Below are 70,269 nucleotides of genomic sequence, written 5' to 3'. Positions count from 1 at the left end.
GGCTCGGAGTTAAGTCTTGACCTGTTTCCGTGGGAACGAGTGCTCTTGTCTTTGCTGAGGATGCTGGTGTCGACCCGAGAGAGGGTGCACATGCTGCTCTGGTGACCAGGGCGAAGTCGCGTGTTTCGGAGCTCCAGCTCATCGTAGCTTGAGATCCGGACAAAGGGACACCAGCGGAAAACACGTTTGAAGCCAGCTCGAAACCTGCACCCAGATTATATCGAGAATTTCCCCACTACAGAACTAATAAAGGTTTATCTTATCTTATACAGAAACTACACGTGTGTTTTGGGTTGTGTGGGAAGCGTATTGGTTCTCACCTGCTGTTGAGGCAGCAGTAGATGATGGGGTTGTACATGGTGGAGCTCATCGCCAGCCACAGCACTGACAGGTAGACCTGCTGGATGTACTTCCACTTGATGAGTTGCTTGTTGAGACCCGTCACAATGAAGTAGACATGATAGGGCAGCCAGCAGAGGGCAAATGTCACCACTACGATAATCATCATCTTGACCACCTAAGAGAGAGAGAGAGAGAAATAAAATAAAATTAGGCACAGGTGACAACAATCCTGCCAAGAGTTTTAATATTTCTAGTCTGATGGCAATCTGGAAAATGTTTTGGGGCGAGAAAAATACTATTATAGTAAGGACTGCTGGCATCAGTGTCTCCACTTCCACTGTATGAAAGGTGAAGCCAAAATACGAGCACCATCTTGTGATGTCATGCAGAACCAGAGCCTCTGCAGCAGCGATTAGACGGTGGAGCCCACACCCATGCCTGACCCAGTCATAATGCTACATCCCCTTTTATACCAAATAAATAAACTTATGAGAAAAATGAATGCTTGAACAGACATTACAGTGATAAGAACTACCCAAAATGACAGAAATAATTTTATTTTAGATGTACATTGAGTTTTTATTTTGGCTCATGTCTCATCGGCTGACATGCAGGGGGCGGAGTTTAGATATGTTTATATACAGTCAATGGCCAGGATGGAAGGGCTGAAAAGGAGAGAAAAAGATGTCTTTACAAATATACCAGGCTCTTCAGCTGGAGATGTCATTTCACTGTGACTTTGAACGTCTGTAGCTATGACAGTTATGGACGCTGTCTGTGAAGTCTCAAGTGCATTGTCAGTTTTCTTTCATTCCGATCACATTGGTGTTTCATTTTAATGAGTTCAGAATCATATCAACAGAGGGAAAGGTCAGTGATGACGCACCTGACCCAGTCGGTTTCAGGTAGGACGAATGAGAGAGCGACACAGACCTCATCAGAGTGTTGCAATACAATAACGGAGTTATATATTGTGTGTGTGTGTGTGTGTGTGTGTGTGTGTGTGTGTGTGGGGGGGGGGGGTGTTGTTGTTAAAAGGAGCAGGCAGCTATTATACCATCAGCAGAAGCTCAGCTGCTAGATGGAGATGAGAGCAACTTCCTCTTATCTGCAGCCCAGATGGCATCTTGTCAGCGTGGGCCTTTGAATCAGGCCTGACATTGTCTTGTAGCTTTGTTTCCTGACATTTACAAATCCCTTTTATCTCACACAGCTCAATTTGGCCAGCTTGCCTTTGATGATCTTTTTTTCTATAAAGCCCTCAAAAAGATAGTGTAAATGGCAAACCCGCACCTGACTCTGCCTCTGTTTCTGCGCACTGAATGTGTTTGTGGTACCAAAACAGTATTCCAAATGTGAGACCAGAGGGGAAAACTATTTTCAAGTTTGCAGCTTATGTTGTTGCAGATGATAATTTGAACTTTGTCAGAAGTTACTGATAAGCAGTTTAGATCATTATTTCCATAATTTATATTTTAGACAGCCTAACTCCTTGTGCTGTCTCTTTGAATAATCCGAAATGTTGCAGTATTTGTGCTGTTTATCAATAGTCTCTGGCGCTAATCTCAGGGCTATCGTGATACACGCTCGTCATGACAGCTGTGATGACCTTAATCCCTTTTTAACCCGACCCACGCAGTAGGCTGATGACGTCTGACTGCAGTGGAACAAGTGCCTCCTGAGGCTTTTCTCTTCTTCTGGGGTGCACTTAAAAATGAAGAAGTTATGTCTGCAGAAATCTCTTGACAACAAGAAGTGCACTTGTATCAACTGAGGTACATTTCCTGTTTGTGGTTTTCAGAGTGAATTCTCTTCAGTGCACTGAACTAAATGTGCTGTGCAGCTCTGCATGACACATTCCTGACCTGAGCTATAAGTGTGTTTTCACACAGCAGAGACCAGCTTGTATTTGTTTTAGTTGCCTGTGACGTGTGTTTCGCTCCCTCCCCAACCAGCAGAGGTCTTTCTAAACATGTGGATCTGTAGTGCAGTTGTGGTCCAACGTCCCTGTTCCTGGCAGATTATAATGTAGAATACATTAAAGTTTTTCCTTTGTTTTATTTAATGTAAGATGGTATAGTGTGGGTTAAGATACAACAGAGTTATGATTTTCCTCTCTGTCTTTTAAGGAGTTTTTGTCTTATTTTTAGAAGAGAGAAAATCAGCCTGGAAGCTTTTTCTTGGATAGCCTTTGTAATATTTAGCCAACTCAAGTTGGTTTGTTGTTTATTTTCTGTAAAGCTTTTGCGTTTCCTCGTCAGATAAACGCTCTCAATGCGGAGATGCTTTCCAGCAAAGAGTCTCGAACTTCAGTCCTTCATCTCCCTACATGTTTTGTGTTCACTTTATTCTTTATTTGGATCCCAGTTAACTTCCACAAAGTTGTTGCTAATCTTCCTGAGGTCCACACAAAAACAGTCACAATAAAAACAACCAATAATCTAAAATCACATGAAAAAGGCAAGACAAGCCAGATATTAAGATAAGAATGTAAGTGACTCATACTTTACATATGAAACAATAAGCAGTAGCCTATAATAAGAACTGACACAAAAATCTAAAGTTTTTGTTTTATTACACTTACTCATTCACTGTCCTGTAGAATTTGTAGACCAACATACGTTCATATTTTCCAGTTACATATGATTTTTGTTGGTCTATCATTAAAAACTAAAATTATTAATTTTTAAAATTAATTAATTATTGTATATATATATATATATATATATATATATATATATATATATATATATATATATTATAAATATAATATATTTTTTTATTATTGAATTTCCCTCGAGATCAATAAAGTATCTATCTATCTATCTAAAATTTTCATTCAGTTTGGTGATTTACATTTAAGGCTAAATTTTATGTACGTGTGTATGTGATCTGGTCACAAACGCACCTGTACGCCTCCCGTCCAAAGACTGTCTTAACTGAAAAGGTAAGTACAGAGTGCAAGTGCGCTGAATAAACGTGGTTCTCACCTTCCGTTTGGCTCGGAGCTGTCCGTGATAGTTATCAGACGAGTCTCCTGGGATCTCCCCTCCCCATAGAGTCACTCCCACGATGGTGTAAGTGATGCCCATCACTGCTAAGGGCAGCGCGTAGACCAGAACTGTCACTATCATATGATACCTGCAAACATGGAAAATTTTAATTGGTGCTCAGTGAGAAGTAGGATCGAACAGAGACCTATCTGGAGCTCATGAGAGAGACCACCGGATGATGCACAGAGAAACCACGTAAGATTAAAAAAAGAAAAAGAAAGCGTCAGCGTCTCACTGCTCTCACATGAAGGGGTCGTCGGCCATGCGGGGCCAGGCCACGTAGCAGAGAGTCCTGCGGGGCAGAGCTCGGGTGGTGGAGAAGTAGCAGAGCGGGAAGGCCATAACCACAGCCAGACTCCAGATACAGACGATGACTCCCGTGGTGGCTTTCGCTGACAGGCGAGGCTTCAGGGGGTGGATGATGGCCATGTACCTGCAGGTCGGAGGTCACGACATACATCTTAGCTATGACTTTATGCTAGTAAAATCAATCATTATGTTACAAAACATAACAGTTTCTGTATGTTGCACTTAATACAAACATGATAAAGCTGTACATGAACTTGTAGGTTTATAGTCACGGCTGTTTGCAGGATGTCTTTCACTATTGATGAATGTGTGTGTGTGAAGAAAGACAAGTTCAGAGCCGTTTAATGACTTTCTGCAAAGGTCTCCCATCTGATATGAATTTTTCCTTTTAGAGCTATGACCCAGGAGGTAGAGCAGGTCACCAAACAGGCAGAGAGTAAGTGGTTCAGTCCCTGGCCCCTGAGGTCTACATGTCATGTCAAAGTGTCCTTGGTCAAAACACTGAACCGCAGATTGCTCCCGATGGCTCTTCGACTGGTGTGTGTGAGTGTTTGTGCAAATGCTTAGCGCTCCTGATGTCACAGGTGTCACCTTGTGTGGTATCTTCTGAGCGGTCAGTGATGCTACATGAGCCCTGTAAGTACAGTCCATTCACCATGTATTACAGAAAGTGTATGAAACCCCGCAATAAGTCATACATTCTGTTATTGTGTTACTTATGGATGAAATTAAAGAAAAAGAAATGGTTTCATTGCTTGACATCTGTAGGAATACCTCCGAGGACCCCTGAGGGTCCGTGGACCCCACTTTGAGAACCACTGGTCTCTATATGTATGTGCAGATGTCATAAATCCTTTAATTTCCACTTCACCTTCATTTGAAAGATGGCTTCTATTTAATGTAGCTTTCTCTCAAGGAAATAAAAGTAAACTAAAACCAAATTTCTGAGTTCATTAAGTGAAATGATTGTGAAACGTCAAGTGTAAAACACCTCAAACCGTAAATTAATCTGGAGGCAAACGGAAGTATTCAATTTATATTCGTTAAAGACTCTGACTGATGACACTTCATCCCACCTGTCGATGGCTATCGCGGTCATGGAGTAGATGCTGGCGAACACCGCGGTCACAGGGAAGAAGTTGTGAAACCTGCAGTACACCTCTCCAAAGTACCACTCTCCGTGGGCCGCGTACACGAAGTTGATGAGCGTGTTGAACGCAGCCATCGAGACATCGGAGAAAGCCAAGTTCAGCAGGAAGTAGTTGGTGACAGTTCTCATCCGCTTGTGCGCCAGAATAATCCAAATCACGATCAGGTTTCCGAAAACCGCCACGGCCAACACTGTGCTGTAAGCCACCGACCACAGCGCGATGCGCCAGGCGGGCTGCACGAACTGGTTGGTCAGATTTCTGGTTGTGTTGGATTCGTCCCGTTCTGAGGCCATTCCTCAAGTGTCAGGATCAGTCGGGATCTGCTTCAGGGCGCAGCTGGCAGGCAGACATAAATCACTTTGGCACCTCCGATGCGCAACATACGCGCAAGAGTGTGAACATGTGACCAGTGAGAGAGGAGGAAAGAGAGAGAGAGAGAGAGAGAGAGAGAGAGAGAGAGAGATAGGGAGAGGGGCACGGGGGAGAGAGGGAGACAGGCAGAGAGAGAGAGAGAGAAGGAGAGAGAGAGGGAGACAGGCAGAGAGAGAGAGAGAGAGAGAGAGGGAGAGGGGCACGGGGATGGAGAGAGAGAGAGAGAGAGAGAGGCAGAGAGTAGGAGAGAGAGAGAGAGAGAGACGGGCAGAGAGACAGAGAGAGAGAAGGAGAGAGAGAGGGAGAGACAGAGAGACAGACAGGGAGAAGGAGAGAGAGAGAGAGAGAGAGGCAGAGAGGAGGAGAGAGAGAGAGACAGGCAGAGAGACAGAAAGAGAAAAGAGAGAGAGACAGGCAGAGAGACAGAAAGAGAGAAGGAGAGAGAAACAGAGAGACAGGCAGAGAGACAGAAAGAGAGAAGAGAGAGAGAGACAGGCAGAGAGACAGAAAGAGAGAAGGAGAGAGAAACAGAGAGACAGGCAGAGAGACAGAAAGAGAGAAGAGAGAGAGAGACAGGCAGAGAGACAGAAAGAGAGAAGGAGAGAGAAACAGAGAGACAGGCAGAGAGACAGAAAGAGAGAAGAGAGAGAGAGACAGGCAGAGAGACAGAAAGAGAGAAGGAGAGAGAAACAGAGAGACAGGCAGAGAGACAGAAAGAGAGAAGAGAGAGAGACAGGCAGAGAGACAGGCAGAGAGATAGAGAGAGAGAGAGGCAGAGAGAAGGGGAGAGAGAGAGAAGGGGGCATGGGGGAGAGGGAGGGAGAGAGACAGAGAGATAGACAGGCTCAGAGGAGGAGAGAGAGAGAGAGACAGGCAGAGAGAGAGAGAGAGAGAGAGAGTGAGAGACAGAGAGAGACAGACAGACAGACAGAGAGAGGGAGAGAGACAGACAGAGAGAAGGAGAAAGAGAGAGAGAGAGAGAGAGACGGGCAGAGAGAAGGAGAGAGAGAGACAGGCAGAGAGACAGACAGAGAGAAGGAGAGAGAAAGAGACAGGCAGAGAGTAGGCGAGAGAGAGAGAGAGGAGAGAGAGAGACAGACAGGCAGAGAGAGAGAGAGAGAGAAGGAGAGCGAGAGAGAGAGGCAGAGAGACAGACAGAGAGAAGGAGAGAGAGAGACTGACAGAGAGAGGGAGAGAGACAGAAAGAGAAGAGAGAGAGAAACAGAGAGACAGGCAGAGAGACAGAAAGAGAGAGAGAGAGAGAGACAGGCAGAGAGACAGAAAGAGAGAGAGAGAGAGACAGGCAGAGAGAAATGCTGTCGCGTTTGCATTAAAAATAAACTAAGCAAATGAATTAGGCAAATCTTTGCGTTTTTGAAGCCGAAAAATCACTGTAGTGGTGATAAAAATCTGAATTTTCAGTCAGTTGACCAATCAATGAATTAACTAATCATGTCAGCTTTACTTGTATGTAGAGTTGGGGAGTTTAATTTATAATAAAATATGCTTTCACTAAAGCTGTCAAATAATTGTAGTGAAATAAAAAAGACACAATACTTCCCTCTGAAATGTACTGCAGAAGAAGTAAACCGGCATGAAGTGAGAATAAGTACGAGGACCTCAGATCTGAACTGGCGCTGATCCGATGCGGATCAACAGGTGTGTATTGTGTTCCAGCCCACGAGACTACGGTCACGTCCTGGACCACAGCTGCAGTCTGAGGCCTTGGACGCGTGTGATGCAGTTAATCCTTAGTGCCATCTGAATAAAGCTTAAAAGGTTTCAGGATTTTATGTAGGCTGGACTGCATTATACAAGCATGAGCTCAAAACAGATTTAAGTGTAAAGGCTACTAAGTGACTTTCTGGATGTGACACTCGGGTAAAGAAACACTTTACTGAAAGACCATGTCTTCATGTTCCACCTCCAAAATCATTTGCAGATTTCTACAGAATATGCAGAATCTGTTTTCTCTCTGCAGACCGAACAGTCATAACAGACAAGAGGAAAAAACATGTGCAAAAGGGTCGTGCAGGAGAAATACATACTACATATATATACTGTATACAAACACCCAGATCTGACTCAATATTAGCAGGTACCCGAAGCTGAAGGATCAGGAGCAAATTTTAAAAAAAGGAACAGCCCTCCTTTCTACTCTTTCCAAAAAGAAAAACAATAACATCAGTCAGAGCCTTCGGCTTCGGGGCCCCCCTTACAACGTGGCCCTTGGGTACATTCACAGGAGGCCAATTCAGTAATCATCATTATCATGTAATTCTAAATCTTACTTATAAAATATTCATTTCAATCAAAAAATAGAAAAATGACCTGTCACGTTGCCATTGGTTCTATAAAACACTTTCACACACCCTGAACAGACACCCACCCAAAGTTGCGGAGTTGGGCTTGTGTCATGTTCATATGAGTGGGAAATGACGGGGACTAAAGCTCGGACATGTCCGAGAAGGGCCTGAAAGCCAAGCAAATGTGGACGCCTCGCAGGCGCCAAGTCAGCGTAATTAAACCAAAATTTAATTGATAATGGGTTATATTGCCAGTGCACAGTATTTTATTTCTCATGCGGACGACAACCTTTGGTGACATAACAGCTTCCACAATCAATCTCAATTAATGACGCAAACAGGTCACTAAACACACCACCGATTTGTTGATTTCAAAAGAGTCCGCTTGTTGAATAAAACAGAGGAAAACAGACTTCATAAAAATGAGCATATTGTAAAGATCATCCTACATGTTTGCTCTGTGGTGAACATACCCAAGTAAAATCAACTACACCACAGAGATCCCAAATCAGACTTCAAACTGAGGCCAGTGAAGGCATCTGCCACGCAGAGAAAACACCCAGCCAGTGTCTTTTCTCCTCCTGCTGGGTAGTTACTGCCAATTAGCATAAACTGTGCCAGCTGCTCTTGTTTTTATGAGCCGTTTGTGTTGTTCCGAGCCGTACTGTTGGGTCTAAAGCCAAAGTTTGGCACCGCACATTATAAAACACTTCCACTGAGGTGGATCTGGAGTCTCTTCAGAAAGCGCAAACTCACAAAAGCTGTGGAAAAAAAAAGACCACAAGAAGGTCAAAAAGTCTGTTTCCTCTCAGCAAGACCTCATTACCCAGAGGCCTCCTCTTTCGGGCCACTCCCTGTCTCAAATGTCACTGTTCAAATCACTTCTAAACACGCCCCGTCCCCCAGCTCCATCCTGAAAAGGTCACAAGCTATTAAGTAACAGCTCATAATATCATCGCCGCCATTAAAAATTATATTTCCTCCATTTAATATGAATAATTTAGGCATCATCTAATCACGAGGGAGTCACCAGTGGGGTGGATGAGTGCGTCTCTTTGTCTGCTACGTGATCTGCGTGCAGCACGGTGGCTTTTTATCTGACCAAAGCAAACAACAGCGAAATTGACTGATAAGAGGAGTTTGTGGAGATGTTTTCCATCATTTTGCTGTCTTTCATGACATCACCAGCTGTGTACAAACGTGGACGACATTCAGTCCGTGCTGTTGATGATTCTGTTGTGGTTTGTCTTAAACTGGACGGCTGAACAAATGCACGTATTTATTCATGTGGATTTTGAGGTGTTTGTACCTTCCCTGAGGGCTTCTGTCTTGTGCTACTTTATATTTGCACTGTAAATACTGCACATTTTACTCTTCTACATTTGTCTGACAGCTTTGGAGCCTTACAAAAAGTGAAAGTAAGGGATGAAAAGAACATTAAACACGTTAAATGTGTTAAATAAGATCCAAAAACATCTCACTTTTGTGAGATTGTCTTGCTGGTTGCCAACATACAAAACATAATTCAACACTAATAAATCTTTCAATACACGATAAAGTTTTTACATTATTTGAGGTTTTATACCAACATGCACTATTTAGACAAAAGTATTGGGACATTTGACCTTTACACTAACAGGGACTTAAATTACATCCCATTCTAAATACACAGACAACTTTGCAGCTATTACAGCTTCCACTCCTCAGGAAAGGCTTTCCACAAGATTTTGGAGCGTTTCTGTGGGAATTTTTGCCCGTTCATGCAGTAGAGCATTTGTGAGGTCAGACACTGATGTTGGACCAAAAAGCCTGACTCACAATCTGTTCCGGTTCATCCCAAAGGTGTTGGATGGGGTTGAGGTCAGGACTCTGTGTGGGCCAATCAAGTTCTTCCACACCAAACTCATCCAACCATGTCTTTATGGCTTTGTGCACTGGGGCACAGTCGTGCTGGAATACTATAATTAAATTGAATAACATATGTGTTGCATGTGCAAACATACCAATTACAGGTCAAAAAATTGCTAAATTTGTCTGTATTATAAAAAATAATCTCTTATTTCTCAGCTCAGCTAAATGATCTGGCTCACTAAAAAGACCTAAAAAGGCAATCCTATCACTAAGACAAGGAGGAGTCACACGCCTAAAGGGCAGAGTTATATAATCCAGGGGGAGGGGTCTAGACATCAGTGAAAGTCTCTGTGATGGTGCAGGGAGAGTGAGATTTGGGATTAGCTCGAGTGAGACTGGTTTAGATCAGTTTACAAGTGTGATTTTTCCAACAAGTTTCAAAAACTTATATTTTGTTAAGATGTCCTCAGTGATGGCAACAAAATGACATGATTCCGATCTGGGGGCAGTGAGAATATGCTATGAGAATAATTCAAAATCTGCTATAAACATAAACATTTCTACATACAGTAGCTAAGTGATCTATCAGGCCTCTGGTCTATTGACCTGATCCATCATGTTCATTCCATTTCTTTAAAAGCATCTGGGCTATAAATACATTGTAATGCATGCAATAAATTGATTTGCAATATACAGTCAGCCAGTACACCAGCAACTCAGCTCAAATAACAAAACACATGATAGATCACTTACAGGCACAAGGAATATGATGCACAATATAATAATTAAGTCAGGTTAGCTCAGTAAAGAAAATTTTGTCTTGAAAAATAATTTCTTCTGATTTTTTTTAATAAATTGGGTCCTACAGTATGTCAGTTTTTCTATGTGTTTTTTTGATAACTAAATAATAAATATTTCTGACAAATTGTATGGTATTCAATTAAAAAGTCAGGTGTCAACAGGTTAAAGAGCTGAGCAAAAACAAAACGTGAGCTCTGGCAAATTAGTCAAATTGGTGGGTTGGTTAATATAGTTTTTGAGGCTGTAATGCAGGTAAAGGTTTTGTGGATTCAACTGGACTGAACCGAACTGAAATCCAGTGGATTCAGCTGGGCTGTCAGAACGAACGGGAGGATGAGAGACTGACAAGCAGAGTGAACAAGTCGAGTGACAGGAAGCAGCTTATGATCAAGCGACTGATCCAACAGGATTAAGCATCTAAATGGAGCTTAGGACTTCTTTTGAAAGAGAGTGAGAGTGAGAAATGGAAGAGACCGGAGGGTTAGTATGGAAGGGAAAGCTATGAAAGACGTGAGGTAACCAACATTTTCACTTTTACTAGATTAGTGATTCCCAGTCTAGAGTTTAGTACCCCCTCAGTGGGTCCCAAGATGGGATGTGAAGAAGGTTAATGGGACAGAAAAGAGGAAGAACCTAAGTTCTTTTGCTTAAGAAAAAAGGTATTCTTTGTACTGACGTGAACTACTGGATAGACTAATTACTTTATTAAAATGTCATTGACTGAATTATTCAGAGGTGAAAACCTGTCGGTCACACACTCATGACAGCAGACACGTGTCTCATTAAGTCAGATCACCAGTTTAGCGCAGTTCATTTCAGTGAAGGATCCGGTTTACGCGAGTTTGATTGTTTGACACATGCCGTGTGGGATCTCAGCTAAAATCTCAGCATATCTTCTTAATTTTTAAACCATCGAATAGTTTAATTTGTGCTTTTCCATGCAATTTAAATAAACACACTGAGCCCAAGTTGCTCAGTATGGCTGAAGCCTCGTGATGGGAGGCATTTTCACAATTGCTTCTCTCTCTGAATGTCACATAAATAAAACTGAAGAACAACATACAAAGAACTGAAAGTATTTAGACAGTATTATGTCACAATTTACAGTGTTACCTGGCTGCGGTCCTGTTACTATGAATTGGAGCACAGCTTGAGTCCATTACATACACTGATCCCTATCAGCACTTCCTTTTTTTCTCCATAATCAGCGAAGCAAATTACCACAGCATTTATGGCTGCTGTTGCTGTTGTGGTAAGTGGCCACAGGGCACTTAGAGCAGCTCCTGCTGGTTTAGCAGAACACAGCACAGACAAAGTTCCTGTGACATCACAAGATGTCTAACTGCTTGAAATTTGAGCTGAAGAACATAAAGAGGAGGGCTGCAGGAAGGAGAGGCGAATACAAGGAAGGAGGAGGGCCGACTGTAAATCGAAACAGGCGGTATTTGCATGTGGGCTGGTTTGTAGTTCACTTGGCAGTGTGAGCGACTATTGGGTCAGACTGTAAAGTAGCTTGTGGTTGTGCCTGTATTGCTTGCCTTGCAGGTTATGAAATACTGCATTACTGCTGCGACTCTTCAAAGAGGTTCAAAGGTTACAGAAGATCAGTGAGTGCCGAGCCGGCTTGAGTTTTCGACCGAAAAGGTAAGAGTTGTAGCTGAGAACACTGTGCCTTGCATATTTATTTTAATGGACGTTGTTGGTGTTAATGTTCTTCTTTCTGAGCTGATCACAAACTGAACATCACCGAAGCTCGGTGATGTTCAGTTTCTGCTGTTTTACGTCTCCATCCAGTGAACTGTCACTTCATTTCAGTTACAACCAAGAGAACAAACAAGGCTCTCAAACGATCTCATACAGCAAAACTCTCAGTAAGTTAAGAACAAAATAGAACATAGAAAATACCGCAAAAGTTTGTATCTTGTCTGCAAGCTAAAATTTTATTATTTTAGCTTTAATTTTAAATTTTATTTCCCCCAAAAGCATAATTCAGGTATATTTGAATGCAGTTCAATGTGACCACACCATTTGGAAACAACTAAACTCAAATCTCACAAAGCTGATTGAAACTTCCAGAGAGACAAATCATTCATAAAATAAACTGAACGTTTTTCTACTTAAATGTGGTGTGATAACTGTAGGGAGGAGATGAAGCAGCCACTTTAGAGACAATACCAACCAAACACAAACATTTAACCCTGGAGGTGGTTCATTGAAATTATCACTGATGCTTTGCTGTAAAGTTGCAGAGGAACAGCTGAGGATTTTGTTACAAGAAAAACATTCATTAAGCTTTAAAGAAGTGGTGTTAGGTTGTTTCTTTTTGTTCGCATTCATGTTCACTCACAAATTAGGCTGCTAGTATAGCAAAAAGTTTTTATCCCAGTCTGTGATTACCTTGTGAATTACACAACTTAATATAAACACTTAAGGAAGATGACAACCACAACATACATCGGGAAGATAGCTGTTGGTGTCCGCTTGAGCTGCACCAACCAAAGGTAAACATTATTACAAGTCAGCCTGTGTCTCATTTACGAAGTTTGGTAAATAGTTGACCATGGTTTGTTCAGGAATTTGTCTGTTCATCCATAAAACAGCACACTTTAACTTTGTTTTCACAGAACAGCCCAGGCTTTGCTAGACACCATTAATGTTTACTCTAACCTTTAAACTTGTTGACTTACTAAAAGGTCTGACAGAGGAAAAACTTCATGTCCAACAACCTTTTTTTTAATATTTTTTCTTGTCAACAGATGGAGCACGTCTCTTTGCCCCCACTGTCCCGTGTCGCAATATGTGGCGGCACACACGGAAATGAGATTTCGGGGGTGTACATAGTGAGAGAAATGCAGAAGCAGAAGGTGGATCGAGCTGGATCTCTTTCCATAACCACTGTCCTATCAAACCCTCGGGCTGTGGATGCTTGCAGAAGATACGTAGACACAGATCTCAATCGCTGTTTCACAGATGCCTTGCTGAGGTCAGTTGAAAAAGAGAGAGGATTTGAAAGACTAACTGAACTGGGTACAGCTAGAGATGTGTATGTATGAGAAGAAAAAACAAACTTTATTATATCTCCTGACTTCTAGTGCTCCCATAACAGACTCTTCACCCTATGAGTTGAGGCGAGCCCAAGAGCTGAACACTCAGCTTGGGCCCAAAGGAGGCCAAGGGGCTGTGGATTTCCTCTGTGACCTCCACAACACCACCTCCAACATGGGCCTGTGCCTCATCTTTTACTCCTTAGACTGGCTTAGCCTGCACATTTTGAAGTACATACAGGTAAGAGCTGCATGGAGTCATCTAGACAAAATGTCTTCAGGACTCCAGTTTGATTTCACTGAATTTGACTGGATGTCAAAGATTTGATGTTACAAATGCACAGCGTAAAATACTGGAAATGCACTTCTCATAATCTTCATCTTTAAATACATTGATCAGCCACAACATTAAAACTACTGACAGGTGACGGGAATAACATTAATCATCTGTTTACAATCCACTGTTCCGTGGGTAAACCTTGGGGTCTGGCAATCATGTGGAATTACAAATGTATGTGCAACATGAAGAATATCCCACTTTTTGGTTAGAAATGGCACAAAAAAATGTAGATTTTTATGCACATGAACAAAAGGGGAAAAGATATTACAGGCTATTTGGAGGCAGCAACAAAAATAGATGAAAAGATTGAAGTAAAGGATTGGGTGGGGGTCAGGGTGTCTCTAACTTTTGCAAAGACAAGGGTCCGTGAGACGTATATCAGGTTTTTTTTTTGGAAAATGTAAGATTCTACAGAGAATGATACTTGATATTTAAGAGTTTCAACAATGTGGTAAGGATTTATCTGTCTTTTCTTACATAAATACACACCATGAACACTTATGATCCCTTTTTTATAGACTTTTACAGACCAATGTATGTTCTCAGCAGAACCTCTTACAGTTAAATCCACAATCTATGCTAACGTGCTTACGTGTTAAATGCTAACATGCTGACGTTAAGCAGATATAATGCTTACCAAAGACACTGTCTCAGTTTAGCACATTAGCATGCTAACAATTTTGAACTAGCACAAAGTAAAGCATAGCTGACTGTGTAATTATGGGTTCAAGTCTATTGAAATCTAAATTTGTATCTACGGTGAAATACCAGCTGTACACTGCATTTACTGAACGTTAAAGCTCAAAGGGCCGAACTGAAGCATCCAGCGTTGTCAATAGTCAACTAATTTGGTTTTCAGAGCAAGATGACCTTTGCCCCTGTGAGAGCAATCCAGCTGGACATCCCTCTCTCTGAGGCTTATTCCCTTGAGTCAGTGGGCAAACATGGCTTCGGTAAGTGTGCATCTTTCGGGTCTTTTTTCTTAGGATTCTTAATATTTCATTCTTAATAAATCGTAAGGTGTTTGAAGGGTTTTTCTTCTTCTCTGCAGCATTTGAGGTCGGCCCTCAACCCAACGGAGTGCTCAGAGCTGACATCTTTAACATGATGAAAGAGGCCGTGGACCTGACAATAGAATGGCTTCAGGCATTCAATTCTGGTATGTAGATAACTTGTTGTGATTTGGGACTACAAAAATAAAATGAACTAAATTGAACTGGACTGAAGTTCAAGACTGAATCTCATGTTGTTGTGATTATAGAACAGCCTCCCTCTGTAGGTCAGTTTAGCAAACTCTGTTGAGTGTTGCAAACCTGATCTCAAAATGAGGCATCTTTGGCCTGATTTTCTTTAACATCTTTGCTTGTCTTTTATTTTAAACTGTATTAATTTTATTGCATCCCAGATTTTGAGATACCTGTCTCTTTCTCAACACAAAAGAGGGGGCTGCTGTTCTTTATACTTTGGTTGACTTTAAAAGAGCTCTGTAATTGTGAGCCTCCTTGAGAACACCAACATTATTATTAACACTGTCTTTTACTAACAGGAAGTACTTTTGAAGGAGGTGTAGTGGAGGCATACACTTTGGTGAAGAGTGTGGACTACCCAAGGGATCCTACAACTAATGAGATTACTGCTGCCATACATCCCCAGCTGCAGGTATAGTACGCACATCTGGGAAAGATGCATGCACACATGAGGCCTCTAGTTAAGCAGATATAATCTATATCTTTGGGATCATCTGAATCTGCAGCTCTTCTCCACTTTGAGGCTTAAGTAAGTTTTATTTTAGCTGACCAGCTGCAACTTGACTGTTTTGGTTCACTGCCACTGTGTTGTTTTTTTTGGCTGCAGTCTGCTGTTTTCAGCCAAAAAGCGCTAAAAACTCAGTATCTGCAGACACAATGATCGATTATAGACGGTGAGCATAGCGAGAGATTGGTAGAGACCAAAAACAGAGCTAAAAAGAGAGAAACTATTTTACATAAATTTAGGTGCTAGGTGGACAGAAACGTGACCTCAACGTGATCTATTGCTAACTACTATGTGTGTAAATATGCAACTGATTCTGTTACTGAGTCACTGCAGTCACTTTCAGTCAGAAAGTCAGCACACAAATGTGCAAATCAAACAATTTTGCACACAACCCATAAAGCAAAGGGTCACATTTGGCAAACTATGGCAAGCAATAAACTCCATATTTACATTCAAATTCTGCCCTGGTCTAATGACTATAACCTGTTAGCGTTAGCTCTGTCTTTCTCCAGGATAATGACTTCAAGCTCCTCCGACCAGGCGACCCCGTGTTCCTGACATTTTCTGGCGAGGTGGTGAAGCATGCGGGAGAAGAACTCTACCCTTTCTTTATAAATGAATGTGCTTACTATGAGAAGAACATTGCTTTCCACTTAGCCAAGAAGATCACTTTGACCTTCCCATCCATAAGTGTGAAGAAGGACTGAGAGTACAGTGACAGACGACATAGATATTGTCACTAAAAAAAACATGAGTACACCTGAAACATAATCATGTTGTAACCATTTCAGGTGAGCAATTGCACAACCTTATTCATTGAATGACACACTAACATGATTACTTCCAGGTACCGTGTGGAAATCCAATGCAGCAGCTCTGCGATAGGACTACCTCATAAGGCTTAAAGGAAGCTGTTTTTGTACTTGATTGAATAGCAGTAAACAAGTGCCCGGAGTTCTGATGCTCCACCTTCTGCAAATTAACTTAGACAATCGCCTTTACTGTGGCATTATTGCAAAAAAAATAAAAATAAAATTTAAAAAAAAATGTCTGAATATATCAAAACATTTGATGGTGTATTTTGACTTGTCTTTGAATTTTTACAGAAAGTAAATACTAGTGGGTCTACTCCTATGCTAAAAAAGAAAAACAGATTATACCTTGGCTTCCATAGTAAGTAAATATTATTTTATCACATAATGAAATCACAAACAAGAAACAATTTTTGACATGATATATACTATATTAATTTTATGTATTTAAGTTTGATGCAGCTTATAAAATGGTAAGATCAGGAACGTAGTTTAGAAATTGGATTTAAAATTGATTTATTTCATTCAGTAAAATGTGACTGCATTTGGCAGCTTTCTGGTGTCAGTGTGACGTAACTGTATGACTAGGACTTAAATCATTCCTGAGTTAGTGTGCTGCTTCGCTAGCCACTGCAGTTGAGCTCTGAGCTAAATGCTAACTCCAGCAAGCTGACGTGTGGTCACAGAGATCAGGTTAACTTCACGTTAGCATGCTAATGTTCAGCTAGTTAGCACTGAATACAAAAACACTGAGACGTCGCACAGTATTGAATGGTTATCCAAAGAGCTGCATTACTAAAAATAAACAAATACCGCAACTGCCCACCGCTGCGTAACTCCATTTCAAAAGAAGACACAAAAACAACAGAAGTAGCCAAATGTCAAATTTAGTAATACAGAAACAGGTACAGTATGCTTCAGAACACAAAGACATTTATAAAAAGTAGTGTACACATACCTGACAAGTAACAAAACATTGTGACAGAAAAACCTCACAATTTGTTTTCTGGTGATAGGACATGAGTAATTTTGGGATATGGCACAAAAATGACTTTACTTTAAACACAAATTTAACGACAGATTCAGGATGCTTTTCATTTACAGTTGAACATTTTGCTAATTCAATTGTTACTCAAAACACTCTGAGACTGTGGAGTATCACAAACATATTTGGTTGTCAAAACTGAGCCCTCAAAGAACAGACGCCTGACTGCTACAAGAGTACATCTTAGGTATCCTAAAATAGTGAAGCTTTTGTACTTAAATGTTACACAGAGGTCACAGGTTTGTTCAAGTGGCATCCAATCGATTCAGTTTTTTAACATTCAAATTAACAGCATCAATAAATATCAGATTTATAAACACGGGTGACAATGGGAGATGAGTGGTTACATTTTTAGTGACATTTTGTTGACATTTAGTCAACATATACCACAAACTGAAATCAACAGCTACCACAGATTACGCAAATGTCATCTTAAAAAGGCATGCACAGCAAATATTTAAGATTATACAAAAAAAAAAAAAACTCTCCCCAAAAAAATCAAAATAAAAAATAGGCTTGTATGATAAGTTTAATGCACTCAAAGAGAAACTATAACTGACTTAAGGGCAATGTGGTGAGCAGCTTTAGAAGCAATGGCAACCGAAAAGAAGGCATTTAAGTATTGCACGCGAACACACTTAACACCACAAATAATAAATCATCCGCCATATCAGGATGTTAACACATATTAAAGAATGTGCTTTGGGTAAGAAACAGGTTAAGTCATGCTAAAAAACAAAGGTGAAATAAAACAATTAACTAGATATTAAATCCCTATTTAGCATGTATGAGCATTAGCTGCGAGCCGATTTAGTTTATTCTTGCCTGTAGGACACCATGTAACTGTGTCCTTCTATTTAAACACTGTTACAGAAGTTAAAAGTTACAACCAGTACAGTCACTTCACTCATTTTTTTTTTTTAACCAGATACGGTTACTGCTACTGATACTTTTTTTTCTACAAAGTCTTCTCACTAGCAGGTTGTTTTAAGGTAAGCTGCTGTAATAGTTGCTCTTTAGGCCACTCTGTAAGCAGTCATGCGGGTGTAGTTTTTGCGGTGACTCCTGGCCGCCCACAGGAACAAAGCAGCTGCCATCATCTGAAGAGGGAAGGAGATGAGGGCGAGGTAGAGGGACCAGCCCAGCGAGCCCTCCACCCCTTCTGGTGGTGGGGAACACTCGTGGAGCAAATCCACACCGGCCAGGAAACAGCAGACGGTGCCCAGAGAGCACAGGCCTGATGAGTACAGGACAGAAATGAAAGGCGAACACCATAACACACACGTAAACACGACAATGTATGGAAATACTGGGATACTACTGGATATACAAATTTATGTAGTAGCCATCATAGTCTGGACTTTGCAGCACATTATTATAGCAGAGGCAATGAAATAAGGACAACTCCTGCTAACGTCAGAAGAAATTATTACATCCAACATTAGCAATACCTCATGAGTGGGTTAAATGTTTGGAGCATCAGCTAATAACTTAATACTTGATAAAAACATAGGATAAATCAGGATCTGTCTTACTGAGCTCGCCAGGTGACAATGACACATTGATTATGTTTAATTCATGTTGACTAATCAAAGCAAAAGAAAATCTTCTGACGTGTACACGTTCAGCGAAGTCAAAGCAAACAATTCAATGAGGAAGAACTTACCTTCCAAGAAGAGGGGCACAAGCAGCACTGTTGGCTGACATTAGTTAAAAGTATTTGATAACTGCCAGCTGGTACGAAAAGGCACTGGTGGTTTATGACGTGCGCACAAATACCAAAGATAATTGATTATATGTAAGCCAAAACTTCAGTGGAGTGACGGTGAGCAAGTTAGGATACTCCAAAGTCCTTCTTTGTTTCCTTTGTAAACTTTATGAACAACACAGTAATACCGATATTAAAGTACACCACCAGTTTTAGAGAACTTATTGAGGTTTTCCAAAAACATGAGCCACATGTAAATTATTAATAATAGTAATCATTCTTGTTATTTCTTTGATAAAAGAAATTGTGACTGACTGAATGAGAGCCAAAAACACACTGCGCACATGAAAAGCAAAAGGTACAATTGCCTTATGTACTAAATATGTCAAAATACTCAAACCACTGTGTAGGATTATCGCAACATTAAAACTTAAGTTAGCTGATGTGTAACGGCACTGAGAGAGTGAGATAACCCTAACTCTCTCCCTGCAAGACATACGGCCAGACAGAAAGACAGACCTTTGATTTTAGTTAGAAGTTACTTATTTCTGTTTTCTTCTGTGTGCATGCATTTCTCTCACCAGCAAGTAGATGGAGCACTCCCACAACCAAGGTGGGGGTGAAGCTGCGGCACAGGCAGGCACAGACCCCAACAAGGCCACTGAGGAACACCAAAGCCAGAGACACCAAGGGCAGGAGAAACTGGGACCTCCACAAGTCTGCACAAAGAGAGAACATTAAAACTAAGACACTCTTTAAACCTACACACAATAGCACTGTCTTATGTTCAGAGATACAAAAGCGTACATATGGACAGTGACAGGAGCCAGAAGCTCACAATTGGAGCAACAATTTGAGATGAAGAAGCCTTTGCTGGAAAGCACTTTTTTAGAGCTTCTTTAATAAATTTACCCGTTGCAAAAAAACAAAAAAAAACCAAAACAAAACATGATTCAAATATTCAGGTTTAAACACTCCATATATAAAATAGTCCTAATTGTGACCACTAACACTGCTAAATGACACTGTAACCAAACATTCACAAACTGTGGTCATAATTTTAACATCTGGTGCAACAGGGTTAAAATGGAAGCAGGATAAAAAAAATACTTAAACATGAGGGGGGGGAAACAGGGCAGACTTACATGTTCTCAGCAGATTTTCTTCACTGTTATGGTTTCCAGGGTACTTGTACTTTGGACTAAACTGCTGTGGAAGAGTGAAGCTCACACACTGCGTCTCCATCTTCGGATCTAAAGTCAGAAACAGAGAGCACAAATTCAACTGAGCTGTCATCACTTACCAATACACAGGATGTGATGTAAGGTTGGGCAGCAGGACAATATACGCTCGAAATATGTCCACCATCATCAACATTTTGCAATATAATTTGCACTGGTAGATATTTCTTTTATTGTCAGTAGATCAGCAAGTGAGTGATTTATGACAACACTGTACTTACATTTAGGGATACACTTATTCATCTTTGTCTATGCCAGTAAAAATTTCCATACCTTAACTCTGGTTATCTACCAACAACCCACAACTGATCTGGTACCCGATATTCAGCTACTATTATATTATGCACCACAGATGCTGTGGCACCAAAAATTAAGTCAACAGCCCTGAAGGAATGCAATAGGAGAATATGGATCACTCACATTCAGGAAATACCCAACTGACTTGATAAGATATTCACTTAATGTCTACTTACAGGGTGAGCCAAAAACAGGCAGGTGATTTTATCGTCAACTACCAAAGAATTAAGGATATCACAATATAAATCAGTATTGCAACTTAAAATCCCTTTATGTGACCTACCCAAAGTTTGTGATCTTAACCACAGTTTAAAATAACATGAACAACATGAGTTTAAGAGAGGAGGATCTAAAAAACAATGTGGGATTCGGATGTTAAATGAAGGTGCTTTGTGAAAGCTGAGGCCATGAAACATTTTTCACACAGGGAATCATACCTGGCTCTTTGAACCAGTGTGACTGTCCGGGCACCAGGATGCACCTCCACCACAGTCCCAGTGTGCCGTTCAGGCGGAACATGGTGTCGCTGTAAGTCTTCTCGTCAAACTCCCCATTGATGAACTCCTCTCTGAGCTCGGAGGCGTTGCCCCACTCACGTTTAACTGATGGACTGCTGTACTGGTACCAGTGCTGAGTTCCCACAGCCACAGAGAGGTACACTGTGGCCAGCAGGCTCAGCACCGAGCCGATCACCAGAGCTGTGGCATAGCGGTTGTCTACCATGGTTCAAACGGAGTCGGCTCTTTTTACAGTCCGTGTTGACAGGGAGAAACTGCTGTCCTCTAAAACAAAATTACAAAAGAACTTTGGCTTTCACTCTGTGATGAAGCCTGGGTTGTAAGCTTAAAAATGATATTTCCGCTTGCCCTTCAGGCACCACGGCATGTCTGTCAACTATTGTCAGGTAGTCTGACAGCGTCAGAGTACCGCAACATTGTACTCTATTCAGTCATACTGCGATTGTGCTACATCTTCAGCAACGTCCCGAACACAGAGGCGTTCACGACCTGCCGAGGAATCAAACAAACACGGCGGTTAATGTTAGCGAATGTGTTAAAAACGCTGCACAACATCCTGTTTATTTGGTTTCTTAACTTCACAACTGACAACAGTAACTTAGGAATGTTACAGCTAGCAGTTTTACACAGCTAGTAATTTCATACAGCCACTAATGACTTCCTCGTTTGTGCAACAAGGTGAGTGGCTAACGCTAATGATAATAATACTGATAAGCTACAGCTAGCTGCCCAAGTATAGAGGCGTTTACCTGACAACTGAACGTTAAATACTTAAAACTCAACGTTTTTATTACCTCATCGCTGGGTAAAACCTCCGGTTATTGTCGTTTTAATTTCTGCTACACGTAAAATTTCCAGCAGGCCTCAGCCCTCTTCTTCTACGGTAGTTGAATTTTCTTCTTCCTCCTCCTCCCATTAATGTTTGAAGGAATGTTGGCAACTAGCTTGTTAAGTACACTACCGCCACCTTGCGCTTGGAGGCGTGGATTAGATAACGAGCCCTACAAAAGAAAGTCTATCAGTAATTGGTTAGTTAATAGTAATAATAATAATAATTTAATAGAAGGGCTGTGCCCCTACCCACTGTCAAGTAAAGTCAAAGAAATTTTGCAACAAAAAGCAAAATTTCCCTGTATCACCTGAGAATGAGAACATCCATACTGTGTTAATATTAGAATCATGAATTCGAGCCTTGCTTAAATCTACCTACTGGACCACTGAGGCGAATTAAACTGACAGATATTAGGACATGGATGAGCTCCTCTTTCCACAACCAGCATACATATCATCTTTTGTTTTAGGAGCCACAGATCTATTATATCTGCCTTCCCCTAATGTCAGTTGTTAAGTTTTCCAGTAGACTGGATGTCTAAAATGTATGGCTGCCATCTACTGTCCAGAAGAACACTTTTTATTTTTTTATGTTTAGTAAAAATCTTTAAAGCTCACATTCACATGTCCACTAATGTGGACAAAGAGGAGAATGCTGATATATCTGTATATAACACACAATATATCAAATCACCTTTTATTTATTGTTTTTACAAGCATTAAATCAGACAGGTTAGGAGTGCATGCAAAACATTTATAAATTATCAATCAGTAAACAATAAGTTACAGCCCCACAACATAACGGTTGTATGATATTGTGCTATAACAAATATAGCGATTCCCTGCCGTGTTTTTCACATGAATGATAAAACATTTCCTGAATAGCTGTGAGGATATTTGGCACTCAATCCTTTTGTGAAGAAGAAAAAAAAGGCTTTGCATGGAAATGTTGTGCAGAATCAGTGAGGTAGAGACAAACTGCAAATTGATTTTGTGCTACACGGAGTTCCCTCTCTATCACAACAAATCCTCTTTAGTGGACAGACTGGACTGCTGCGTTCAGGATGGGGGTCGCAGTAAACTCCACCCTACACGGCTCTGAGCTGCAGGGAGCCTCCTCCAGCTCCAGGACCGTCACATTGTTGGGTGCAGCTGTGCTCAGGATGTTGGCAGGGACGAAAAGTGTCACCTGAGGGCCTCGGGTCGGCCAGTAACGTCCCACATTAAAGCCGTTGATCCAAACTTGTCCCTGAGAAGAAAAAAAAGATAATAAAAATAATTAAAAAGACAGATTAAGTAGTACGCTGGATTTGTATTGCATTTTAGGAACACATCTTTAACGAAACTACAAAACCACAACTAGTGCTCACTGAAGAGATCGCGCTAGGATACACTCAAACATCATGTGCTTTATTTTGACACTTTTTTTTTTGAGTAGGGCTGCAGCTATAGATTATTTTATTTAGCTAATTTTTATTATTTAAAAATTGGAGTAAATCAAGTTGACAGTTTCATTTATGGTTATGAGTTAAACACTCAAAAGCTTGTTTTTCACCCAGTCAAATTTGTGTATTTATCTGTAATTTATGGTCTAAAATACTGATACTACTGTGACTAACAGTTATCTTCATTAACTATTCATCATATTTTCAAAACTCTCATAATGGTTCAGTCTCTTATTCTGTTGGTTACTAACTAACCTTTTAACCAAAAGATATTCAGTTTACAAGAGAAAAACAGCAAATCTTCACATTTGAGAAGCTGGAAGGCGTTTCTGTGTGTTAAATTTGAATTAACTTATCATCAAAACTGTTTATGAATATACTCTATGAATATATTTTATGGATTATCTAAAGCTAATTCAGAGAGCGTACGACCCAGAGATCGTCAGTAATAATGTTCCAAAGAACAATCATGGCTTTTTCCACAATGCCGTTCACATTGTGCAGAGTCTTGTAGAAGTGAAACTAGAAGTCCTGCATGGGTCACGTGCCTTCCTCCAGTTGGGCAGTTTGATGTAGGTGTCCTGGGGGAGGTCTGGGATGCCGTCGGGAATGATGAAGCTTCCCTGGTAGAAGGCCGGAAGGGAGAGAGGCGCATCTGTGGGGTTTGTTTCATTCAGGAGGCCCTGACTGACAGCCTCATCGACACTGAGACTGTACATGGTCCAGTCGTGGAGCGTTTCTGTCCCCAGGGTCAGGTTGGATACCAGGCCCTGCACAGAGAAAACCAGACAGGAAGACAAGAGGGGGAGCTCAAATCAAGTCAGCAGCAGGCAACTGAGGTAACCACAAGTCGGAACTCAACAGTTGAACAAGTTTTACTTAAAACTTTAAACATCAAACACCATTTGTTTGCAATTACATCTAAACTTTTAGGCTTGTATTACCTGCATCTTAAATCTAGTGAAGAATGAAAATACGCGGTATGGACAAAAGTATTGGGGCACTTGACAATGACACTGCACTCTAAACAGACAGCTTTGCAGATGTAACAGCTTCCACTCTTTTGGGAAGGCTTCTCACAAGATTTTGGTGTTTCTGTGGGAATTTGTGAGGTCAGGCACTTATGTTGGACCAAAAGGCCTGGCTTGCACTCCCTGTTCCAGTTAGTTAGATAGAGAGAGAGATAGATACACTTTATTGATCCCAGGCTGGGAAATTACAGTGCAGCAGCCCATGTCTGTCTACTGTGTGATGGAGAGGGTGCTGATTGTTGTCCATGATGGATAACAGTTTACTCAGCGTCCTCCTCTCCACCACGGTCTCAAAAGACTCCAGCCTGAGACAGAGTACAAAGCCGCCCTTCTTGACGATCTTATCAAGTCTGTTAGTGTCGCTGGCTCTGATGCTGGACTTTCCCTCCCACCTTCTCCACAATGTGCTGATCAGCTACAGGAGCTCGTTCAGTCTTTCCCTTTCATCCCCGTGATGTGCTTCATTCCCGTCCACACATCCCTCACACTGTTTTGTTGGAGTTTGGCCTCCAGTTTCCTCCTGTTGTTGTCCCAGCATGTCCTCAGCATGTCTCGGAGTTCGTGCTGCACCCTCCTCTGCTCCTCTCTGTCTCCAGACCTGAAGGCCCTCCTCGTCTTGTTCAGAACTGCCTTCAGGTGCATCCGGGTTTTCAGTCTGTAGTTTGGCCGCGGTGGACCGGGACGCATCAGCTGACGGGGTGGGGGGGTGTAAATGGTAACAATGGTAAACATGAACTCCCTCGGTAAATAACACGCAGCAGTTCAACATCCGGGAGACAAAGACGTTCCTTCACATTGACCTTTCCTGGATCGCTCCACCTTTCACTCACATAAAGTGCAAGCCCACCACCCTTCTTCTTCCGACCTTGGAACAGTCTCTGTCTGCCCGTACCAAACCGTAACCACCCACAGGTGTTTGATGGGATTGATGTCAGGACTCTGTGTGGACCAGTCAAGTTCTTCCACACCAAACTCATCCAACTATGTCTTTATGGAGCTTTGATTTGTGCACTGGGACACAGTCATGCTGGAATAGAAAAGGGCCTTCAACAAACTGCTGCCACAAAGTTGGAAGCATAGCATTGTCCAAAATGTGTTGGTATGCTGAAGCATTAAGATTTCCCTTCACTGGAAGTCAGGGGCCGAGCCCAACTCCTCAAGAACAGAAAACAGAAAACCCCTGTCTGTATACTTTTGTCTATACAGTGTATTTGACACCTACATGTCAAAGTATGCATAGTAAGTTTTAAAAGTGGCTAAAAGGAAAAAAACCTTAAAGTCGTTGATGTCTTTTCCGTAGTTGATTCGGCCCATATTCTCCACCAGTATGTCCAGCTGACTGCCAGCTTTCCCCGTCACATTGATGGTTATGACATTGTTCCTTTCGAGAATCCCCACAGCCACCTTGAAGAGAGATCAGGGTGATTATGTTGGCACACTTTAAATTCATATCAGAATTTGCTACATTTTAAAGTACATTTTTAGTTATGATTTAGAAGCTTTTGAAGCTTCGTATACAAATATACTTAATTTGAGTTTGTCATACATACATGCAGTGTTGCCAACTCCTAATGTCTTTTTTCAATCTTTTAGACGGTTCCTCACAAATGAAATACTTTTTAAAAATGTTCTATACCACTGCTGAAACGACACTCAAGTACTGAAACCAAAACAATACTTTTTTCTCCAGTTGACAATGTTGTACGATGTTGTTTGAAGGACCAGCCTGACGTCTAACTGATCAAAGATAATAATATCTGAGATCAAAATGTGCAGACTCACCCCGTCCACTGACACATACGCCCTGTCATGGACGCCGTTCAGCGGAGACGACAGTGGAGTCGGTGTGCTGCAGTCAACAGGCATAGCAGTCCTGTAGAGCACATAACCAAAGGCCTGCAGGGGGGGGCAAAGAGGACACAGATACATTTTGAAACAACAACTCAGCAACTTAAAAAGTAAAGTAACTGTTAGCTATTGGTGATGATTTTATTGCACAAGAGAGAGAAACATTAAAGGATACCTGGTTCAGTTCAACGAAAGTCAGAGGATAAGTGCTTTTCACAGGGCCGGAGAAAGACAGTTTTTCTAAGGCATCTGATACCGTCTGGAGCTGTGGTGGCAGAGTGGCAAGTTTTAAATCAGATAAAAAGCCTTTAAATGCAGAGTTCTAGGTTAGAAATAACCTAAAATACAGACGGGAACAGAACGTGACAAATGAGTACGTACTCTTTTCATCAGAACAGTTTCATATGCATACTTTGGAGTTGTTGGTGGCGATGGCCCCTCTGGTATCTTACGGTACTGTTGTGAAAAGATTCAAGAATTTTTCCAAATGACATACGCTGTACATTAAATACATCTGAAATGACATTTAAAAACAAAACTAGAGGCGGCCTGCACTGCTGCACCGGCGTTCTTACCATTTTGATCACCTCTCGAATAGCGAAGTACTTCTCTGTGAGGTCTCCAGCTTCACTGAGCGGAGCGTCGTAGTCGTAGCTCGTGGGCTGTGGTCTGTATGGGGAATTGGCACCTGAGGTATAGGGTGGGGTAGGGTGGGGTGGGGGCGATCCTGAGTCACTTAAATTCGATTACAGCATCCGGTTAAACCACTCTGTCAAAGTGCACTCACCGTTCCAGTATCCAAAGTTTGTTCCTCCTATGAACATGTACCTGCAAGAGGAGACAGCAGACTGACATGTAGACAGAACCAAAGCACAGAGAGATTCTTCTGACTTTAAACTACAAAGTTATCTGCAACAGCCTCATGCTGACTTCAGCTGCTTTTGTCCGTCTGCACAGAAATCTGCAAACTCACAGGTTGACGTTTGCTCTCACGGCCAGGATCTCATTGAGGGACTTGGCCACTATGGCAGACGACACGACAGCGTGAGGTGACCCCCAGTTGTCCAGCCAGCCGGTGTAAAACTCAGAGTTCACCTGTTAACAGGGGAGGAAAGTCCAATGAGAGAAAATGTAGCGTTTGAAATCAACAAGTGCAAACTCTGTCGAGCTAAATACTTGCCAAAGGTCCATGAGGTTCAGCGTGTCTCTGCGCCTGAAAGGCCGCGGTCACATTTGAACCTAACAGAATCAAGACGAAGATAAGCTCACAGCTGTTTGTGCAACTTCCTACTCACTAATCTAAAAAGGTGCCATTAAGACAGCTTAGAGGAAAACAAGACGCTGATCTTAACTCAGGATGTCAACACACAACTGAACATTTGACCAATCATCGATATTTGCGGTAAACTGCAGAACGTTGGCCCTCCACCTGACACCTACTGGGACCAAAGTCAACGGTGGCGTATAGTCCTTGTATCGAGCCACATCTGAGGTATCCGAGCCCGGCTCCGTCTGTGGTGAAGAGCACCACCTCGTCGCCCAGGTGAGACCGGAACAGCTTGGTAAGGTGCCGCAAGTAGTTGTAGTCACAGGCGAAGTAACTGCCATATTCATTCTCCACCTACAAAACGTGGGAATAGGAATACTGATTGAAGTGCTGGGCTCACGTAAGAACAGACGCAGGAGAAAAAGAAACTAGACCTCACCTGCACGGTGATTATAGGACCTCCATTTTGGTAGAGATAAGGTTTTATCATTGGCAGCAGCTTCCCCATCCACTTGTCCACTGCTGCGATGTAATCTGAAATACACAAATCGAATTGTTGAATGTACTGCAACTGTAACTGCATGTCATTGTTCATCACGTTTGTCTTTGACTCTGACCCGGATCTGAAGACCTCAGCACAATGTCTTTCTTCCTGAGAAGCCAGGCAGGGAGCCCACCCTGGTGGACAGAAGAACACAAGCGATGATTTTTGGCAAAAACATATAAAGTTGCGTAGTGACTGTATGTTATGACCAGAGTTTTAGCTGTTATTGTACAGTGTGATGGCGTGTGGCAGGACAGATTTCCTGTATCTGTCCCTTCAACAGCAGAGCTGTAGCAGCCTGTGAGAGACGGTGTGTCTGTCTGTCTGTCTACTGTGTGATGGAGATCGTTGTCCATGATGGATAACAGTTTGTTCAGCGTCCTCCTCTCCACCACGGTCTCAAAAGACTCCAGCCTGAGACCGAGTACAGATGATCTTATCAAGTCTATTAGTGTCGCTGGCTCTGATGCTGCTGCCCCAACACACAGCAGCAGAGAAAATGACGCTGGCAACAACAGACTGGTAAAAGATCTCCAACATCTCGCAGCATATGTTGAAGGATGCCAGCTTCCTCAAGAAACAGAGTCCGCTCATCCCACTGTGGCCTGCCTGTCAAGTAGTCAGTAATCCAGGAGATCCAGAAGGAGGTCCAGAAACGTCCTCACCTGTGGCCTCACCTGGGCTAAGACCAGTCTCTCCAGGACCTTCATCACATGACACATGAGAGCAACTGGTCTGTAGTCTGCTGGGTCAGATGGCATCCACTTCCTGGGGACCGGAACCAGGCAGGACGTCTTCCACAGTATCGGGACTCTCTCCTGACTCAGACTCAGGTTGTACAGATGTCCCAGTACAGGAGACAGCTGGCTGGCATAGGTCTTCAGGATCCTGGGTGTGATGCCATCAGGGCATGCAGCCTTTCAGTGATGTAGTTTTACCAGCTGCCTCTTTACCTGGCCTGTAGTCACCTTTGGGCGGGGGTTGATGCTGATGATGTCTTCTGTGGAGGAGGAGGAGGAGGGGGCTCCTCTCTGTCTCCAGACGTGAAGGTCCTCTTCGTCTTGTTCAGAACTGCCTTCAGGTGCATCCGGGTGTTCAGTCTATAGTTTGGCAACTGCTGACAACAATGGTAAACATGAACTCCTTCGGAAAATAACACGCAGCAGTTCAACGTCCAGGATACAAAGACGTTCCTTCACATTGACCTGTCTGGGATCGCTCCACCTTTCACTCACATAAAGTGCAAGCCCACCATCCCTCTTCTTCCGACTTTTTGAACAGTCTCTGTCTCCCTGTACCAAACCGTAACCCGGGACCTCAACGCTGTTGTCTGGGATGTGTGAGTGCAGCCATGTTTCACCGAAGCAAAATATAAACTTCAAACCTTTATTGTCAGTATATTTCTTACATAAACCGAAATTCTTCTCTGCATTTAACCCATCACTGATTGAACACACACATGCAGCACGCAGTTAAACACACAGGAGGCTGCTCATGGTATTCCCTCTGGGACTTCACTGGCACAGTTCGTCCGTCTTATTCCACAAAGACCTGACGTTTCCCATTATAATCACTGGGACGTTGGCTTATGTCCCCTTCCTTTCTCCTTCCGCTGGCAGCCTGGCGGCTACAGGCTGCCATCTGGAACGCCGTCTCCACAGTGTCGAAAGCCACTGGCGTCTTTTAAGTCATGACAAAATACCAAACTGCATTCAAATACTGCACCCAAAATCTACACTAGAAAACATTCCCTGTCCATTTAAATGTGGTTGTAAAAATGCGCAGTTCTTCAGAACTGCTTGGACTTTACGTCAGTTAAAACACGACCCAGTGGGGACCTGCTCTCAGACTGCAGAGCAAACACCAAAATGCGTGCATTACATCTGAACCCACAGCACACTCTTTCCTCTACCCGACGTGAATTTTACTTCAGTAAAAACAGAAATACCACACTGTAAGAATACTACATTACAAGTTTAACTTTTGCATTGATGAGTGAAGAAAAAAAAGCATCAGCAGCAAAATGCACTTAAGGTACCAAAAGTAAAAGTAGTCATTCTGCTTCTCGAAAGAGGTGGTCAAGTTGAAATGAGAAGAAAATACTCAAGTAAATAAAAAAAAAGAGTTTCTTAATTATCTCTGAACACCTTCCCAAAATGTGTACATTTATCGACAGCTGCACTCACCATGTCCCACTCTCCACATATGTAGGGTCCGGGCCGGAGGATGACCAGTAAACCAATGTCATTGGCCAGCTGAAGGAAATACTCCAAATCCCGGTCTCCACTGAAACTGTAGTGGCCTGAAGACTCCTCGTGGTAGTTCCAGGGGATGTACCTTCAACATGAATGAAGGGGTCAGTGCTGATCGAACACAAACTCAGTTTATTTGTGTCTGATGCATGTTGTGGCTAGTTACCAAGAATGAAAGCAAAGGTTTACAGGACGGTGGCGAGACCAGCGATGTAGTATGGTTTACAGACAGCAGCTTTGAGGAAAAGACATGAGGATGGAAGACCTGAAGATGTTGAGGTTGAGTTGAGGTGAAGGAGGACGTGAAGGTAGCTGGTGTGAGGGAAGAGGATGCAGAGGGTAGGGCGAGATGGAAGCAGATGATTTGCCGTGGCGAAGAAGAAGAAAAAGAGAGTATGCTGTGGCTAGTTTATATAAACATGAGGCCAGAATAATCCACAGAGAGTCCAGGACACATATACCAGAAAGTAAGACAAAACAGAATACATATTATAGACAAAGGTATTGGGACACTTGGCCATTACACCACATTCTAAATACATAGACACTAATATGGAGCTTGCAGCCATAAAAGGATTTTCCAAAGGTTTTGGAGTGGGAATTTCTGTGGGAATTTTTGCCCATTCATGCAGTAGAGCATTTGTGAGGTCAGACACTGATGTTGGACCAAAAGGCCTGACTCACAATCCCCGTTCCAGTTCATCCCAAAGGTGCTGGGAGGGGTTGAGGTCTGGACTGTGTGTGGGCCAGTCAAGTTCTTCCACACCAAACTCATCCAACCATGTCTTTGCTAGATTAGAAAAGGGTCTTCCCCAAACTGTTGCCTCCAAGTTGGAAGCCTTCAGTGGAAGTAACCCCTGAAACCAGCCACACAACATACCCAAACTCAATATTATATAATAATATAAAAACATTTGTCTATACAGAGTATCACACAGCAGTAACAGGTTGAGGAGGTTTGTGAGTCTGCATGAGGTCTAATGGCCCGTCTGTCATGAGATGTGAAGCTTGTAGAATTTGGTCAATACTTTACTGACAACAAATTCAGCCTAACAAACACCAGAAAACAAAAACTTACGCCTCGCTGTGAGCAGTTTCATGCAGGAACTATTTTCTTTACGTATCACAGTGCATAAGAAAGCATCTACTCATGGGTGAGATGTACACTTCCTCCTGCGCGTCGACACGGTGTGGTTTGAAAGTGAACAGTTCCTACGTGAAACTGCTCGCAGCGAGGTCTGTGGATTATCTGGAGGAAACGTATTTTGTGGCACTTTGAGCACCAGAAGCCAAGAGCCATCCAGTCCTGTTATATTAGAGAGAAGACAGGCGGCCAAAATTATTGTTGTGTTTTTGAATTGGGGGTGAACTGTTCCTTTAAGATTGTTTGAAGCCACTGTCTAGGATTACAGAGGCAATACACCCACACATCCCAGTGGGTTTCATTGGTGTTGGGTGATGCATTACAGTTACAGCTGCAACAAACACTGACTTTCATTATCCATTAACCTGATAATTATTTTCATAAACAAGCGATTTGCGGTGTTTGATTTGTAAAATGTCAGACAGCGCTTAAAAACAAACAAAACAAAAACCAAAACATCAACACAGCAATCATCAAATGGCCACAAGAAGCTGCAAACCCCAAAATATTCAGTTTACAATCATAAAGAAAGAAAACTGTAAAATATTTAAATGTAAGAAGCTGGAGCCAGAGAATCATCACATGTTTTTTTCTTAGAAAAGTACTTTGTACTCTCAAAAACTTATTTTAGGCCATTTAAACAATTAAGATTAATGTCTAGTTTTATATTCTATTTTCTATTTAGCTTATATTTCTATTTTATTCAACTTTAACCCCGTACTTTTATATTTTTATAGTCTACTTACTGCTCCCGGGACCTGAGTGCTAATTTCGTACCATAAACATGTGAATGTGAGCTGGTATGACAATAAAGTTCCTTGAATCCTTGAATCCTTGAATCCTTATATCAGAGTAACTTTCTGTTGATGGACTTCTCGTTCTAACTTCTGATTATTATGTGACATTTTGATGAAATTTTGTTGACTGAACAGAAATGCCGACTGGTTTCTCTCAGGCAACAACATCTCTAACCTTAGCTGGAGATATTTACCTCTGACTCCAACAACAATAACAACAACAACAACCAGCGTGAGGAGAGTGAAGCACACAGAGAGGGAGACATGAGGCAAACGTACGTCTGGATGGCGTTCAGTCCCGCCATGTACATCTTGAGCAGCCGATCCTTCCAGTAGGCTCGGGGGATCCTGCTGTAATGGATGCTTCCTGATATGTAACGAAACTCTTCCCCATCTTTCCGAAAGCAGTCGCTCTTGTAATCCACGCTGAATGAACGGGGCGTCCCGAGCTGCAGGTCAGCACATCATCACTTGACTCACAACTGATTTATCATCCTTTATAGACAGCAGAGCAGGTTTATGCTGTGTTCCACTGTGTCGTTAAAGTTTCATGTTTTTACGGCAAAGGCCTGTCATCTCAGCTGACTTTAGGATGTGTCATTCAGACTGTCTGGTTGTGACTAACTCTTCAATGTTAGACACTGTACTTACAGCTAAACATCTTAAAATACTGTCACAAAAAAGGCCTGATAGGTACTTTAGACCACCTTTATTACAGGTGTACACACACACACGTATGAAAAACAAGCATGTGTTTAGTTTAACTGAACTTAACTGAAAACATGACACAAATTTAACCCATTTAAGTTGACTCTGCATGTTTTACCAACATTACTGATGGGTGTTAAAGCATTAAGATTCACCCAGTCTGCGCACTTTAAAGACCTGACAATCAGTCTCTATTGATGTTACTGAACGGAGGCAGCAGGAGCAGCTCCTTCAGTGCCGAGGACAGAGGACAAAAAAGCTTTTTTTAAAAAAGAAAACAAAAACTCTGAGGGGTACTTACTGGAAGCCCAAGCAGCAGCAGCAGTATGCTTCCAGATATGAGCAGAGACATGATGAGGCCTGCTGTCCGGTTTTCAAGTACAGGATTTAACTGATGTTCCTCTTCATACAACGTTCACTTTCACACAGTCGGCTCCGGTACTGACTTCCCTGAGTGGACGCTGATGTTTTGGATGTGGCGTCATGAGTTGCGGAAGTAGAATCATGTGACGCTGTGTCGATGTGGTGTAGGGACGTGCTTTGACCGATAGGGGGCAATGCGGCGGGTTTTATGAGGCGAAATGAGGACAAACGATAAAACACAATAAACTTCTCGCCAAGATAGCAAGGCTACAGATAAAAATGCATCTGTGCATTTTACAACTGCATCATTGCAATGAATTACAACACAAAAAAATGATATGCACTGTAAATGTGTTTCGTGATAGAAAAATAAAGGAGTATAGTATAGATTTATTTGCACATGTCGAGAGGTTATCCCAAGTTTTGATTATTTTATTTTTGGCAAAATATTTTATGTCAATTGAAATAAAGATTTTTGAGGACAGATTTTTCACCCTAAAATTTTTGAGGACCCAAAACATGAACAAAATACTAAAAAACCTTTTCTTTACAGCAATTCTATTAAACATGATTTTAATTAATTTTGTTTCCTGTTGTCATTTTTGAACATCTGTTTTAAGTGTGTCTCTTCCGCAGCTCATATTGTAACGATCTGTTTTAAAGCTGACTTCAGCGCTGAGGTTATATGAACTTGAGGATTAACCATAGTAGGCAGGTCTGTGAGTTTGCCGTTCACATTCCAGGCCAGTAGGTGGCGGTAACGCACTTGTACGTTGTTTAGCATCCGCCTTAGAAGCGGAAGTAAAGCAACGTACACAACTCTGGAGTTGATCACACGTGGGTACACAAGTTTGTCAGAGTAATGCAGTGTAATTAAGTTAAATAAAAACATGTCAAAAAGGCAGAAGGCTATGTCTGAAGAAAAGACCGGTTCTGAAGCAGGACGCGGGCAGGAGGAGGTCCAGGAACCGCCGCCTGAGACCAGACGGACCCGTAGCGGCCGAAGAGTGCGCACTCCTGTCTCACTGCTGGATTCAGAAGCCCCGGTGAGGACTCCCACCCGGAGGACAAGGAAGTCTGTCCTCCAGCAGCTGCCGGCGGTGGAAGAGAAAAACACGGAGGTGGCCGAGCAGAAACCCGAGAGTCTGCCCGAGGAGAAGCTCAGTGTGTCCGCCGAACCGGAGCCGCGCACAGAGGCTGCTGCAGATACACAGGGAGGCGGCGTTAACGGCAACGGAGACGTTCACCTTCCCGCACCGGCAGAAACGGCACCCACGAGTACCGAGACCATCCCAAAGAAGAAGCCTCGTCTGGGGTCAAATGTCAAACAGAACCCGGTAATTCCGCTGGGAAAACCCAAATCTGGGAGAGTGTGGAAGGACCGCAACAAGCAGAGGTGAGACATCACTGTGGCAGGACGTCTGCTCAAGCCGCGTTACTGTGCTTAAATACAACGCTGAGTTACCTGCATTGAGTATTTTCATTTTTTTCCCACTTTATATTTCTAAATCACTGCGTGTCAAAGGGAAACATTGTCAGTTTGACTCATGATCATTTTATTAAACAGAATGCATCGCTATGGATTAAACTACCCAACACCAAATGAATCAAGTGTAATCAAGTTAAATCAGTTCCAGCCAAATACAACAAAACCACTGCTTACATATTAATACTTTAATAATAACATTGCAACAGTATAACACTGAGGTAATTTCTGCATAGCGAACATTTTTACTCCCTGTGTAGCTTTACTTAAGTAAAATCTTGTACTTGTAACTAAGAACTTTAATATTGTAGTATTACTACTTTTACTTTAGTAAACCGTCCCAAATTCTCCAGTGCCAGTACGTAACCATGTGGGACGTGCGACTTTCAGGTTCTCTGCTGTGGTGAGAGACAAACCGTTGTGCTCTTCCTGGGGAAAGAAGATGGAGGCCAGGCGGGAGAAGGAGCTGGTCAAACAGTATTCTCTGCAGCTGAAAGAGGAGCAAGCCAGGCAGAAAGAGGTGAGCTGAAGCGGCGCGACGATTTAAGCCTTTTTAACGTTAACGCAATTTGCTCCTTTGACGTTCATTCCATTTTTCCTTCACAGGAAAAGAGGAAAAGGAGAGAAGAAAACTTGAAACGGCGAGCAGAGAACGAACGCAGAGCAGAGATTGTGCAAGTGGTATGTCAACTTCCACACATCATTTCCAAATCTGTAGAGCTGTTAACATTTCAGATATGATTATACAGAAATGAAGTTTTAATGATACTGATACATATACAGTGTACTTTGTGCAACAGGAACAGAAGTAAGCAAGTGGAAAAAGAAGCTTGTAAATTAGCAACGTTTAGCCGCACACTCTGTCCTTCAGTGGGTCCGAGCTTTGCTTTGATTGTTTTTATTCTCGTGTCTCGTTTGTGTCGCAGATCAAGAACACAGCGAAGATCAAGAGGATGAAGAAGAAACAACTGAGGAAGGTCGAGAAGCGAGACACGCTGGCTCTGCTGCAGAAGTCGCAGAAGCACAATGTGAAAGCCAAAGGGCCGAAAAGTAATAAAGTTGTCCAAGATTTCACCTAAAGACCGAGACAATAAAAATGCCCGGTCCAGTACTTTGCCTGCTTGTCTCTTATTGACATGACTGAAATACAGCAGACACACTCACACGTTGTCTCAACATGCAGTAAGCTTTCTAAATGGATGAATATTACTGAACACATTACATGTAATATGCTGCGCGGTGGTTGTGTTTGCTGCCGGTCAGATCAGCACTAAAGTCACCATCAACAAGCAGTTCAGATTCAACTTCTCCTGCTGTCTTCTGTTTGGTTGTACATTTTTTGATTTGCCTGTTGCCTTATCTTCTCCTCTGAGGATGAAATGGTCACGCACACTGACTGTTGGTCAGGAAAGCTGCAATCAGGTTCTAAAAAAATTTTTAAGCAAGTATCATGAGCACAACAATAAATTAACGTGGACATTTGTTATTGTTAACGTGAGGTTTCCTGAGTCTGGTGTTCTTTAAATACACTTTATAAACGGCAGGGAACTGAAGTGAGAGGCAGCAGTGCTTTATAGTGACAGCCGCCGTCTTCACAGCTCAGAAAGATTTATAAGCTACACAAAAGACAAAACAAGCTGCTTAAAGGCGGCTTGAGCTGTGGGAAATTACAATGGTGTTTAGACTGGAGTGTTTTGGGGGTTTTTTTGTTTGTTTTTTTTGACATTTTATAGACAAAAGTTATTTGTCATGGTTTTCACCTGACATGTACATAGAGAGTGTGGAAGTTTAGGGTGGGACACTGTGACTAACAATGGCAACACTTAAGCACAGTACAATTCAACTGAGTCACCTGACTTCATGACTCTTGTCCTATTAAAGCACTACATTTTAGCATGTTACATGAAAAGATTTTGGTGGTTTTATCAGAAATACACACCTGAAGAGACACCTGAATATTACACCAACAGGGGACATCAATAACGTCTCATTCTAAGTACACAGATGGCTTTGCAGCTATAACAGCTTCTACTCTTCTGGGTTGTGTTTTCTGTGGGATTTTTTTGCCCACTCATTTGTGAGGTCACACACTGATGCTGGACCAAAAGGTCTGACTCACAATCTCCGTTCCAGTTCATCCCAAAGGTGTTGGATGGGGTTGAGGTCAGGACTCTGTGCGGCCCAGTCAAGTTATTCCACACAGAGGCTCAGGGGAACCTTTATGTAGCATCTGCTCAGGTGTCCTACAAATAAAATGAAACAGTTTGACGTCACCTGAACCACATGTTAAAGAACAGTTACTGGTCATGTTGTGTTGAGGTGCTCAGACTACCTAACGAGGACATGAATGTACCAGATTCACTGAGGTGACAGGCACAGGGTGGTAACACGGTACCGTATATCGGTTGTGACGCACAGCTTTGTATGTCACAAGACGCGGTTTCTGTCAAAAACATTGTAATGTATGTTCGCCAAGAATAGCAGAGTAAATTTGACAGACAGGTTGCATACAAGGACAACCTGTTTTTATCTTCTCACCTTTATTCTTAATCTACGGACTTTACGTGACAGCAGCCTTTACTCAAATAATTCACGGACGTACACACTGCTGCCTTTGTGTCACCCAGCAGGACGCCTCGTTGAGGTCGTCACAGGGCTGTTTGCTTTCTAAATCCTCTCAGTTGCAGCAGAATAATGTGACATCCCTCAGAGTGCACAGGAAAAACAAAGGAACCTGTTACACTGAGGTGAGCGATGCCGAAGGAATGATCATCCTTCATACACACTTGAAGATGGGTTTCCTTCACACCTTTGTTCACGTATGGCCGTCATTGGCCGTATAAAGGCAGCAAAAACACTCTGCTCGAGTTAAAGGTGCACACCTGAGGGCGAACTTAATTAAAGAGGGACACGGACAGGACGTCACAGCTAAAGGCATCAATTTGTATAAATATTTTTGTTTTGTAAGTACAGTCTTTTGTTCTTTCTGTGTGTAGCTTCACTGATTTCATTACAATATTCTGATTTATTTTTTTAGTTTTTTCGTCATTATTTGTTTGTTTTATGTCACATTTGTTAGAAATCTCTGATGTTCAATCTAACCTTTAACTCACATGTTAAGTGGGAGGAACAGTTTTGCTGAATCAAGTAATAAAACATCATTTTCATCTTTCTTTCAGACCTAACAGAGATTTGAAATGCTTCTGACAATTCTGCTACACCTCCTGCTCATCGGTGAGTAAAATGTGGTTTTCTTGTTGCAATGAATTGCAGTTTTTGGGAAAGGGATACAACCCACAAATCTCTTGATACCGACTTCTCTTCCCTTTTTTTGGGCTTATCTGCATCAGCAAACAGTCAGGCAGTCACAACTGCGGGAGCTACGACCGCAGCCGCCGCGACAGCAGCCGCTACGACTGCAAGAGCCGCGACCGCAGCCGCTACGTCCGCAGCCGCCGCGACGGCAGCCGCTACGACTGCAAGAGCCGCGACCGCAGCCGCTACGACTGCAAGAGGCGCGACGGCAGCCGCTACGTCCGCAGCCGCTACGACTGCAAGAGGCGCGACGGCAGCCGCTACGTCCGCAGCCGCTACGACTGCAAGAGGCGCGACGGCAGCCGCTACGTCCGCAGCCGCGACAAACGCGGCCGCTACGACCGCAGCAGCAGCAACGGCAGCAAACTCGACAAACACAAACACCACTGCCACTAACACTGCTGCTGCACATGCTGGGATTATGTACACGAGCAGTCTGGTTGTGTTCCACTTCAGTGTTGCTCTCTACAAGTTACTTTTTATTGTGTAACTTGGTTGTGTTTTTTTTACAGCATAAAGCCACTGTTACCCACCTACAAAGTAATTTATGTTGAAATATAACCTAATTATGAAGCACTCACGCTGATGGGTTTTGAAAATCTAGATGATCCTGTGTGTTCAAATGTTACAATAAACGTTGGTTGAAATATCTCAGTTTGTGTCTTATTATTATCATCATTATTATTGTTTTAATGAAACATTTGACTGCTAGTTTGTTTTTAAAGTTTCTCTTTTTACAAACATCAGCCAGGCTAAACTTGCACCAGTGTCGAGTTTTTAGGCAGGATTTTAAGGTGAACTGTTTTCTTAAAATCCTACATAAAACAAACAGTCCTTCTTTAAAATGTATTATGTGTCTAATCTCCATGATATCGAGGTTTTAAGATGTAACTGCTGATCGAAATTTCTTGTTGTTAAAAGTATTTTCAGTATGTTGTTTCCATATTTTCACTGTAAATGTGTACTTGTACTGATGTTTCTCAACTTTTGCAGAAGTCGTTTACTTTCTTGTTTTGCGCCAATATATCAATGCAAATTCTTTTCTTGGTGAAAGCTTAAAAACAATAATAAACCTGATTCTGATTTTTTTTATCTATATACAAGACATAAATAAGATGAAACAAACCATGAAAATATATTTCGCACTCGGAATATATAATCCAAAACAGTGCAGTCTGACTGTGTTTTCTGTCACACTGTGTCATATTTATTACTTATTTGTTGACAAACAAGTTGTCATCAGCATACTGACATGTCATCCTCACTCAGTAATTACAGAAAAGAAATTTCCATTTCATCAATGTCTGTTTTGTTAAATGGGAGGTGAGGATACGATAAATGACTTTAAAGGTGTCCTGGGTGTGTACATTAAAATGAAACTGAGACTGTTTGCCAAAGTGGTCCTATTCATCAATAACAAAACAAAACAGGCCTCAGCCACTTTAAGAGAAAGGTTTAAAGACAGCCTTTTACTGTGGTCTCTTCTGTTACTGCGAATAAAATTTTGGTCAGACATGATTTTGATTTGTTTTACTCTTTTGCTGAAAAACAACCAGACTTGAATCTGCTGAGATTTAACTAAAGACACATTTATTTGGAAACGTGCTGCGTTAACACACAATAGCTAACAATGCAACACGTCCTTTAAGGCACTCTTCATTTTAGGTGAAGTGGCCCTTTAGTGATGTGTGTGTTTTGTTTTTTGGGTCAGTCATTGACATTGATGTCACCTTGGTGCGAAGGCAGTTAGGATTTGTTAATGAATGTCAGCATTTACAGAAGCTGAATGGGTGTGAAACTACCTGAACAGGTACAGTGTGCATCAGGGTGATGCCAGTGGCCCTCAGGTGACACAGCCGACAGAAACAACAGGACAGATTTGTACTAGGGGCAGTGAGGACATGAACCCCCACCATGTAAAAATATTTCACTATATCTTGTGACTGAAGATGCAAAACACTGTTGACAGAGCCCCAAATAATGCAGCATCAATCGACCAGCCTTATTCTTCAAAGTGCTAAAACTGAACTAAGGAGCATCTTAACCATAATGTGTTACTTTTAAGTACCTGGGGGAAATGATACAGGCATGTAGAAATGCAGAAAATGGTATCTGAAGTGTTTAGGCAGAGTGCGTGTGTATGTTGACAACGTTTTGTAAAGCCGTTTGTCATCGGTTGGGTCTGGAAAGTGTCATTTTGAAAATGGAAACTATTTGTGCATGTAGAGTTTGAAAAGAGAAAACCTCACAGAATTTGTAAAAATGTTAAAGTAGCTTCAAGGGATGCAAGAGTACGCCTTATACAGTTCAAAATTATACATTGTTGTTATAGGACTCCTTCCAAATTATTTAGATTAGGATTATTACCCACATCGAACTGCTGGCAATGCAAATCTGAGGAAGGTAGTTTAGTTCATGTTTTATGGTCATGTGATAAAGTCCAACAGTTTTGGAATACTATTTATGATAATCTGTGTGAAATTGCAGAGATACAAATACCATTCAGCCTTAGATTATTTGTTTTGGGTGATCACTCAGTTCTGACAGGGCAGGATAAACATATCAAAAGTTATGTCCAAATCAGTATTATGATTGGCAGGGAAATACTCATCAGGGGATGGGGGACGGAGGGGTTGCCGTCTCTACAAGAGTGGGCTGTGGAGATGGCATGAGTTGCAGCATTTGATAAAATGTCATATAAACGACTGGGTAGATTGGATCTATATGAAGCAAAGTGGGGCAAATACTCTCTCTAATATAGAGCTTACTTTATTTATTTGATGTATTGACCTTGTTTGGAGGTATTTTCTGTATTTTTCTTTTTTTGTTATAGTTATTCTGTTTCGCTTACATTGATGCAACTAGTGTAATAGCTGTACATGAAGAAGCACAGCGGTAGTGAGTGGCATGAATGGTGGTGGCTTGGGAGGGGTTTGTATGTTATTATATTGTTGAAATAATGAAAATAAAAATTGTTAATCTCAAAAAGAAAAGAGTAAACCTGCCAGAGCCTCTTAAAGCCTACTCCTCATCTCCACTCGAGGCTACGGTGATTAGCTGCTACCGGTATTGAGTACAGACAGACGCATTTTAACCACAAGGTGGCGGTATTACAATCTTGAAAAGGTTTCTCTGGTCAGCTTGACAAAGTCCAAGTTATGAGTTTGAAATAAAGTCAAAGAGAGTCATTAAACTTCTGAGCACATTTGTGTATCTGGAAAACACTTTAAATAGAATTATAATAACAACTTTGCATTAAATGTATCTCTGTTTAGCCCTGTGTAACTCTGGATCAGTCGTTTTTGCTAAGATATTCTGATTCTGACCCGTGTGTAAAGAAAAACACTCAATTCTTTCCAAAACCTGGAAATTTTATTTACAGTTCAAGTCAGTCACATGCAACATTTTCTTAAAATGAATAAACATGAAATTAGCAAAAACAAGAAAAGAAAAAAAAAAGCATATTATTTTCTCCAAAATAGCAATATACAAAAATAGAGCTTAGAAATACTGTACAGCAATTGTCTCCAAAAATATTCTGCTGCAGAATTCTTAGTTTTACAAACAATGTCTGTGAGAGTCCACAAACATAATCAGTGTTAACAAAAAGGGGAGAAGGGGAGGGGGTGTAAAGGTGGGAAGGTTTGTGTGGACAAAGGTGAGGAGGGGGGTCACTTCTGAGTTGTAAGGGAAGTATGAGATCTACAGGGGAATAAATAACACACCAAACAAACAAAGAGAAAGTTCACTTCAGGGAGGCAGTGATAGAGGTTTAAAATCCTAAATGGTGTGGTCGCTAAAACCAACCGTGGAAATATAATGAAGCCCCTCGTCTACAGAGGATGTATGTACCATTATTTTTTTGTTTGTTTGTTTTTTTTGTTTTTTTTAAATAAAACAGTCTTATTCTACCAGAAAACTGTCTGCCACCGAACATCGTGCCCTGAGGGGACAATCATAAAAATGGCTTTCTGACGCAACCATTCAGACGCTCCTACTCGGAAATTTCTGAGGTGAAGCTGGTGTTCCCGACTGTCGTACTACATCTGTGTCCGGTCTATTTATAATGGAGTTACCTCGGAAGCAGCACTAACGTCAATAGTGATTTCAGTAGCGGGAAGCCATTTATTACTATATTCATGACTGGCTCAGTTTTCCGTTCTTCTTTTTTTTTTTTTTTTATTTTTGCCCACAGTCTGACAGAGACTCTCGCCTACATCCTTCCTTTTTAAAATCCAGAGCCTTCTTTCATACTGGCTGATATTCACAACAGTTCGATTTGGGTTGGCACTTTTGTTTTTAGCGCGACTGGGACGGCACACAGGAAGGAAAAGGGGAAAGTCAGGTGGAAAGGCTACAAGTGCTTACAATCAAACACAACACTTAAGATGGCCAAATGGCAGGAAGTGTTCAGCTGCCATTTAGTTTGTATGAAGGAGCATTTTTTTTGTGCACCTTATGTATAAATACACTACAGAGTCTACGATCTACATACATTTAACCATGGTGATATCAGTGGCAACTTCACTGTATGCAAAATAGCATGCTTTCACATTAAATCTAAAGTCCTTCGCTTTCCCTCGAGAACCTTACATTCTGAGACAACACCGTTAGCAGGAACAAAGCTTTAAGACTCATCAGCACTGAGCTATATAACCTTCATACTCTCCGATGTATACTTCATATAGTAACATTTTGGGGATAATGGTTCAGTGAAACAGTCGCGGCCTCTTCAGAAACCAAGAGCTAAGAATCACAACGGTGCAAAATACATCACGCAACACACTGAAGAAGGCCCTAAAGTTGCTTATTCTCCTCAACATAAAGCCACAACCTAACAGGCCAGGCAATCACGTTTTGATCAATGAGTACATTATCAATATACTACAGACTGAGGTTGTGATTTTTTCCAATCAACACAGTACTGTTTTTTTCTTTTTGTATTTGTGGCAGTTCTTGTTCAAATAAGGCTAACGTGGACAATATGTTTCTTCTTCTTTCATTCACGGTGGTGGTGGTGGTGTGTGTGTGTGTGTGGGGGGGGCATACTGCTGCATTTATGTCAGACGACTGGACTAATACACTAACACAGACAAAAAGAGACAAACTTGTTCACCTTGCTGCCCGCTCTGACCCAACCGCAACAGGTCACACCTGCGGCATTGGAGGCAGACATTCAACATTCAACAGAGAGGACAACTTTCAGCCTATCAGAGTAACAAAGCTCTCCTGTCAGAGAAGACGAAATGCACCGTCACCTTTTTTAAACCATCCATGTGTTGAGTACAAATCCATCCATAACCTCGTTTGGCATTAGAGACTAATGTCTTTTTTTTTGTTTGTTTTTAAAAGCACAAGCAATACATATTTATATTTAATTAAATATATTCACAAAGATATTTGTGTTAGACATTAACTTGGTGTGGAGAAGCTCATTTTTCCATCTGTAACGCTTATGGCATTAAAACAGCAAAGGAGGCTTTTACAGCAGCAGAACACAGAGCAAAATCAAGCAGATATGTTGTATTTCATTGCGTCAGTCCTGATAAAGGGTTCTGTTTCTTAGTTTTATTTTCGGACAACTAATAAGTCGGACAACTAATTCACTGACATTTGGGTCACTTGGATTATGCCTTTAAAGATGATGTATGATCGTCATTTGACAATACACATCACGGGTGAAAGATATTCTCCGTCTTATCTTGGGTCCGTCCCTCTGAATCACAGCTTTTGAGCCACCCTTTTAGATCACCATATTTACCCACAACACATTCACTATGTGCAGATAACAAGGGATAAGAACACAAAAGCCGGCAGGGCTCAGAGTTACTGTATGTGTGGCACAAAACAAAAAGCACCCTGTACCGTTCAGAAAGAGGGAGGCGAAAGCACCAGAATACTGCAGCCAAAAAGCAGAACTGCCCTGTATGTATGTGTGTGTGTGTGTGTGTGTATGAATGAAAATGCCGCTTTATTACAACCTGCTGACCACAGACTAACTGGCAGTACAGGCGGGGTGTGGGTGGGGGTGGAGGCCCCTCCCGCTGTGCATGTGTGTATCTTGAGCAAAGGATGTGCTGATGATATGCTGAGGGCAGTCATTCTGATGCAGGTGTTAGTCCACTAACTCATTCACTCTATGCAGCTGTACCAAGAATTTATAATAAATTAAAAAATAAATACAAATACTCTATTGGGGTAGGAGCAAAGACAACTGCAGCACATGTGAAGTGGGAGTCAGACGGCGCAGAAGGCCAAAGCTCGCTTCATCCCGGACTGGAATTGGCGGCCAACAGGCTATGTGATGCTAGTTTAGGAGGAATCAACATGACTCTCTGACGCTTTTCGTTGTGCGAAGCAAGCCAATGTTAATACTCGCGCGGCTCACCTTCAATAAAATAAAAATGACGCAGCAGCAGAGCAAAATAAACCTGGAACATTTATGTTACATGTTTTTGGATCTGTAGTTTTCTATTGCCTCATTCCTGGTGTAAGATAAAGCACCAGTTTATTCACACTAATACTGCTTTAGACAATCACAGTAGTTGATGTGGTGACTCGGTGTCATGTTAACTACTGCTTTTCTGCTTGAGAGGACCTGAACTGTTTTTCTGTAAGTCGTGAGTAATGCCTGGGGTGACAGTATATAAATAACCTGTGCTCACTTTACAGCACTCATGTATATACACAGGATGTTACTCAGAAAATTCCATTAATAAAAATGTAAAATTTGTTCACTGTATCACCTTCCTGTGTTGACAGAATAATAAAAAAAAGGATAGCAACAACAGTCACATTGTAATGAATGATGAACAGGTGATAAGGGAACAAATTCTGTAGGATTTGTGTGAAAAATTCTTGGTTTTAACACATTCAAACTTTTTCACATTTAATCAGACATGAAGTCAATGCTTTGAGCTTAATTTTCTTTGTGTGTGTGAGTGCGTGCGTGCGCAATTAGAACACAAAGCATAGTCCAAATTTCCTGGCGTCTACCCACATAGGTATTATTTTCCCTTTGAGAAATACAATATTTATATTTTTGCGAATTAAAAATGAAAACCCATGTGGATTTGTACTGTACATAGAAATAATAGCTAATGATAAAATATAAAACACAACCTTGCTACTACCATCACAAGCAACTAAGGTTCGACTTCTCTTAAAGTGCTTGTTAAAAGAAAAACAATTTACTTTTTAGTGTATTGTAGTTCTTGGCTTTTGTGTGTGTGTGTTTTTATTCTCCTGGTCTTTAGCTGGTGTCCCCAGAAAAAAAAAGTGCTTTGGCTGTGAAAAAGTTATCGACCACATCTTGGCAAAGAATGAAACTTCTTCTTCATCAACTCTTCTTCATTGTCCGTGAAAGGAGAACATGAAAACAGCTGATTATCAGTCAGAACTGATATCAGGAAATCCTTTTTTTTTTTTCTTTTCTGAACCAACACAACAAGGACAAGAGGTGCAGATTCTCAGTTTTAGTGAATATTTGCGCAGTAACTCCAGTTTCTCCGGTCTGTCCACTTGACTCACACCAAAGTTTACCTGTACAGGTGAGAGGATGAGTAATGGGATGTGTAACTGTAGTGTGTTGTACAACAGGGTTCGAGTCTGCTACACCAGGTTCTCGATCCCGGGCAGAGGCTGCTGTATCGGCACTGGGGGCTCAGCGCTGCCGGCCTGCTGGGCGAGCTGCAAGACGGGCATGTTGCACAGCGGGCACACTTTCCTCACCTCCAGCCACTTAATGAGGCACCTGGAAGACAGAAAATGGAGTGGGCATACAGTTAAAGCAAGAAAGAAAGTAGAAAAGGGGTAACAGAAAATGTAAACCTATTCAAAGTCACTACTGTAGCCTCAATCTTGTGAGCCTCTTAATAAGGCTTAGGACAGGAGTACCACAGTTTGCCATAATATATAATAATATTGTACGTTATTTTTGGATGAATGTGGCTTATCATTGTTAAATTGGCACATACTGCATACACATAGCAAGAAACTGCAGTTGAGAAACGGCAATCTGGTTTTGTGGTCAAAGGGAAAAGGTCCAATAGGCATTCCTTTTCATGTCACATGACTCGGCACAAGGTTTATAGGAACCACAGGTATATACCAGGTCCAGCTCAAATGGGCTGTGATGTACGCGTGACACACGGGTAGATGCGCTAATTTTCTGGTGTAATGCTATGATGCGCGTTAAAGTTAATGACATTAGCTCATAACCACTTTTCCGCCCGTTTCCATTCAGCGTTCAAGCAACGTTCAGCTGGCATTGAGGTTGAAAGAGACACTGATGACAAAAGTAACGTCGCCGGCCTCCCAAAACAAGATGGTCAGCAGAGCAGGGTTTATACTGCAGCAGTGGTTTGGTTTTCTTTGGATGCTTGCAAGGGTTTTTCTTTTTCCACCATGAAAACTTGGAATCCATTGTTATTGCCAAGAATCCAAGCCAACTTCGTGTGGACGGTCAGTGTTGTATAAGCAACTGTGAGCTGGCTGTTGGCACCATTTTCCAGGTAGTAGCCAGTGGGCAGTTCAATGGCCCAGCTTTCACTCCCCTTTGCCACAGGAGCACTGAATCCTGGGGTTAGGAGCAAGCAGCTGGATGAGGTCAGTATGTGGAGGTCACTCATGTACCACAGCTAAATATGCTCAACTAATATGTTTTCTTCTGAACAATCACATTCTACAACCACACCAAGTGGACGAGGTCAAACATCAGGTGATGTGACACATCAACACATCCAGGCAGGACTTCTCTAATCTGATATTACCGTTTCACCCAAAAGATCTCTGTGGAATCTACCAAACTGATTAATCATCTAACATAAAACGAGTTGCCAACTGACAATCGATTATTTTTGTCACGCCAAAATGCAAAATGCTGGTTTGGCTCCAACTTTAACAATGTGGGAGTTTGCTCCTGGTCTGTTTAGCATCATTTAATATTTTTGGAGTCACTACAACATGTTAACTTTAACTTCTGGAGTAGTTTAATGGGTATTTGTTCTAAAGTCTGAAGGCTAAATGACTAAAAAATATCAGAAAATTAATTAATAATGAAAATGATCATTAGTTGTAGCCCTATTTTAACTGCTGTGTGTGAGTTAGGAAGTGTGAGATTTCTTAAAACTGAAGTGTGGCTGCAGATCAAAGCTAATCAAAAAATCAAATCAAACTTCAGGTTGCCAAAAGTAACTTGAGCAGAAACTTGGAAAAGTGTATGCGAGTGTATGGCCATTAAACGTACAGCCTATATTATTAATGAATGTTGTGTTTTTACCTTCATTCTGGCAGAATATTGACTTTATTAGTTATGTTTGTCTGTCTGAGCAGACAGCAGGCTCTTCAACACTGACTGTTTTTACTGACAGACTGTTTGCCTGTTCTGCCTGTTTTCTCTGCAAAACAGCACGGCTTTACTGGCAGACACACAAACACACACACACACACACACACACACACGCCCACACACTAAAAGGAGTGTTTATACAGTGGATTTGGTGAGTGGTGACCACTCTTGCTGCAACTGGGGGGAAAAAGTAGGCCAAGGGAGGTGTCATGCTGATATAAACAACTCATTTGAAATGGTCAGGGCACGGGGGTGGGGGGTGGGATAAAGTTGGCTCAGGCAATTCATCATATCCTGTGTAGTTTCTAACTTCATATACACTTACCGCTAGGTTTATGTAGTCAAAACATACAGATTTATCAACTTTTTTGGTAAGGCCACAAATCGTCCAAACAATGACTTTCCAGTAACTAAATCTCGTCTCTCTTATGTAAATATGAACATATTGTTTTTTGTTTACATCTGCTTGCTGTGGGCTAAAATGTCTAAGAGCAGGTAAGGAATACAACCACATGAAAATCTGTTGCTTTGTTAAGGAAATCTGGACTGTGTGTGCGTGCGAGTGTGTGTGTGTCCATGAATGTCAACAAAACCTTATACTTACTTCCTATGAAAGGCATGTTTGCATGGACAAATCCCCAGCTCGTCTTTCTGTTTGAACTCCTCCAAGCACACCGCACATATCTGAAAGACAGAAGTCAGAGATATTTTCTGACTTTCTTTTTTTTCCTGACAACTTTGAATTTGTTTGGTTGTTCTATGGTGGTTTGGATTTTTCCAGTCTTCGTATGAGTATTCAATTGGCAGATTGGAAACAAGCTACGCAAACAACAAAGGCCATGAACTCCTGCAAACAGACAACTTTGGCCAACATCTGCAAAGAATTTGACACAAACAACAGAGCAGCAACCGACCAGTTATGTTGCGTTATATAACGCTGACTTGACTCACACTGAGGACTTGTTCAATTTGTGGCCTGAGGCTAATGTTAGTGGCAGTGGACCCATACCACATTTTCTTTATCAAGACTGTTGCATCTGACCTGATTACATGAGTTTACGATCTCAGTGCAGCTAGTTTCTGTCTGAACAGATAAACCAGGGTAATCGTAGCGATATCTGTAGTCATATGATTCTAGCTGGTGTTCTTTTAAGGGTAAATGAGGAAATCCTGATGGGCAGGTTGGAGTTGTTTTTCTTTTCGTGTCTGTTTGTTTTGCACACAGAAACTTGCGGGCATTTAGCAGTCATAACACCAGCAGACTAGCAAAAATGTTTTGTATTGTTGTACTGTGTTATTTTTGGTAAATCTTGATACGGTACGGTAGGGAGACCTTTTCAGTTGTCAAATTGTCAGATTCTGTTTTTGTGGGTTTATCAAGTTATCAAACACTGGAAGAATGTTTATGAACTTCCTTTTTGTCATCTCGTGAAATTAATCTTTACTTATTGAACAGCTGACTGCTTAATAATAACTGTTCTACTGCAAATGCATGAGCTACACTGACTCAACCCTCAGTCCATCTATTCATTCATTTTTTAGGTTGCTAAGACAGCAGACCAGGCAGATGGCAGATGTTCTTGCCGTCAACATCTTCCATCTCTTCCGGGAGGATCACGAGGTGTGCCTAAGCCAGACGGGATTTAATAATATAAGATGCAAGGTGGCACCAAATAGTTCCATCACTGTTACCATCAAGACTGCAGATTCTCTTTCTTCATCCATCAGCTCGCTGTAGAGCTCATTAGTTCCTATTCTCTTGGGTTTCTCTAGCGTAAAGAATAAAAACTGATCTCCTAATTCAAACTGTAACTGCTTGATTTGTTTATGCCTGTATATGGAGAGTGACTGTGTCCTCATCGCTGCACTACTGGTGCTACTGGCGCTGCAACCCTGGCTGCGCAGTGGGGGTGAAACTAATTTCTGGTGGCCGAAAAGAGACGACTAAAAACACTCCAAACAGTATAGTCTACGTATCAGATGACAGACTACGTCCCCTCCAGACCAGCATCAGAGCTGTAATGAGAAGTACAACAGCGCCTCTCTGGACATCCCAAATTATGAGAAAATAGTGTGAAAAAAATCCGCTGCGACTGAGTTGACACACAATTCCCATCACCAAACTCCATCCAACCAGTGGGTAACCCTTTCATGAGAGAGGACTTTAATCTGGCACACAGGTTGTTTGGATGTCTATCCCTGCAACTATTACTCCTTAAGCCACACACAAACTCTTTTTCTAAGCTCTACTTAATAGTGGATGGACAGACAAGAAGGTATGAAAAGAACAGCAGTATGAAAAGAACAGCGTTCTCTCTCCTGATGAATTCTGGACACAGAAAAGTCCTCTGTAAAGATGTCTGCTTTGCTCTCTTTATTTGTGAACAGATCAGTGTTTTTGTTCTTTTCAGTGCCTTGTCTACAGTGTCACTCTCACAGTTGGGATCTGGCAAACTTTGCCAACTTTTGACAGAAACTCTTTCTCCCCATTAGGCCAATAAACCCCGTAAGCTTTAGTTGCAAATTCCATGCAAAACAATTGAATTGAACTTTGTAGAAAAGCACTACCGCACCATAAATTTGATTAGAGAAAAACACATTCATCTGTTTGGAAGGCATGTCAAGACTAATATGTTTCAAGATGAAATGTTGTGCAAAAATAAGCAACAAAATAATGTACAATTTACAAAAAGCGTGATCCAAGACAGCCAAGCAGCAGAGTGGGATTAAAATAAGAATTAGTCAAAGGAAAACAAGAACCGAGGTTCAGGCCCATCCTCAAAAGCAATTTGTGGTAAGAATAGGCACTAGTTAACTAAAGTGGGCACTCAGACAAACAGGCCCTCTGGATCTCTAGTGATGAGGACATGTTGGCTTTGTTTTCTTATTTTCTTATCTTTGGAACCACTTCTGACATTTCCACCCAGTTTTCTGAGTACTTTCTGTTGTGTCGGTAACAGTTAACATGTATGTTAATACGACGTGTTTCTAACTGTCTCCATCTACAGACCTGTATCTACTTTCTTCCACTTGTCTCTTTCCACACACTTTGTACGATAAAAAAGATATATGGAATGGCATACATATGGATCTGCAATAACCACACGTACTGATCACTAAAAACAAATCAAAACGAAAACAGAAGTGGTTACACTCAATTTTAAAATACCAGATATGATCACTTATGCATATGATTACTCTATTAAAAGGTAAAAAAATAAGAAATAAGTAACATAAAGGATAAGATATGAAATCATTACCTCAAGCTCAAATGGACAGAAAGATGAAAACAATAACATACAATCCTACTCTTTGTCCTTGTGGAAGCTTATCTAGGATCTAAATTTTTCCATGGCAACGGCAGCACATGCGGGTGCAGTGGTTGGTTGTCTGTTTGTTTTTTTTATAAATAATATTGTAAACGTAATGAACTGTTTGATTTATTGATTAATTGCCTTATCAGTTAAAAGCAACTCAATGCTCACATAATAAATGGATGATTGTGAATTTAAGAGAATGTCAGAATGGTTAAATGAAATATTTTATTGTGTAATTGTAATTATTTGTGTAATTGTAATTATTGATTGCGATGTGTAATCGCAGCCTTAGTTGTTCATTTTCAAATTTAACCACTTATTATTAATAGAACAAATCACACTGCTACATTTGCACCAACTTTCCTTCCTGTACAGATTGCCGAGGTTGCTGATTACAAAATAATTTGTTGCCTTAGTAAAACGGACTGTGAGTGTGCACCACAGTCTCAACCACACGACATCACAACTAATTGAGCCCCTACTGTCATCCTATAAGTAACAGATTTTACTTGGTTATTAGAGCCCTGGGGGAGGTTGCCTGTGCATCCATTGCACATGTCAAAAAGTAACACACATTTTTGTGCAACTGTTAAAAAAAAAAGAAGCCTGAAAAGGTATAACAAAGGTATAATGCATCACAGCATTCTTCACAAGTTAAGTGGTACACAGCAGGGTTCTTGTATAACACAAAATCTTTTCAGTGGGGTATTTTTTTCACAGAACTCAGGGGGCACGTACAGTTATGGGGATGGGGTCAAAGTCATACTGCCAAAAGGATAACTGATCAGGTAACACATCATACAAACTTAAACATGACTTGACTTGTAAACTGATCCCATCTTAGCACTCCTCTCATAAATGCTGAATTGGAATCAGTCAGAACTCAGTTTCTACTCGAATCTCCAGGATGACCCTTTAGTGTGGGAGCCTTTAAAACTAGGTCATCTCCCCTCAGGATAGTGCATGTATGTGTGTGTGTGTGTGTGTGTGTGGGTGCGTGTATTGTTGTCTTTAAACAAATACAGCTTGGTTATTCTGTCACGGTCTCCACTCACATGACACCTTCTGATGCTTTCCCTCAGTTTCTAATAACATAAACAATAAAAGTCTGAGGCCTGATGGAACGGTGGGAAATTCCAACACAGATGACAAGAAACTGTGTTAGCCTCCCCCCGTGTCAAAGCACACATGAAGATGTGGTTAACATTTCATTTGCACTACAGTGTTACTGGCTGGCAACTACAGTTTTTTCCATTGCAAGGCCAATGCTGCTGCATTACACACTAATTGCTTGTTGTAATTTTCCAACCAGGCGAAGCAGACATACAGCATTATGTAATAATGCAAGGGAGAACACTCATGACTTGAACACGAGATGCTGCTTTTTTTTTTTACATGATGGTGTATCAAGCAGGGGTGGGTGATACTGTCCTAAAATAACATCATGATACACGATATAGACAAAAGTATTCCCTCACTTCCAGTAATGCTTCAGCATACCAAGACATTTTGGACAATGCTGTGCTTCCAACTTTGTGGCAACAGTTTGTTGAAGGCCCTTTTCTATTCCAGCATGACTGTGCCCCAGTGCACAAAGCAAAGCTCCATAAAGACATGGTTGGATGAGTTTGGTGTGGAAGAACTTGACTGGTTCACACTGAGTCCTAACCTCAACCCCAGCAAACACCTTTGGGATGAGACTGTTAGCCAGGCCCTTTGGTCCAACATCAGTGTCTGACCTCACAAATGCTCTACTGCATGAATGGACAAACATTCCTACATAAACACTCTTGTGAAAATCCTGTGAAAAACCTTCATAGAAGAGTGGAAGCTGTTATAGCTACAAAGCTGTCTGTGTATTTAAAATGCAATGTCACTAAAATTCCTGTTGGTGATATGGTCAGGTGTCCCAATAATTCTGTCTATACGATGTATTTCTGTAATATTTATATTTTGAAATACTATAACAAAACATTGAAAAATAATTTTACTTTAGAGCTTACAGTAGTTATTGAGCTCGCTGCACAGGATTTTGGCTCTTCTACTCAACCAGGTTCTTCTTATTGAGGTGGTGAAATAAATTTGTTTTGCCCCGTTGCTGCTTTGTCTGTCATCTTTTCGCACTTCTTATATATTACCATAATTTCTCGGACATCTGATCTTTTATCTGCCATACCAACTCCTCCACGATGGACTCTGTAGCAATGTTACTTTTGTTTTCAACCACGCTTGTTGTGATTTCTCTTTCATGATTTTTCTCGTTTAACGCGGGCCTTCTTGTGCTGTTGTTTTAAGCTTGCGAATGCACTCTGTCGGTGCGATCTCATTTGGTGCCTCATTTGATTTTTGTCTTTTGGGAAACTTTATGAATCCTTTTTGATAACGAAGAATGTCAACAGAACAGACACAGGAAGATTGCTGTGCGTGTTAACACTGAAATAAGGTAAAGAATCAACTAGACATTAAATGTTGATAGAGGAAATCAGAAATATGGTAATTAATGCATTCTTTCATATATTTTCAGGGACCTCATGGAACCTTTCCTTTGTCCATCTTGAAGCTGAGGATGTTTGTGTTCATAATGACAGCATGAAAAGTGTTTTATGCCTTTAGCCATGTAATTTAAATCAACATGGCATAATGCTTTCTTACATGGAAATGGAGCACACTGCGGCAGAATCATTGTTAAAATTAAGCAGCAAAAGAATGGTTACCTCAAATCAGGGGATATAAAAGTACAGCAAGTTCGTGTCAGGTTACAATACACAACATTCTGTCTACTAAATGATCCCAGTTAGCTTCACATTTTTAAATTTCATCAATTGATAATAACTGAACAAAAAGGATGAGTGCTTACCTCATGCAGATTTAGCTCTTTTACTTTTTCCTTCTGAATGACCTGTGAGGCATAATAACAGATGAGGAGAGAGATTAGTCACTGGTTGACACTAACACCGTAATGCAGTAATAGAAACCAGCTCCTCTACGATAAAAAGCTTTCCAGTTCATAATGTGTGTGTTGAAAAATAAACTAGTTGGGCTGACACAGAGATAAGAGAGTCTATAATATGATTGCTAGTTTATAGTAAATTCATGTACACAAATGTGTGAGTATCTGTTGCATGCATACATGATATGAGGCTGACAGCCATACATGACAAACAGAGAAGCTGCACAAATGAATGCTTTTAGCTAGTAGGCGGTAAGATATGTAAGGAGGCAAATTACAGTAGTCACCATAGCAGCTATTATTGCCAGCGTTTGTGCAAACCCTGACAAGTCAGGTGTTTTTGCATGTTGGTATTACATAACTGAAGGACATAACAGTCATGTTTTTGCCCCTGACTACGCTCAGCTCCAGCTAACCGTGCATTGGATTTTACTAGCTGAGACACTCGTTTCCCTTCAGGATAAGTGCAATTTATAATTTCGGTAGCATATTTATGTTCACCAAAAAACATTGTTAATACTTTGCAATGGGCTACAGTTTTCCTTATGATATTCTCCACACAAGTACCAATACTCTTCATTTTTGGTTGACGATAATGTGTGTATAGATTGTGTGTGTGTGTGTCACTGGAGTGCTTACTTGTTTGTAGGCATATAGCTCTTTGTGTGCCTGGTGGCGTAACCTGGGGAGACGTGAAGACAAAACATCTTTTTGATTAGTAAGCGACCTTCTCCAACTGACAAAGAATACATCACACATCCTGGAATAAAAGACAGAAAATGACACACGCGAGTGTAACTTCCTTGTTAAATACTTGCCTTCTGACACCAGTTTATTCTAGTGTATCACTGTAATACCCAATAGGTGTTAACAATTATAAAATCATTCTCATTCCATACAGAGTATGAAAAGAATTTGGCAAACATTTAAGTTTGAGATTTTTCAAATGAAATCTCTCAAAAAGAGACAGGCCAATAAAGGCAGAGCAGTCCACAGTATCAATACAAAAAAAATGTTCGGGCTGTGTATGTTCTGCATTGCAGAGACGATTTGGCCTCAGGCACACATCTGTGAAACTGTCATGTGACTACTGACTGAATAAATATTTGGATTAATCAGCTACAGAAAAGAGTGAAACTGACACCTTAATTAACTCTGCCGAATAGTAGGCCAAGTTACATATTGACAGATATGAATTTCAAAAAGGTTAAGGCCTCAATTTCTTGCCAAAACAAAGTAAAAAAATATATCAACTTATATCACCCAAAATATTTTGGCTTAGACATTAGAAGTATTACTGCAAGTTGCTGAAACCCCCTAAATAGATTTAGACTAATAGTCTATAGACTTAACAGACAAAACTCACCACAGATACAGCCAGTGTTTAACACAACATTTCTCCTGTAAATAATTAACAAACAAAACAAGGAGCACTGGAGAAGAAAAGAATCTAGGTACTGAGGATGAGAATAACATATGTAAGAAAGAGGGAAGAAAACAAGAACAAGAGAGATAGGAAAAATTCATAGGTTTGTAAGATTTACCTCCATTACAAGTAACCTTAACCTCTCGCAGCAGAGTGAGAGGGATCTGTAAAACAAGCAGCACAGTCTAGGAGAGAAACTGACATTTTGAAAGAGGTCAGCAGGAAAAGGTGCAGATACTCCCAAGGGTAGGGGACAACTGGTCCCGGGTGAGAGGAGGTTCATGGGTGACTGATGGGGGTTGTGTCAGTGGCCAGTGGAGCACAATGTCAAAGTAGGCAAGGAGAATGGCCTGATGAAAAACGAGTGGCCAAGCCTACTCCCAAAGCTATCATTAATAGCTTTAAAAAATAATTTGACTGCAGCCAATGGGCAACTCAGAAAATCAGTGTCATCAGCCATCATTATACTCAAGAGTGTCAAAATACTTCAGTCTACCTTGTAGTATGTCATTCACTGAACGTTCACGAGAATTAAATGAAACGTGATGACTAACTTGTGGACTGATCAGCGTTTCTTAAAATTTAACATGTTTAAACCTTTAGGTCATGCTCATAGGTTTGTCATTCAAGGCCTCCTGTCCCTTACATTCACAATCACACCTTGTTCCGGGTATCCACAAACATATGTTTCACATATGCGTGTGTGTGCAGTCAAGACTCACTGATAGACGTGGTCAAGTATCTCTGCGAAAGTCGGCCTTGCGTCAAACTATGTGTGAATGTTTATCTTTGTTGGAATAATGACTCGTCACACATCAACTCTAAGGGAAATTCCTTGGTCCCTTCACTCACCAGTCAAAGTAAACAAGACCAGTGATCCTTACTGCAAAGAAACCATAGGGTTCCTCTTTTATGATAGCCTTCACCTAAGCTGTGGCCTTAACAAATCTGTAAAATGTCAGAATTCTCCATGACATAAAATCCAAGTCATTCTGGCCCAGTCCTTTGGGAGACTGCATCTTTAGACGCCTTTTGTGGAGCAAAATTGCTCTTTTTGCCTTTAGTGACTAAACAATCTTGACTTTCAGTATTGAATCATGGTACTGCATCAAAGTGATAAGGCCTCTCTTCACAGTTAGATAAGGAATAGTGGAACACAGTAGTCGTTAACCTACTTACCATTTGCCCTGCAAGATAGGATATGACAGGGTGACAAGGGAATTTTGTTGTGAACTGCTGCTTCTCACTGTCTTAAATAAAAAAATGTTGGACATCACTTTGGTTAAGGTTGTCGCTGCCAGGAGTAAACCCCTGCAGCAACAGCAGTCAGGACAATTTGATTACAGCAGTGGAGTTAAAAAGAGGGGCAAGAGAATGACTAGTAATCAAACTCCACTTTTCCTTTATGGGAAATAATTAACAGATTACACCCAAAGCCAAGTGCTTGAAAGTGGAACTTTAACAAAATAAGTATAAGTAATAACGGTTACAAGCAAGAGATTTAAATATCTCAACACAAATTTAATGAATAGCAAAAAGTAAATTTAATTACTGTAGGTATATGGTGAAGCCATTACAAAAGTTAAGTCTCTCTGGGGAGAAAAAAAAAACAAAAACGTTTTAACTAATTTCTTTGACGTCAAGTGCCATGATCATAATATCGTAGACAAGCATCTTTGGATCTTGGCATAACATTCCCATTTCAATTCAGATCAGAAATTTACCAATTGTAGTATCATAGCTACCTTCTCCAAACTGTGCTGTTGAAACATTTCGCCCTTCTGTGAAATAACTATTAGCAAGACCGATACAAAAACACACATTTCTAAAAGGAAAGGAAAAAAAGACTTTAATGCAGCCTCAAATAAAAGCTGTTGTGACAAGTGTCATACAGTTTGTTGGATAGCCAATACATGATTTTTAGTTTTTTTGATCTATTTATTTAAACATTTTCAACTTCAAGTTTGGGTTGCAAGACAAGTTCAGTGCTGATCTTCATGGCAGTCTTTCTACCTTTTTAGAGTCAACTTACCATTAGTATTAAGCCATTAGGATACAGCTACGGTGAAGCAGTACATTAGAGCACTTTTGAACAAACGAGTCGTGAGCCAATTGAAATGTACAAGGACGTGTTATGAGCAGCTGCATAATGACAGCCTGGGAGAATCAACATTCAGTTCTCATTACAATTTTCCCACATGATAAGTGGTTTGCTTGTCAAAAGAAGTACAGCATGTTCAACGGTATCATTGTGTTCTACACCAGGCTGCAAAAAGTCTTTTCTGAACAAAGCAACGTGATTTGTAAATTCTCATGTAAATTTGAAATCTGTTCATGAAGTTGAGTGTTCAGGAATGTAAAACAAAAAATGGCTGGAATTTGCTTGTTAATTTGAATGTGTACTTAAATTTCTAAGACAAGCAAATCTGCAGCCACTGTTCATTGCTGTTATGCTCGTGTGAGACTGACTTTGTTTTTTGTGCGAGCCTAAAAATGTGTTTGATTAAAGAGATAAACGCTTGTGTTTTTCATCTTGGCTTTAGAGGGAAGTGGCTCCGCATGATGACAACTTGTGTTGCACTATCACCAGATTAATGACTGTTGTGTTGTTTGACTAGCCAAAGAGACATCTGTATGACACTTAGTGACACTTAAACTCACCCAGCAAAGCAATGTAAAACACAAGAACAAATTCTAAACAAAGCTAAAGGTTGTACGGATCTTACCTTATCAAGTAGCAGCAGAAGAGCAGGCTGAGGATGAAGACAAAGATGGCTGTCCCAAACACCACAATGTAGATGTTAAGGGGAAGGTTCTGGAACCCTATATTTGGCATCCTGAAACTGTAGTGCGGGAAATCGGAGCTCATGGATATTCTGGAAGGAGAGAGATAAACGACATTGGGTAGATAAGTATCAAATGTACTCTATGAAAAGAAAATAAACTTGGACAAATTTTAACACAGAATTAAATGACACAAAGCAAAACTGAAACAAAACTTAAGTTCCACTTTCAAGTTTCAGTATTACATCAACCTATTTTAGGTTTGGTTTCATTTTTAGTTTAGTGCTACAATAAATGTAAATAACTTAACAGGATTTTTTCCACATTGTTGTATATGTTAAAATGTGAATAAAAAATATCAATCTGGCAAGTGAATCCGCTCCAGGTTGTGTGTGTGTCCTATAGTATTGTTACTGTCAGAAAAAAAAGAGATTATTTTTGTTCTGGTGGGGATTCCAGTTTGCTTGTTCTTGGAGGAAACACTGACATTTCTTCACTTGCACTATGTGAGCATACATAAAAGCTTCTTCCTGAAAAACTGACTCACAAAAGCCACAGTGCACGAACAAGGATCTATTGGTCAAGTGCTCTTACTCAACGTACCAAAGGGACATGACCAGACATGTCTACACCCACCCAGAGAAGAGGAGGAGGAGTAGAGGACAGGAATAACTTTTGTTCCTTTGAGACCCCTGTCCTGTGCCCCTCCCCTTCACTATACACCAACAGCTTCATTCCTCTACCCTCCCCTAGTTAGTGGAAAGTTTTGTAGGTTTTGCTGGGGACAAAAAATGTTCTCTTATAATCACACCAAATGTAGACGGTGGGCAATCTGGCCTAAGTTATGATCTTTTTCCTCAATTTTAGAATGCACTGTGGACCATAGTGAATGAATGATGAATTTCTCCATTTACACCACTAAAACACAACATTTCATTAAACAGAGTTAACATTAAACACTTTTTTTTTTGACACTAGCTTCTCATCCTCTGTGTCATGGGGTGTAGCTTAAGTTCCAATGTTCATAAACTATTGGTTTGGTCTGCTAGTCAGTGGGGTCATGTGAAATTCAGAAACAGAAATAAAAAGACATGATAAAACGTCAATAAAACGTCAGTTAGCAAGAAATATATATTATTGTTGCCTTCAAGACTGATCACAATGTAAAACCATTGGATCGCTTATCCCAAACAATATATGTATCACAGTGGCCCAAAAACTCAGTGTCTAAAAAAACAGCCATGATGTCTCAGTATAGGGAACACTCAGCGTTACGATATAACATTGCTCCCTCAATGTAGAGCCACTCAACAAGTCTCTTGGTAAGACACCTGGCTCATGATATCAGGGCTGACACGATTAGTAACTCGTTCTGTTTCTAGGCTCAGTTTTTATATCATATGTTGTCATGTCATACATCATATGTTATGTAAGGGTTGTCCTGAGCAAACTGAGCACACTGTGCACACACTTAAAGTAAATATCCCTGGCATGTTTTACTGATTTGAGGGTCAAACAACCTTATACAATACAACCAGCCTGATGTATTAAAATACATCATCATCATGTCCCTGGCAAACAAGATGCAAACAAGAGGATACTAAACCCAGAAGCTGACAGGACTGCCATGTAAACTTTATCCAACAGCTTCCAGGAGGAGAGAGAACAGCTGACACAGGCCATGGAAACGCATTTAACACCCACCACTCGCCTTCAGGACATTGTGGATGGGGCCTGGAGAGTCTAAACGGTGGCGCTGAAATTACAGAGTCGCTCAACTGTAATCAAATTCAGTGCCCATAAACCGAGGCATTCTGGATGGAGATGAAATATCTCCCCTCAGGCCTGGGAAAGTGGGTCCAGTTACTGTCATAGTAGGAAATTGTGTGTAGAACTATGGCTGAACAACTGCTCATGTTTATATCAAATAACAACAAGCAGGTGCGATTTCCAGACAGCGCAAGCCATTATAGCTGTTGATTTTGCCAGCTAATTTACTGTTGCAGACAATTCAACCAGCTGTATATAAATCATGCAAGTACATCATTTTTACGTTTTTTTTTGTTCCCAATTTCAAGGCTCCATGCCAAACTGAAGCCATGCTTCACCGTCTTTCCCTCCAAATACAACCCAGACAACCATGTAAACGCATTCACATTCCTTTCTTCACCGTAAGCAATTAACCCTATGGAAATTTGTCAAATCATATATTTTAAATAATGATTCTGTATGTCAAAACACCAGTGCGAAAACTGAATAGTTTAAGTTTAAAAAGTGCCTTATTACTAGCCATTTATTGTCAGTGCACTACATCATGCTACACACTTAAACACTGACTTTTCTCCAGCTGGTTAGAAAAAAAAAAAATAAAAAAATTAAAAAGGAGTCGTGGTGAACATACACATACCCGAGCGGAAATTTCATGCTGAAGAGCAGAAATGTCGTCACTGATCTAGAACACAGGTCCCTGAGAAGTGACATGATTTGAGATCTCCTGTCGACTTGCTTGGATCAAAGCCCTTATATTCCCCCTGTTCATGGAAGCTCCAAGACAAGCTCAAGCCCCACTTCGCTTTCTGACTCCTTTTGGAGTAGTATTAGTAGCCGTCTTGGAAGAGCTACAACAACCTGCTCCTGCTTATCTGAACACACAAACATGCTGCGTAAGAACATGTTTTAACCAACACCCCTGGACTTGAGACCAACACACAGACAATCTAAATAATTAAGTGAGAACACAGGCCTTTAAGGAGTAGATTTTAAATAGTTATAAATAAGTAGTTTCACAAAACATACTGTGTGGATTCAAGTCCCTACTTCTTCTTCTGAATTTTTTTCTTATTATTAAGAATTTCCATAGTCATTCCAGCTTTCAATTGCAGCTAATGTAACCACTGAATTTACTTTCTGGTAATTCCTAAGTGTTAGACAGTCTGTGTTGAGATGTGGACATTTTTTGAAGATCAGCTGCATCTTCACCAAAGCTGAGTGTGCTCCTATATGTTTCCAATGGTGGCAGACATTATTGATAGTGACATTATCAAGGAGTTACACCAGACATATTTGAATTTTTCAAAGGCACTTCCACTGCAATCCTTCATGCAACAAAATAATGCACAGAAAAATACTGTCAATTATTATGCACGCAAATAGCTTTCAATAACTAGACAAGGCTGTATTTGAAAAATTAGATTAGAATTAGAATAAATAAAATCAGAATAAAATTAGATAACACTAGTCTGGTTTCAGACAATCTCCTTTTCCGTTTCTGGTGTTGACTAATGGCCAGAGAAGTGTACAACATTAAGATATCGCAGTGAAGTTGACCTTTGACCATGTGGCTACAGTCATCACTTCAGAATTTTATCCTATTAGACAATTAGACATTTTTTTGTTTTGATTTTTGTTGACTACCAAAATCCATTCAGTTCATCTTTGACTCCAAGTGAACATCTGTAAATAATTTGTGGAAATTCCTTGAAGCTGAAGCTGAAATATTGTGTTCACCCGACTGGGACATATATGACATCACAGTGACATTGACCTTTGAACACCAAAATCTTATCAGTTCAACCTTAAGTCCACGTTGACAGTTCCAGATTTGAATAAAGTCCCTCAAGGCATTCCTGAGAACCGATATGTTTTTTGGGGGGCCAATACCAATTCCAATCATTAGTATTCAGCCAGACCAATTACTGATGTTTTGAACTAGGGCTGGGGGATACAGATGGATGCAAAAAATGTATCATTATGAAATGTTTACGGCCAGTATTATTGAAAATTTTTGAGAACTGTTTTAGACTAGGAACAAAGCAAACCTTTGTAATCACTCTACATCACAAAGTTAATAAACATACAGCAAACATACAGTATATGATGGATGCATGACATGGCCTGATAAATCTCTGGCACGTCCAGCTAATGTTGTGGTGAGGCTACGACAATCAAAGGATTAACTCCTATAATTCCTGCGCCAGAAGCAGCAGGACTGTCCTAACACTCAACACAAACGCATAAATCCACCATTACAGTTCTATGGACAGCTACAGGACAAACGTGTGTGATTGAGCTGGTATGAGTTTAAGAGGTGACAGCATGTCATCCAATGCAGGTTAGACTGAACGACAAAAAAGATCCTACTTCACAAAAGTCTTCTGCTCTTAAACTCTTCCCTTCACTCTGTGCAACACTCCTACAGTATCAAGATTCACTGACCCAGAGAATCTTGGGCTCATCAACTGATCTAGAAACCTGATCCCTTTGCAGTAAACAAGCAATACACCACAAAAAGACTTTTGGGGGTGTCAAATCATCAAACACACTCGGTTAGAAAATGAGCCAACATTCACTGCTGAACTGCTACAGTAAAAGGATAACAAAAATTCACAAATGGGAACTAAGAACAACAGCAATTCAGCAATACATTATAACTCATTCTTCCCTGTAGTAACTGCTCGAAAACAACAAAAAATAATTACAGACAAAATTAAGCATACATAGAATGAGAGACTGGAGACTTGTAAGTGCAAATGCTTCAAACAACGACCTAAAGGGAATAGTTAAATGAGTCTGATTTCTTTTGGACTGATGAGAGGGAATACCTTTAGGAAGAAGGGTTGCAAGTCTTCTTTCATGTTCAACAAACATGTGCAAAGGTGCACTGAAGCTCAATTAATGTTGGGATTTGTCACACATCTATATTTTCCAGGCATTTTAAAAACTCTTAAGCAAATTTTTAAAAAAAATGTCAAAATTTTGCACATGACATTAATAACTAACGACTAAGCTCAGGACCTAAATTGCCTCACTGATGTTTCCTGCTCCTAAATAGTTTCCTGTGCATCTAAAAATACCTTGCTGCCCTCTCCCTTTTTGAAACTGATGGGCCCTCTTAGGACAAAAGCCAAACTTGCACGGTTCACTGGGTTTGAAATTAGTTGTGCAAAAAATGTGAACGTACAGTGAGGCAATGCTGACAGAGCTATCTCTATTGGACAACAACTGCAGTAGAGATGTATACCTGTTATAAATGCAACGTTATTATGAACACGTCTCAAAAAGAAGATAATCCCACGTGAGACCAAACAGCATTCAGAGTCAATGTGATGACTTGGCAACAAACAGCGTCTTCTGGTTGGAAAGGGCAGATGTGATTTGCATCTCTCCCACTGTTCCACCACCATCTGCCTCTCTCACTCAGACCTTTTCACATAGCCTCACCCTATTACATAACCAACAGCAAGACTACAAACAACACATCACATTCACAGAAATGAGCACAAAAGAGCAGATCTCTGTATGACGGAATAGAAACCACCAGTGGCACATATTTTCCTAACAACGTGCATCTTAAAAACTATCAGTAATTGCAAAATCTACATAAATTGTAACTGGTGTGTCAGGATAAAGCCAAATTTATCATTCACTATATAGACCAAAGTATTAGGATGGTGCTGTTTTTCAGGGGTTGGGTTTGGCCTCTTATTTCCAGTGAAGGGAAATCTTAATACTTCAGCATACCAAGACACTGTGGACAGTGCTGTGCTTCTAACTTTGTGGCAACAGTTTGTTGAAAGTCCTTTTCTATTCCAGCATGACTGTGCTCCAGTGCACAAAGCAAAGCTCCATAAAGACATGGTTGGATGAGTTTGGTGTGGAAGAACTTGACTGGTCCACACAGACCTCAACTCCATCAAACACCTTTGGGATGAACTGGAACGGAAATTGTGAGTCAAGCCTTTCGGTCCAACATCAGCGTCTGACCTCAGAAATGCTCTACTGCATGAATGGGCAAAAGTTCCCACAGAAACACTCCAAAATCTTGTGTAAAGCCTTCCCAGCAGAGTGGAAGCTTTTACAGCTGCAAAGCTGTCTGTGTATTTAGAATGTAATGTCATTTAAGTCCCTGTTAGTGCAATGGTCATATGCCTCAATACCTCCTCAGTACTAGCAAATAAGCTGTACAGACAAGATAAAATTACATAGCAGACATAGTTTTACAGCTTAGTGGCTATCCTAGCTAGCTTGTCCAGTATTACTTAATGTTACAGATATACTAGAGAGCAGAGGAGAGACAAGTGAAGACAGCATTATTCAAGCTGATCTAAGTGCAATAAAAGCTCCACAATATGTAAATTATTATTATGAATGTCTAAAATCAAAAACGAACAAACACAGAAACTCCCCAAGATAACATCAGAAAAGATAACATCTTTTCCTCATACTGACTAGTAACAGTTTCACTATTACCAGCCAATTCGTCTGCAAATCTGTTGAGCATAGAGAAAGCAAAATGCTATTAAGATCTTTCAAACCCCGTGAGTTTTTAAAATAAGTCTCATGCAGCTCCTGTGTAACACTACCTTTTGTTTTTCTCAGGAAAAAATATCCCAGTTCTTAAACAAAATGTACCATTGTCATTTGTTATTTTCCCAATATGCCCTCTCCAAGATAGTTGTGCACTGTATGTATCTCCAAGTAATTTCTTTCTTTACATATCTCCCTGCCTTACCATCTTATTAAATATCAAATTCCCTTTAAAAAAAAAAAACAACCTAAGCTACAAACCTAAGCTCTGTTAAAGAGTTTCTCCTAATCAACCAACAATGTCACATTCACATGTTGCTGTGAATGTGAAGTCGTCCGAATGAGAAGTGGAAATTTCCACTAACAGTCATGGCTAGGCCAAGATTTGCACATCTGAAACTTAATATGCCAAAGGGCAGCAACAAACACCGGGGCCTCAGAGGCAGAGCAAGGGACTCTTCTAAATATGCTGGCTGGAGTAAGCGAAATGTCCACATTCATGATAATTACTGAACTTACGCCCCACATTTTCAGTAATTTCGATGGGGGAGGTTTTTGAGGCACTGATCATTCACATGTCTGAGCACTCGATCATAATTGCTCCTAATTAAAATGTTTTTTGACAAGAGCTGATAGCTAAATTGTCCATTTAACTATAGAGGAGGAAAAACAGATCAGTCACAAAGCATACAAAACGCAGAATACAGGATACAGTGGTCAATGAGGAGCTTTACAAAACTTCTTCCTCTGTTTAAACTGAAAGACAATGCACAGAGTTTTATGATATTACTCCCAGAGAGGCATGCAGATGATGATATTAATGATCATGCACTCCATTACTTATGAAACAGTGTTTCTACTTACAATCCTTAAATATGCATGACAAAAAGCTTGTTTTTTCAAAGTTGGGCCAAGTTCTTCAGTAAGTAGGTCGCTGTTCTATAGCTCCTGTTATGGAGATGTGGGAGGCACAGGACGTGAGCTGAGCTGACAAGGTCAACATAATGTTGGCTGCTAACAGAATACCAATTGCAGGATTCATGTCTAATGCCACTTCCTGTATTATCCAACATTTATATTCACAGGCATGCAGACCTATTATGATTTTTCAAGAAAATGTAATACTTCAGTTCTAATGCAAGAAATCCTCATTGTCATGCAGTTTGTTTACTGAAAGGACTGATCTTTTGTGATATGTGATAAATGTCAATGGCTGGTCAATACACACATGCAATTTGACTTAGGATATCAAGATAAGATGAAAGATAAGATAACAAAACCTTTATTTGTCCCACAAAGGGGAAACTGCAGAATTACAACAGCAGGGTAGAAGAACAGCACTGGAATAAGAGTTACGGAATAAAAAATATAAGACATATAAAAATAAGCATAAACATAAAACAGCATCTAACTATCTGGAACGCAACTACAGAGCTCTGCATAAATAAAACTTCTTACATACAGTGGGTGACTAACAGTAAGCAACTAAAAGTATTGCACATGGTGACTGCAGATGGATGACAGAGCTAACAATGTTCGAACTGAGATTTAGAAAGAGTCGCACTGTCAAGGTAGTTCCTGTCTAACCCCGACTTAACCCTGTACTGTAAACACAGTCTAAATCAAATTACAAATCAAGACCGACTTCTGTCTATCCATGCTATGCCACAAATACCACCAGTGCCTGTTCACTGGCTTAGAACTGATGTACAGTAAGATATTCCAGCTGTCTGGAGCCAAACACAAATCTAGTGGTCCACCTCACGAGTAACGCAAGTCAAAAATAGTTTTACAGAAAACCAGAACAAAGACATTTATACTTTAATGTCATTATCTATAAATAAGGCAAACAGAAAAGTAACAAACCTCCTGAATTTCTTGTGATTTAACTGCGAAAGACTTTCAATCAGCCAAAATCATCCACGCAGGAACAAACTAAAGACATTTATTGGCTCTTTTACTCGCTCTCTCCCCTCCTCTTCTAGTTGACTCTGATAGTAACACAAGCTGACACAAACAAGACGAACTGACACATGCAGCTGTCTCATAGCACTCTTGTCTCCACGTATCCAGTGCCACTTTTTTCTGGAGGTTTTTTTTCCCCCCTACTTTCAGTGTTCCATGTCATCTGATTAACTGTCACCATTTGACTGTCTTAGTTTTACTTTCTTTTCTACCCCATTTTAATCTATTTTTACAGAGTGACTCTTGTCTAGATTTATCTAGTAGCCACACACACACACACCCTTTCAAAGTGAAATTGCTGATGTATTTCAGTTGAAAAGAACATTTTTTTTTCCCAAAACTATCACCGAACAAGATGATGCTCAAATTGCAGTGCGATGTATTTTTACAGCTACCTATTTCAAAGAAACAAGACCCTTGGTCTGCAAAGTGAAGGGTCAGAGTCACTATAAATAAAATCTGTGGTCATGTGAGAATGAGTAGGTCAAGCTGAAATCTGAAAACAATCTTAATCCAATATAAGTCATATCAGTTCTTGGAGTTATCAGATACTGGCCTACAGGAAATAAACAAATAATCAAACAGACAAAACAGAATATACAAAGGTGTCGAGTTCACAAAATGTGGCGGAATCTAAAATGTTGAATTATTTGTTTTCTAATGTACTGACTTTATATGTCTACTCAATGAACCAATAGGATTTTTAACTTGAGTGTTGCATTACTTTTGTCCAGCACTGTAAACCTCTGAAAGCAGATGTCTAGCAAGATAATGACAAGCAGACTTCATGTGTACAATTATTTCACAATTTTCAAAAATACTGTATATTCTGTTGAGAACGCTGGCTGAGCTTTATTTCTGTGACTTTTTGCTGCCCATCTTGGTTGCTTGATCGCTGATTGTTATACGTTTATGCATAAGCAAATACAGAGCAGTGTGGTATCCCGATGTTCTCAATAAAGTTCATCTTATCTTATCTTATCTTATCTTCAGGATTGGGTTGCACCAGTAGTAGTGGATAGAGTACTATTGTTATGCAAATGATCAATGATTTACTAATATTACTAGATTGATGGTCTATGTAATACTAGGCAAAGCAACAGCTGTGAAAACAGATCCTGATGCTTCTTTGGCAGCACAAAGTAATAAAAGCTGTAGATGATGCTGTTTTATTGCATACTATGTACTGTATGTGTGTTTGTTTTTTAATTTTAATACTTGGATATCATATATAAATCATTTTGTTGTGTGTTTTGACATATTTATGACTGAGGTGAATCATTTTTAGCTTTTGATGTTTGTTTCTGTTTTGCTTTCATTTTTCCTGCCTTGTTGATACGGTGATCGAAACTGCTTTAAAAGCATGATGGTCTCCAGACATGCATGGTTACATTTAACAGTTCATGTGAATAACAGAAGCGGACATTCACATTATGCTGTGCAATGTTTAACCTCTCCAGCTCCAAATCATATGAGTGTTAACATTAGCATTAGCATAGAGTCATATTCACTGTGCTTTAAAGATAAATACATATATCGTGACTTCCGTCTTGCAAAGCGCTATAAAAATAATGTTTGACTGTAGAACTCAGCAAATTAAGGGGGACAGTTTTCCTCCACTTTGGACCTGAGGTACAGTCACGTGTACAGCTGAGTCAATGGTTTTGCTCTCAGAGGTCAGTGCACAGAAGGTCTATCAAATCTGAACTTTTGGTAAACTCCGCCAACTGCATTGGTGCAGGGTTGGAGCCAGTCAGATAACCTAAATTCAACACAGTAAGGGGAAGGCAAAAAAAAATAAATAAAAAAAATCAACTGTTCAAAGTGTGATTTATTTCTTTCTTTTTTTTAACTTGACACATGCTGTAACAATACAGTTTTTTGGGATATTGCACAATACGTCTGATTATTTGACAGCTCAACAGTCGTGTTGCTACTCTCAAAGGTCAGTGCTTAGAAAGCTTAATACATGTCAACTTTTGATGCAGGCCACCATCCATCATGTATTTAAATGTGAGGTTCTAGCCATTAACAAACCTACCATTTAAGAAAACCCCCAAAAGTCACATTTTTTTTAATCAGATGGCTTTACAATCCTTACAAGATATGACACCCTTGATCCTTAGACCAGTGGACAGCAGTAGAGGGCTACAAAGTATGTCGTGATTTAATATATCCTGTCATGTAGACTACTAACATGACTGAGATTGTCGCAGTCACTATGTGGTGTCTGTGGTTACTTCACGCCTGCAGTAACGAAAATATGAACATGAACATATGAATTTCTGCCACCGTGAGGGCTGCATGATTTAGAAAACGAAACTACTTGCATCTCATGGAGGATTTCATCAGATTGGAGATCATGAGAGCACATCTTTTCCCTGGTAAACAACTTTCTATGGACGGCTATACACATAAAAACCTAAACAGGTTGCTGCCAACCATACCAACGTTAAGTTCAGCGTGTTTTAGCTCAGGCGTGTTGGAGCCCACACAATGCTGTCAGTGTTGACGGAAACGGAGAAAAGCCCAACTGTTTCCCTACCACGCGTTTTCACAAGGGTTACCACAGTGTGGATCACAGTGAAGCGAGTTTGGGTTGAAACCACGGTGACAGCTGTAACGTTACAGCACTGAGATGACTGACGTTACAGTGAGCGAAAAATATATATATATATATATATGAGACTGTCACGGTGATGGGACATCATTAAGCCAATTTACTTAATGGTCAGTCATCGGGCGCTGTGAAAGCCGACTTTAATGGTGTCACACAACGCTATCTGCACCAAGCCAAGCTGGTATCGTTATGTTGTAAGGTTAGCTAATCAAAAATTTGGTGTGGTTATAGCTATTTAAAAGACGGGAGATAACTGGGCGTCGGCTCGCTAGCTAACTAGCGGCGTTAAGGGCTAACCTTAGCTACAGATGACATAGCAGTTAACGTTATCCCAGAGTAGCGTTTAGTTCAAATTAACGAAAACAACTGAAGACAAGCAGCTTCATGTCAACACATATGCATTAGCACGTTCCCCTGAAAAGCCCCTGAATATTACATAACGACCCACATGCTAAACTAAATAACAGACCACACGTTTGACTGGTGCTGGACTCGAACTGTGACAAAGCTTATTGAGGGTCGAGCACATTCAACTTAACGGTTAGCAGCTTTAGATGAGGGCGCTAAAAAACACAACCATGCACTCACCCACCAGTGATTTCCTCAGCCCCAGTAGAAGCTGTGATCTTCTCTTATGTATTTCTTCACACACTCGAGGTTCAGATCGACCCACACGGAAAGCGAAAACTGTCCTGGCGACGAGACCGCCTTATCTTAACACGAGCAGATCGCTGCTGCAGGGCGACCTCATCCCACAGCCTCCTACCTGAGGTGTTGACGGCGGCGGGTGTCAGTGGGGAAACAAAGGCAAAAAAACACCCAAAAAACGAGCATATATAAACGCCGCTGTGAGTGAATTTATGTCGTTGGCAGAGAGGGGTATCCCGCAATGGGCTTTCTCGTTGTTATATCCCCTCCCTCCCCCGAAAATAAAGGAAACCTCCGTCGTCGGGTGTGCGAATCGTGATTGACAATCTGCACGCCTCGCACGCAATCGGTTGCTTTTGCCCACTACCACCAGTCCCACTCGGTCCCACCTCCCACCAGTCGACTCGGCGTACACTAGCCCGACGCGTTTGGTGCTGCTGTGGGTTTTGAGGACAGCGTGTACGAGGGGAGTGATGCTGAAAGAGAGAGGGAGAGAGGGAGAGAGGGAGGGGATGCTGCACATGGTCACGTAGCTGATTGCAAGCGACCCTTAAAAATAAATGGTACGAGCTGGAACCAACAGGGGTTCTTCAGTGGTGGTGCCACGGGAGAAATTCAGAAGAGCTTCACACCCATTTGTCACCAACAACTAAATTGCATCGTCACATTACTTTTCTTTATACGTTTCATACAAAAGACAACATAAGGGTGTTCATGTAAACCTTTGGCACTTGGTTTTTGTGTATGTTGGCCATTATTCTGTTGGACATAATTATTTTACTGGGCATTCTGGGAATAATGTAAACCTACTGCACTAAGTGCTAAAAATGCGACAAACTACATTTATTTAGCTACAACATGGTTTGCTATTTTCTAATGTATGTCAGTTTGTTCTATTTTGGGAAAAAAAAAGCAATAACTTAAAGTG

General features: G+C 40.9%; 6 protein-coding genes across 9 annotated transcripts in view; 2 read left to right on the top strand and 4 right to left on the bottom strand.

Moving 5' to 3' along the window:
* tacr3l (tachykinin receptor 3-like) overlaps nt 1-5,264 on the bottom strand; it is a 7,497-nt gene extending 2,233 nt beyond the window's left edge. The window contains exons 1-5 of the mRNA XM_046417386.1: nt 4,781-5,264; nt 3,640-3,828; nt 3,333-3,483; nt 321-517; nt 1-204 (exon numbers count right to left, since the gene is read on the bottom strand). The exon at nt 1-204 is cut by the window's left edge and continues 2,233 nt beyond it. Of these exons, the coding sequence (XP_046273342.1) occupies nt 1-204; nt 321-517; nt 3,333-3,483; nt 3,640-3,828; nt 4,781-5,148 (1,109 nt within the window). The 5' untranslated portion in view covers nt 5,149-5,264. The remainder of the gene's footprint in view (nt 205-320; nt 518-3,332; nt 3,484-3,639; nt 3,829-4,780) is intronic.
* Nucleotides 5,265-11,637: 6,373 nt separating this feature from the next.
* Nucleotides 11,638-16,394, top strand: LOC124074395 (N-acyl-aromatic-L-amino acid amidohydrolase (carboxylate-forming) B-like). Of its 2 annotated transcripts, XM_046417291.1 has the most exons (8): nt 11,638-11,829; nt 12,001-12,056; nt 12,942-13,168; nt 13,278-13,470; nt 14,429-14,522; nt 14,621-14,728; nt 15,116-15,228; nt 15,837-16,394. In XM_046417291.1, exons 3-8 carry the CDS (start codon nt 12,942-12,944, stop codon nt 16,029-16,031), a joined length of 930 nt encoding a protein of 309 aa, XP_046273247.1. In that variant the 5' UTR covers nt 11,638-11,829; nt 12,001-12,056; the 3' UTR covers nt 16,032-16,394. The 2 variants fall into 2 exon arrangements, with proteins under 2 accessions (XP_046273247.1, XP_046273237.1); XM_046417281.1 differs by lacking the exon at nt 12,001-12,056.
* Nucleotides 16,395-17,007: 613 nt separating this feature from the next.
* cldnd1b (claudin domain containing 1b) lies at nt 17,008-21,900 on the bottom strand. Its single transcript, XM_046417305.1, has 5 exons — nt 21,740-21,900; nt 20,865-21,434; nt 20,035-20,142; nt 19,471-19,608; nt 17,008-18,418 (listed from the first exon to the last, which is right to left on the bottom strand). Exons 2-5 carry the CDS (start codon nt 21,148-21,150, stop codon nt 18,198-18,200), a joined length of 753 nt encoding a protein of 250 aa, XP_046273261.1. The 5' UTR covers nt 21,151-21,434; nt 21,740-21,900; the 3' UTR covers nt 17,008-18,197.
* Nucleotides 21,901-22,459: 559 nt separating this feature from the next.
* glb1 (galactosidase, beta 1) lies at nt 22,460-33,346 on the bottom strand. Its single transcript, XM_046417268.1, has 16 exons — nt 33,114-33,346; nt 32,384-32,553; nt 30,098-30,248; nt 27,985-28,045; nt 27,807-27,901; nt 27,541-27,721; nt 27,281-27,339; nt 27,074-27,195; nt 26,888-26,928; nt 26,676-26,788; nt 26,482-26,556; nt 26,276-26,365; nt 26,035-26,148; nt 25,525-25,656; nt 23,770-23,991; nt 22,460-23,025 (listed from the first exon to the last, which is right to left on the bottom strand). Exons 1-16 carry the CDS (start codon nt 33,162-33,164, stop codon nt 22,810-22,812), a joined length of 1,893 nt encoding a protein of 630 aa, XP_046273224.1. The 5' UTR covers nt 33,165-33,346; the 3' UTR covers nt 22,460-22,809.
* Nucleotides 33,347-33,924: 578 nt separating this feature from the next.
* ccdc86 (coiled-coil domain containing 86) lies at nt 33,925-35,772 on the top strand. Its single transcript, XM_046417255.1, has 4 exons — nt 33,925-34,571; nt 35,052-35,181; nt 35,268-35,342; nt 35,588-35,772. Exons 1-4 carry the CDS (start codon nt 34,066-34,068, stop codon nt 35,738-35,740), a joined length of 864 nt encoding a protein of 287 aa, XP_046273211.1. The 5' UTR covers nt 33,925-34,065; the 3' UTR covers nt 35,741-35,772.
* Nucleotides 35,773-41,830: 6,058 nt separating this feature from the next.
* On the bottom strand, nt 41,831-69,826 carry rnf24 (ring finger protein 24). Of its 3 annotated transcripts, none has more exons than XM_046417235.1 (6): nt 69,286-69,826; nt 57,745-57,894; nt 54,232-54,274; nt 53,500-53,541; nt 47,930-48,009; nt 41,831-45,729 (listed from the first exon to the last, which is right to left on the bottom strand). In XM_046417235.1, the coding sequence occupies exons 2-6, from the start codon at nt 57,885-57,887 to the stop codon at nt 45,588-45,590; spliced, it is 450 nt and encodes a 149-aa protein (XP_046273191.1). In that variant the 5' UTR covers nt 57,888-57,894; nt 69,286-69,826; the 3' UTR covers nt 41,831-45,587. The 3 variants fall into 3 exon arrangements, with proteins under 3 accessions (XP_046273191.1, XP_046273184.1, XP_046273199.1); XM_046417228.1 differs by having other exon boundaries at nt 69,282-69,824; XM_046417243.1 differs by lacking the exon at nt 69,286-69,826 and adding an exon at nt 65,975-66,965.
* Between the last annotated feature and the right edge of the window lie 443 nt (nt 69,827-70,269).

Source organism: Scatophagus argus, chromosome 2, assembly GCF_020382885.2.
Source record: "Scatophagus argus isolate fScaArg1 chromosome 2, fScaArg1.pri, whole genome shotgun sequence".
In the NCBI taxonomy this organism is placed as follows: Eukaryota; Metazoa; Chordata; class Actinopteri; family Scatophagidae; genus Scatophagus; species Scatophagus argus.
This window is presented reverse-complemented; position numbering and strand designations above follow the sequence as displayed.

Excerpts from the sequence above, each read along its gene's own strand:
- rnf24 (XM_046417235.1), bottom strand. The coding sequence starts at position 57,887 with ATGAGCTCCGATTTCCCGCACTACAGTTTCAGGATGCCAAATATAGGG. Across the intron at positions 48,010-53,499 it reads AAGAGCTAAATCTGCATGAG|ATATGTGCGGTGTGCTTGGA; the intron begins GTAAGCACTCAT and ends TCTGTCTTTCAG. Across the intron at positions 45,730-47,929 it reads AAACATGCCTTTCATAGGAA|GTGCCTCATTAAGTGGCTGG; the intron begins GTAAGTATAAGG and ends TCTGTCTTCCAG.
- LOC124074395 (XM_046417281.1), top strand. The coding sequence starts at position 12,942 with ATGGAGCACGTCTCTTTGCCCCCACTGTCCCGTGTCGCAATATGTGGC. Across the intron at positions 13,169-13,277 it reads TTCACAGATGCCTTGCTGAG|TGCTCCCATAACAGACTCTT; the intron begins GTCAGTTGAAAA and ends CCTGACTTCTAG. Across the intron at positions 14,729-15,115 it reads GCTTCAGGCATTCAATTCTG|GAAGTACTTTTGAAGGAGGT; the intron begins GTATGTAGATAA and ends TTTTACTAACAG.
- cldnd1b (XM_046417305.1), bottom strand. The coding sequence starts at position 21,150 with ATGGTAGACAACCGCTATGCCACAGCTCTGGTGATCGGCTCGGTGCTG. Across the intron at positions 20,143-20,864 it reads ACACTGGTTCAAAGAGCCAG|ATCCGAAGATGGAGACGCAG; the intron begins GTATGATTCCCT and ends TTCTGACTTTAG. Across the intron at positions 18,419-19,470 it reads AGTGCTCCATCTACTTGCTG|GCCTGTGCTCTCTGGGCACC; the intron begins GTGAGAGAAATG and ends TGTACTCATCAG.
- glb1 (XM_046417268.1), bottom strand. The coding sequence starts at position 33,164 with ATGTCTCTGCTCATATCTGGAAGCATACTGCTGCTGCTGCTTGGGCTT. Across the intron at positions 26,789-26,887 it reads AAACTTTGGATACTGGAACG|GTGCCAATTCCCCATACAGA; the intron begins GTGAGTGCACTT and ends CCTATACCTCAG. Across the intron at positions 26,366-26,481 it reads AAACTGTTCTGATGAAAAGA|CTCCAGACGGTATCAGATGC; the intron begins GTACGTACTCAT and ends CTGCCACCACAG.
- ccdc86 (XM_046417255.1), top strand. The coding sequence starts at position 34,066 with ATGTCAAAAAGGCAGAAGGCTATGTCTGAAGAAAAGACCGGTTCTGAA. Across the intron at positions 34,572-35,051 it reads AAGGACCGCAACAAGCAGAG|GTTCTCTGCTGTGGTGAGAG; the intron begins GTGAGACATCAC and ends TGCGACTTTCAG. Across the intron at positions 35,182-35,267 it reads AGCAAGCCAGGCAGAAAGAG|GAAAAGAGGAAAAGGAGAGA; the intron begins GTGAGCTGAAGC and ends TTTCCTTCACAG.